A 72,089-nucleotide genomic window follows, 5' to 3' on the forward strand; every position below is an offset into this window, starting at 1 on the left:
ATTCTGTGTTACTTGCCTACATGGTAAAGATTTGTGACTTACCAGAATAATTTCTGTGCTTTAGGTTGACTTTATTATTATTTTATTATTTAGGAAAAACAAAAACAGACAAAATATTTCATCACTTACAGAAGAGCTTGTTTTATTTACAGCCATGTTACGTGTATGTTTATTTTAAAATATTTTAACTGTCAATTTAATTGAATAGGTGATAAACATTTATTACCAGATATCAAAAAACTAATTTTAATCCTGTCCAGTTCTGCTCAGATGATGTTTCTGACTTTTGCCTTCTAAAGATACCCTAAGCATAGAAAAAATTTAGAATATCTTTAACACTTAAAACTATCTTTCAGGGCTTCCCTGGTGGCGCAGTGGTTGGGGGTCCACCTGCCGAGGCAGGGGACGTGGGTTCGTGCCCAGGTCCGAGAGGATCCCACATACCAAGGAGCGGCTGGGCCCATGGCCCACGGCCGCTGGGCCTGCACATCCGGAGCCTGTACTCTGCAGCCGGAGAGGCCACAACGGTGAGAGCCCCGCGTACCGCAAAAAAAACACAAAAAACAAAAAAAAAAAATGATAGAGATTTGTTCTTCCATGTTATAAAAAGAGAGGTGCTAGAAATATATGCTTATTATATATGTTGCTATTAAAGAATTGCGTAGGAAATTTTTCAAATCAAATGAGACACTCAGTCTTGACTAGGTTAAATTTATTTCTGTAAGTACAATTAATTTAAATCTTTTATTTTTTGTGAAGAACTTTTTTAAATTCAGAAATTGTATACTTTGTCCAATTATACGAGGAAGTTCAAGAGTTTTGTCAGTGTCATCACTTTCTATATTTTTAGGTTCAGAGAAAACCCTGGTTAAATTGACTATGAGTTAATTAATTTCTGTTGCATTTTTCTCTTTTAGTGCTTTGCTGAATGATACTAGGCAATAACTATACAGTGTGTAAAGTAATAATTTTAGTTTTTATTTTATTTTAAATGTTTGCTCACAACATTACTTCTTTAATTTGGATCCAGCATCTTCTACACCACTGTTTTTCACTTGGCCATACACAACAAACTTATTTATGGAAATTTGTGAAAATCCTTCAGAGTTGCCTATTCAAGTCCTTTGCCTATTTTTTAATTGGATTGTTTGCTTTTGTTGTTGAGTTTTAGGTGTTCTCCTTGTATACTAAATATTAAGCCCTTATCAGAGATATATGATTTGCAAATATTTTCTGCTTTTTTATTCTGTTGATGTCTTTTGATGCACAAATTTTTTAACTTTCACGAAATCCAATTTGTCTATTTTTTCTTTTGTTGTCTGTGCCTTTTGAGTCATATCCAAGATGTAGTAGCCACATCCAATATTGTGCAGCTTTTACCCTATGTTTTCTTCTGAGAGTCTTATTGTTTTAGGTCTTACATTTATGTCTTTTATCTATTTTGAGTTAACTGTTGTAGATGGTGTTAGGCAAGGGTCCAAATTCATTATTTTCATGTGGATATCCAGCTATCTTTTCCCCGTTGAATAATCTTGGCACTCTTTTAAAAATAATTTGACCATAATGGGAGGGTTTACTTCTGGATTTTCTATTTATTCCATTGGTCTCTATGTCTGTCTTTATGCCAGTACCATACCGTTTTGATTACTGTAGCTCTCTGGTAAGTTTTGAAATCAGAAATTATGAGTTCCTCAGTTTTGTTCTTCTTTTTCAAGATTGTTTTGGCTATTTGAGGTCCCTTGAGAGTTTGCAAAATATGTCATTGTTACTCCCAACTCTTAAAAATAATTATGTCAAAGGACTTAAAGGGCAAAGTCATAACTCATACAAATACACTAAAAACACATTAAAGATTGTGGTTATATTATAAATGAGGGTATCAGTGAGGTACTATAAACAGTACACAAAAGAAGTCAAATAAGCACCTTTTTAATATGGAGTATAGGAATGTTGAGAAACACATGTAAATGCTTTTTCTAGGGCTGCTATAAAAAATTATCACAAATTAGGTGGCTTAAAACAACAAACTTATTCCCTCACAGTTCTGGAGCCTAGAAGTCTGAAATGAAGGGGTTGATAGGGTGGTTCATTCTATGGGCTTTCTCTGAGGGAGAATCTGTTTCATGACTTCCTCCTAGCTCTCAGTGGTTTGCTGATAATTGTGGGCATTTTTTGGCTAGTACATGTAGGGGAAAGTATGAAAATTCCACTTCAGAGAATTCATTTATCTGTCTATAGAAGAATTTTGCATTGTTGTAAGACAATTAAAGCATAGAATTTTATAACCTGGAAGGATGTAATATAAACATTGCTTAGTTTTACATTGAAGATATCAGGAATCTTTTTGTTTATCCCCCATGTCCTTATTACTTGAGAAACTTAATTGGAAGTAATGTAACAGAGAGAGGTTCAAAATATTAGATTGCTTTGGATCCTCTTTATCTCTTACATTCCTACATGGATTTGCACAGCCTTTTACCTTTTTTTTCTTTTTCTTTCTTTAAATCAGGAAATGAATGCCTTTTCCAGGAGAAGGGAGACTAAACATTATTCACAGTGAAAGGGAGAGGCTAGGCCATGTTTACAAAGTGCTTTAACATATTCTATCTTTTGGTCATCAGAAACACATGTGAATTCTGCAGGATTAAGCTATTATTCTCATATTACATATCACATATATAAGAAGTCTCACCAGGTAAGTTTCAGGAAGCTAGTATTACTCACTGACCTTGCTTGGAAGCCAGGTAAAATTAGCCTCTTTTTGCCCCCACCTGCTGTAAAGGTCAATGTCATCAGTAAATACTGCATCCTTTTCTGAGCTCTGTATGCTTGAGATCCACACCATATTCTGCCCAGGCAGTCCCAGCAACACACATTTTTAGGCAGCTCCTTCCACAGCCTGGAAATGCAGGAACTGTGTCTTTCAACTGTTTGTTCACCTAATGCAGGGAGAACAATTTTTAAAGCTTTTCTCTGGACTGTTGCAATAGTTTTTGGGCCTGTGAGGGAGTTAATTCCTGGAGGGACAGCAGGATTAGTCCTGTTGTGGGTGGAGGAATACCTGTGATAGATATAATTCTCACAGGAAATGAATGGGAACAGGAGGCATAGGTATCTTTTCAGTATATGCTCTCCTTCCCAGTAAATTTAGATTTTGCCCGGGCTGGGTGGAAACCCAGTTGTGTGTCCTGGATCTAGTCCATGACCCTGAGTGAAAAACAATGCATGGAGACACAGGGCACGCCATATTTTAGAATGCTGAGAGACACGTATTTGCACGAAGAGTGCAGTTTTGCATGCCTTTGCACATCTGTTTATTCCAGTTCTGTGGAATGAAGAGCCACACTGAGGAAGTCATAAAGAAACATTTAATCACTGGAGAAGATTACAGTGCCAGAGTTTCAGGTTCTGGAAAACTCGTGGGGTCTGCCTTGAGGGATGCAGGAGCTTCTCTAATGTCTGCAACACTGGCTCGATTTTCTCCTGTCCAGCCAGAAATCTGTATTTTCTGTGTTTGGAAGTCATTAGAGCAGCAGACCGCAGACCGCGGCCCACTGGGGTAGGGTGTGAATCTGTTTAACTCCACTCGGCAGGGCATTAGTCTGTCTTTGTAAACTACAAAGTAAGCTTCGGGGGTTTAGGGGTGAAACGGATGCTCTTTCACTGAACACCAAGCACCTGTAGGCTCAAGAAAGCAGTAGGCTGCGTTCAGTGCAAGAAATGACTAGTAGAAACTACGGTATTGTTGAGTAGAGGTTGAAAGGGCAATCTCAGAAATAGGGATTTACCATCAGAGATCCCCATCCTGCTGCAGGCATTACTACTCAGACCCTTCCTCAGATTCTGGGGGCATGGTGGAACACTGAACAGCCAGCACACAAATCCCTGCTAACCACCGCAACCTTTTTGCTGCACTTTGGAAGGAGGGCATTGTAGTCTTCCTCATGACTTTTCCTTGGGCGCAGCACACAGAGTGTGTATACGTGCGTGGGGCATGGGTGTAAGGGGAAGCAGTGCAAGACTAAGCAACTCGGAACTAGCTGTCCCTACCCTAGACTGAAGAGCTGGGGTTTTCCTTCGGATCCCTGGCTCCCAGAGATGCAGTTTGACTGCCCACATTGGGGCCCATGAAGGAGCCGATGCAATGGTATAATAAGATAAGAAGAATCCCAGTAGTCTATCGATAACAGACTGCCAGAAGCTAAGTGGACAGTGGGGAGGATGGCTGCTGTCGGAGGCGGGTGTGTGGGGGAGTGGGGAGGGACAGTGTGGAAAGGAGTTCTTTTAAAGACCTTCCCTGACATCTCCTTCACCAAGCAAGAGGCTCTGGAACCTACCTTTACCAAACTAAGGGCTAAATATGTAGTTCTCTGGCCTATTAAAACAGTTGGGTAACTCTTGCTTTGGAAAGTTATGTTCCAGTTATTTCACTTGAAGCATCCCTCCAAACTCCTCAACAATTGAGCACCTGGAGAAACTCTGGAGAAACAATAACTGGAGGCATCCCGATTGGCAAAGGAAGAAGTAACACTATTTGCAAGACATGTTATTGTATATACAAGGAACATGAACACAGACACAATGTAATAAATGAATTCTGCAAATCTGAAGTAAAAGATGCAGGCTTTACTAAACAGGGTGAACAGGGTGCGGCCCCCAAGGCATATTAACTCAGGACATGTAAACAATGGTGAAAGTTCTGGTGAAGGATCAGGACCCTGGGCAGGTGCTGGAGCTGGAAAATTCAAATTCTGAAAGATAATACTCCTCTGCTTTTTGCAAACTGCAAGCATATCTCAGATATTCTGCTGGTTTTGTTCCAGGCCACTGCAATAAAGTGAATAGTGCAACAGAGCGAGTCACACACATTTTTTCTTGGTTTCCCAGTGTGTATCCCTATATTGTAGTTTATTAAGTGTGCAATACCATTACATACAAAAATCAATGTACAATCCTTAATTAGAAATAATTTATTGCTAAAAAATTCTAACCATCATGTAAGCCTTCAACAAGTTATAGCAGTAATATCAAAGATGACTGGACACAGATCACCATAACAAATGTGATAATGAAAATTTTTGAAATTGTTTGAGTATTTACCTGAAACAAATAGACTCACAGTTATTTCTCCAGCACAGATGGGTTCTTCTCACGATCAGCAAAGAATTGCAATTTAGGACCCGCAACACTGGGCAGGCCACATGTAACTCCCCCACAGCAGGAGAATGCTATTGCAGAGAGGAGAAAGAAGGTGTGAGGGCGGTAGCAAACAAAGTCCCTGGGTTCTCACTGTCTGAGTCCTTGACAAGAAGAAGACTCTCTTCTTCCTGGGCGGGGAGTGGGGCGCGGAGGGGAAGGGTCTGCCGTGGTCTTAAGATGTGAGGTCCCTTCTGGTCACCCAATCCTATTTAACTGAGGTTTCTGTTTGTTAATTTTTTTACACAGGAGACAGGAAGTGAGGAAATAATGTTGGAACATGGTGGCAATAAACTTGCTGGATGCAGGATTACCACAAACCTTCAAATTGTAAAAAGATGCAATACGTGTGAAGTGCAATAAAACAAGGTATGCCTGCAGCGCCTCTTACCCCCAATTATTTCAGGATAATAATAGCTAGTAGGGCCCATAATAAGGATAACCTAACAAGAACAAAACTCTTGTTTTCACCTGACCCTAAACTCTTCCCTTTTCAAATAGTGGAATACTTTAAAAGTTGCCGAAGTAGCTTCCTTCAGCGTGAAATCGCCCCTAAAAACCTACAAATCCCATTAAGCAGCAGGCGCAGCACAGTAAGTACTCCTCCCTTCTCAGAGTGCCGCAGAGCTCCGCCCTAAACCCAATCTGGGCTTGCAAATTATGGCGGAACAGTTTGCTGGGACCTGCAGTTCTTTCCACACTCTTTATCCTCTTCCGCGCAGAGTCACTGGGGCATTCTGTTCGCCCTTTGGCCCTGAAACCCGGCTCGGCCTCTGATGCTCCCCTCCCCCACCTCACTCAATCCTCTGGAGGCAAACATCCAGCCGTCACGTGGAGAGCGCCGGATCTTCGACTGGTCGCTGAGACTTGGAAGGTAGTACATAGGCCTTGCGAGCTTCCGTCGTTTGGGTCAAACGTTTGGGTTTAAGTGCTTCCGTCACTTCTTGGCGACGCAGGTAGGATAAAGCGCCGGGAGGAGGCGGCGGAGCAAGGGCTGAGGAGACGATTGAGGCCGGACGCGGCGGTCGACTGAGCAGCTAGAAGCAGGTCAGTCCTGGTTTCCACGGAGTGGCGGGGGTGGAGTGTGAGGGAGAGTATTACCTTTTACAGGTTTGCCTGTTAACCCTCTTCAGTTACTTTAGCTACGGGACAAACATTCCGCTTTCTTCAAAGGGTGGCGATAGTAGGACGTTTGTGTGTGTGGCGAGGAGGTGGAATCGGAATAAATGGGGTGGAGGGGACCGCTGTGGGTTGGGGAGTGGGGTGTGCGGCTTGGGTATTAGAGGAGGCGGGGAACGCAGTCGTATCTATGGGTGAAAGAGTGCGAGGCGCGGGTGCGCCATGTGTTACATCCATGTGCGGCGGGTGCTCCGGGGTTCTGTGAGCTTGATGTCCTCTCTCCCAGCCCCTGACGTCCTCGTGCTCCCTCCGTTCGGCGCCACCTTCGGTCGACTAGGGACAGGGATTTGCTCTTCTCAGCTTTCGGCGACTGTATGCGTCGCTCTGCATGGTGCGTTGGGATTAGCGCTGGCAAGGCTGTTGCGTACTTAGATAATGGCGCGGGGGACGGGGCTGCGCTGCGTTTCTGTTTCCCAGTCCTTTACTCTCTGCCACCACGCGGATGGTGGACGGCGGTGGTGGAACTGGTAGGGCTGCTTGGTTCCGGGACCTGGGCTCTTAGCGTCACTGACAAGGCTACATTCGGGGCTTAGGATACGGAGGTGACGCCGAAGTACCTCTGTCCAACCTAATTGGGGAGCATCATCGTGCAATAACTTGTCTTTCTAACTCCTTTAAAAACAAACCAAAACAAAACGGAACACCTTTTCCTTTCCTTTGGTTTGTGCTTTAGCGCCTCCCATACTTTTGGTCTCTCAATCCGGTAGACACGCTGGAACGTTCCCTTTGTCTTACTTTACTTACATCAAGGGCATTTCATTGTTTCTCTGGTGACAGGAAAACCTAGATCTGCTTCAGATTGTAAAAATCCCACTTCTCCTGGGCTGAGTTTGTAGAATCAGGAAGTTTTCCACAACGATTGGGCTGCATACAGGTATATACGGTTTCCAGAGCCCTAGAGTTGACAATTGCAGGGAAAGGGCTTGGTATAGTGGACATTTTTTTTTTCTTTTTCCGTTCATTTAAACTTGTTGAAGCGTTCATTCCTGTTTGAACCTATGAAATAATATTTTTCTAACATGTTTCCTGAACTTCAAAAATCGCAGTTACATTTGAGCGAAGTGTCAAGAATTAGTTTTTCTCGACCTGTTTCTGAGGTGAGGTATTTTCTTGTGTCTCTGTATGAAGGTGTTAGTATTTCACAGCTTTTTTTTTTTCTTTCTCTCTCCTTGTATTCTGAAAGAAAGATCCAGTTCTTAAAGGATTGTGGAAAAAAACTGGGTACATAGTACTGTAGAGATTCAAAGTTATCACTTTCACTACTTTCCCCAAGGACAACTCTGATTTAAAAAACAAAAAAAGCAGCACTGCAGTTCAGTATATTCCAACAAAGAAGATAAATCTTATTTTATAGACAAAAAGAAGAGATTGTGGGGGGTTTGAATGAAAATCTGTTGCAGAAAAGTGAGAGTTCAGGGTGATGATAATTTCTCACTGGCTGAGTTGTTGAAGTAGTCGATTTCTTGTAGGGGATGCACTGTACATTTTTTTCCCTTTTGGCACCTTTTGGTAGTTGAGGATTTTTTCCTATTGATGATTCTTCTGTTGGGATCTGTAATTGATCATTTCTCCTATGTAGTTACTTCTACTATTGTTCTTCATTTCTTTGTATGGCTTTTGAGTTAATTTGTAATGTCATTTTATTTTTGTCTGAAGGACTTCCTTTGTGTGTTTTTTTGTTTTGTTTTGTTTTTTTACACGGCAGGTCTACTAGTAAAGGATTCCCTCAGCTTTTGTGTATTTGGGAATGTTTTAATGTCTTCTCCTTCATTTTGAAAGATAGTCTTTGAGTTTATCATACTTAAGAGTTTCCTCATTACTTAACTCATTGGATGTGTAGACTAACGGTTTTCATCAAATGAGAGAAGATTTTTCTCATTTCTTTGAATATTCTTCCAGCCTCCTTCTCTCCTCTTCTGTGACTTCCATTATGTGTATGCTAGTGTCCTACAAGTCTCAAGTTCTGTTGATTTTTATTCCTTTTCCTTTCTGTTTCTCAGATTGTATTTTCAGTTGACCTAGCTTCTAGTTTGCTGATTATTCTCCCTGCTAAATTCAGTTGTCATTATTTTTCAGCTCTGAATCTTTGTTTGGTTCATTTAAAAAATAATTTCTACCTTTTTATTGATGGCTGATTCTTAATTTCTTTTATTCGCATGACTTGCCTATAGTTCATTTCTTCTTTGCATGACTTGTGATTTTTTTTGTTGGCAACTGAATGTTTTGAGTATTATAATGTGACTGTCAAGCAAAAACAAATCCTGATTTAGATAACAAGAAACCTTATTCAGAGGCACTCCTGCAATACGGAGAACACTCTGATTTCAGAAATCTGAAAATGTCTTAAAATCAGAGAATGGTTTTTATTGAGACGGGTAAACAGGTTAATAGAAACTTTTTAAGGGGAAATCGAGCAGGCAAAGGAGAGTGAGCAGACAGCATAATTGGCATGGTTGATGGGAGATGAGTCTCAGCCGATTCTTGGATCCTTGGGATGAGTTGTTACTTGGGGCACGCTCTGCATTTGAGTGCTTGACATTGGTGGGTAAGCCAGTATCCAGGGGTTTATGCGAAGAGAGAAGCCTGACTGAAGTCTGGTTAAGACAAGACAGTAAGAAATGTGCAATTGTGAACCCTATACTCTGGAAATCAGATTCTCCCCACATCCCTAGGGTTTGTTGTTGCTGATTGTTATGGGTTGTAAATTTTGCTTAGTAATTCTGTGGTAAGCTGTTTTATAAAGATTGTATTCTTTGTCCTGCATGGTCTCTGAAGTCTTCTGTGGTAGCTTAGAGGTCAGTCAGGAATTTAAAAGAGATTTCCTTGAAATCCTGGAGCAACAAAAATAACAAAAACTAAACTCCACGTCTTTGCAAATTGATTTTGTTTAGGCAGCACCTTTAACACTTAGGTAAGCCCAGCCTTAGCATGTACTTCCTTCTTGCACAGAGCCAGATACAAAAATGTAGGGTCTTCTGAGGTCTTTTCTGGCATGTATGTTGCCCTGGACATGCATGTAGGCTTTGAGATTCCCTGATATACCTGGGGCCAATCCAAAGCCCTTATTCTTCCATGTTTCTTCTTTACCACCCTCCTTCTTTTGGGGCCTTTCAGTCTGTCTGCTACTTGCCTTGTCATTTTGTCCTTAGCCCACGTAGCTGTGGCTGTTATTTCAACTTTCCACACCAAGAAGCTGCAACAACCCTGAGAAAATTTTGAGGCTGGCAAAACAGGACGATATTCTTGAGCTCCCTTTGGGGGTCTGCCATATAGGTCAAAGCCCACTATCAGAACTTTTAAGAACAAGGTCTCTTATCCATCTGGCACCAGCGAGCCACACCAGATATGCTAGCTCCTTCCAGGGTCGGATTAGGGGGTTGTAGGCAGGTAAAATAAAAAGTTACAATATTCCTTAAGTAAACTGCAGCAGCTTCTTTCCTGGTTAAGGATTCCTCTGGTTGTTGGTTTTGACTGTTTCCCAGAGTTTCCAAAAAGTTGATTTGGACAGTCTTTGTCACCGTAATCATTGTTTTCATGTAGAAGTGGGAGTTTAGAGGTTGCTACCTCACCATTTTCTTTATTTAATTTTTCTCTTTAAATTTAAGTATAGTCAATGTACAATATTACATAAGTTTCAGGTGTATAACATGGTGATTCACGATTTTTCAAGGTTATACTCCATTTACAGTTACAAAATATTGGCTATATTCCCTGTGTTGCACAATATATTCTTGTAGGTTATTTTATACAAAGTAGTTTGTACCTCTTAATCCTCTACCCCTATGTTGTTTTTCCCCTTTTCCCTCTCCACAGTGGTAATCACTAATTTGTTCTCTAAATCTGTGAGTCTGCTTCTTTGTTTGTTTTATTCACTAGTTTTATTTTTTAGATGCCACATGTAAGTGATAATCATACAGTATTTGTGTTTCTGTCTGACTTAATTTCACAAAGAATAACGTCCTCCAAGTTCATCCATGTTGTTGAAAATGGCAAAATTTCATTTTTTTTTTTTTAGATGTTGGGGGTAGGAGTTTATTAATTAATTTCTTTATCTTTGCTGTGGTGGGTCTTTGCTTCTGTGCGAGGGCTTTCTCTAGTTGTGGCAAGCGGGGGTCACTCTTCATCGCGGTGCGCGGGCCTCTCACTATCGCGGCCTCTCCCGTTGCAGAGCACAAGCTCCAGACGCGCAGGCTCAGTAGTTGTGGCTCACGGGCCTAGTTGCTCCGCGGCATGTGGGAATCTCCCAGACCAGGGCTCGAACCCGTGTCCCCTGCATTAGCAGGCAGATTCTCAACCACTGCGCCACCAGGGAAGCCCCTCATTTGTTTTTGTGTCTGAGTAGTATTCCTTTGTGCGTATGTGTGGGGTGGGGGGAACATCTTTATCCATTCATCTCCTGATGGACACTTGGGTTGCTTTAGTATTTTGGTAATTGTAAATAGTGCTATGAAGATTGGGGTGCATGTATATTTTTGAATTAGTGTTTTCATGTTTTCGGATATATACTCAGGAGTGGAACTGCTGGGACATATGGTAGTTCTATTTTTAGTTTGTTGAGAAACCACCATACAATTTTCTATAGTGACCGCACCAATTTACATTTTACCAACAGTGCAGGAGAGGGTCACTTTTCTCCACACCCTCACCAACACTTGCTATTTCTGTTCTTTTTGATGATAGCCATTCTGACAGGTATGAGGTGATAATCTCATTGTGGTTTTGATTTGCATTTCCCTGGCAATTAGTGATGTTGAGGATCTTTTCATGTGCCTCTTGGCCGTCTGTCTGTCTTTGGGAAATGTCTATTTATGTCTTCTGGCCATCTTTTAATTGGGTTGTTTGTTTTTTATGTTGAGTTGTATGAGCTGTTAATATATTTTGGATATTAACCAAAATGTCAGTCATATAATTTGCAAAACTTTTTCCCATCGGGTAGGTTGTCATTTTGCCTGTATTTTCTTCTAAGAATTTTATGGTTTCCAGCCTTACATTTAGGTCTTTAATCCATTTTGAATTTATTTTTGCATATGATGTTAGAAAATGTTCTAATTTCATTCTTTCACATATAGCTATCCAGTTTTCCCAGCACCAGTCTTTTCTCCATTTTATATTCTTGCCCCCTTTGTCACAGATTAATACTTTATCAATTTCAGTGATGTCCCTCTCCAGGTATGAGCTTACCTTTATAAAGTAGTGGTATCTGGATAAATAATGCCTCTTATTTAAAAATTAAAACTTGTTTAAATGACATAGTTCCTAGAGAGTGACTTTCATTTATAATTAATACATAATTAATTGATAGGGCATATGACAGACCTTACTTCATAGACAGTTGTTTATGTAAAATAAGATTTATACTAATGACCCAAATAAACTTTCTTGCCTCCTTTTCCTTCCTTCCTTTACCCTCCCTCCTTCCAATTCCCTTTTCTTTGCTGTTAATGTGATTATGAGTCACTTTCAGATAATACAATGAATATAGTAGTATTTGACATACCTAAAGTGTTAAACAAATTTAATATAGTATTGAGTATCAGCTATGTTTAACTTTTCCCATTTGTGCAGTTTTCAGAAGAGAAAAGGTATTAGATAAGCTTTAAGTTCCATTCAGACCTAGGGATTCTATTTTTATAATTCAGTCCACTTCCTAGTTAAATTTACTTATTTATTTAATGAATTTCTGTAAATTCTTTGACTTGATGGAAAAGATTTACCAAATGACGTATGCTGTCTCCCTGTGCTACTGAGCAAGTTTTATTAATATTTGTTGTTTTGGGCTTCCCTGGTGGCGCGGTTGTTGAGAGTCCGCCTGCCAATGCAGGGAACACGGGTTCGTGCCCCGGTCCGGGAAGATCCCACATTCTGCAGAGTAGCTAGGCCCGTGAGCCATGGCCGCTGAGCCTGTGCGTCCGGAGCCTGTGCTCCGCAACGGGAGAGGCCACAACAGTGAGAGGCCCACGAACTGCAAAAAAACAAACAAATATTTGTTGTTTTGAGGTTGATTTGAATCCCATGTAATATTTCCAAAATATCTCCCAGCTGACCCTCACTCTCCCCAGTGTTTGCCCTTTAATCTGCCATAACTAATATTTACTTGCTAAGATGATACTTTATTTCCTGCTCCTATAGTACAGAGCAGTTTGGTGGGGTATAGTTCGTAGAAGTTATGCCAGTAATTTAAAAGATAATTTCTTCTTTAAGAATTGAAGTGTGGACCATGTTAATGTGATAATGTGTGTGTGGTAGATAAAATAATGGCCGCCCCCAAATACGCTCATGTCCTAATCTCTGAAACCTGTGAATATGTTTATCCTATCTGATTAAGTATGATCTTGCAATGAAGAGATTGTCCTGGATTATCCTGGTGGATTCCGTGTAATCACAAGGTTTCTTATAATAGAAAAACAGAAGGGTCAGAATCAGAAGAGATGTAATGATGGAAACAGAGATTAGAGACAGAGAGATCTGAAGATGTTATGCTGCAGACCCTGAAGATGGAGAAGGGGGTGATAAGCTAATGCAGGCAGGTGGCCTCTGAACTTGGAAAAGGCACGGGAATAATTCTTCCTTAGAACCTCCAGAGGTAACACAGCCCTGCTGATCCATTTTGGACTTCTGACCTCCAGAACTGTAAGATAATAAATGTGAATTTTTAATCCATTTTTAGGTTTGTGGTAATTTGTTATAAGAGTAGTAGGAAATGTCACAAATTATTATGAAAGTCCTGTTGTGGGCCATCAATTTATAGCCTTATCTAATCTTAAACTCTGTAAGGTAGGTTAGATAAACTATGAGATTAACTTCTCCCCATGGCCACGTGGGAGGTGGTAAGTGGTGTATTCAAAGATTAGGCCCTTTTGACTCCAAAGCTGTTACCCATCTCATATATCTCATGCCCTTTTAAACACAGCTGTTGAAGATAATAAATGTCAAAAATAAGCTTCTTGTTGGATATGAGCAAAAACTGGTGCCAAGTAAAAATTACTGAGGACTCCAATGTGGAATTTTAAGCCCAATCAGTGAACTTTTTCTGATGTGTTATGTTAAAACCTTTTTTTTTTTTTTTAATGCTTTAAGTGAATCATGTACCTTCCAGTCATTTTGTAAAGCATTGTGATTTGGAAAATATTGATTCATGAGTTGCATAGATTTTTCAAATGTTATAAAATATTTTTAAAAATTGCATTTGTTAATATTATCACCAGTCTCATTTCAAAAGTCTTTAAGTGCTGGGAAGCTGCCAGAGTCATAGTGGCAGGTTGGAATTTTCCAAAATCCTAATTTTCATTTGAACATATGAAATTATCATTGCAACAGATACTGTCAGTTGTTTATCCTGAAGGACTTATTTATTTTCTAGAAAATGTGTGGCAGACTTATCATTAAAACAAATAATGTCAGTTGGTTTATCTTGACAGACATTTTCTGAAAAATGTCTGGCAGATACCCAAATTTGAATATGTAATCATAGCAGCAAGAAACTATGAAGGGTCAGAGATTTTAATTTACTTGCAAACTCATAATTTTCCCATAACTATGGATACTGGGAGAAATCTGGAGACAAAGGATACTTTTTTACAGTAGCATTTACTAGTGTCCACTTTTGCACCTGATTCCTGAGCCTTTGTTCCTACAGGGTGATATAAAGAGAACTAGATGATATTTGCATTACAAAAAAGAAATCCTAAGTTTAGGGGTATTAAATATTTTATAATGGGCAGTGTGGTAGGCAGAATAGTGGCTGCTCAAAGCTGTTCATGTCTTAAACAGGGTCCTGTGAATTGTTTTATTGGTTATAAGGATTTGCATAGATTAGGACTTTCTGGCATTACCCTGGATTATCAAGGTATGCACAATGAAATCTTAAGTATCCTTAGAAATGAAAGAGGAAGATAAAGGTCAGATCCAGAGAGGTGGCATTTTGCATGACTTGCCTTGCCTTTACTAGCTTTGAATATGGAGGAAAGGATCATGATCCAAGGAATGCAGTCAGCCCCTAAATGAGCGGTATTTTATTACAACAGCAACTGGAAACATATAGGGAGTAAGCAAACCTGCCCATTGCTGATGAAGTAGACATCATTTCTATTTTTTTCCAAGGCTCTTTGCTGTATGAGCATCCTTGAACAGATAGTTTGAAACAAAGACAGTCACTACCTCTGTTCACAAGAGAAGCAGAAACACTGTCATGGCTTCTGTTGAGTTTTTCCTTGAGTGTGCAAGTTCATTGGCCACACTGTTAAATTTGAACAAAATAGGCTAGGACCACATCTGTTCAGTTTATCTTATAGAATACTAGGAGCAGGACTCCAATCCTAAGGAAGAGCCCAAAACTTAGGATTGACTTCAGAGTCCCAGACCTAACCAAATGAACAAGTTCCATAGACCATCAGAGTCTACCATCTGGCTTCCTTAAGGCTATGTGTTGACCTTCCCACTTAGCCTGAGTCACCAATTCAGTTGCAGCAGGATATATTCATGAATGGCCCATAAGAAAAAAGTCTAGGGCAATTTTGCCATAACTAATAACTGTGGCCAGACAATTTGAGATGCACTTGAATGCAGTCCACTGATCATTTCAGCTAAAGTTGTGGAGAGATTTCATACTACCTTTTATTAGTGAATGGCTCGCATTGAGAGGATAACTACCTGCAGTGTGGCCCTAAGCCAGAAGTCAGTTGCCCCTCTGGTGAGTTTCTCCAAGGAACCAAAAGTAGCCTCATTTTGGAGAGCACTTTGCAGTTGTCCAAAGGCTGCATGACTACTGACTATGTTTCCTGAAACAGTTGGTCTGTTATGACCTCCCCTTAATGTGGGAAACAGTGTTTTCTAGAGAGATACAAGTTAATTCCTGGCTTCCATGTGAGAAAGGGCATACTTGGTACCTCTGGCAAGAAAGGGTTGATTCTGATTGATTATGTAAGTCCTCAAATGGGACTTACATTAGTGTTTCCAAGTGGGCACAGATTTAAAGTGCTTTACAGCATGTCTCCCTAGCCAGTTACTAACCCTAGCATTTCCAGGTGAAAAACTGAATCACATCCTTCTTTTTAAAAGGCCTGCCGAAGGCCACACAGTCCTACCATCTGGCTCTGATACCAGCTCGATGGCATTTGTCTACCCCTGACTTATCGATGGCTAGAGAAATGAGGGTGAGGGAGACATTCAGTGATGACAGTTAAGTGTTTTGCTTAGGAAATACAGTAGCTGGGACATTCCTGCTGTTTCTTTTTTTTTTTTTTTTTTTTTTTTTGCAGTACGCGGACCTCTCACCGCCGCGGCCTCTCCCGTCGCGGAGCACAGGCTCCAGACACGCAGGCCCAGCGGCCATGGCCCACGGGCCCAGCCGCTCTGCGGCATGCGGGATCCTCCCGGACCGGGGCACGAACCCGCGTCCCCCGCATCGGCAGGCGGACTCTCAACCACTGTGCCACCAGGGAAGCCCTGCTGTTTCTTTTTGAATGGCAATCAAATTGAGCTCTCTGGCTGGAAGGCAGATTCAACACTCTTAAATACAAGAGGCTTGCAACAATTTGGGAGAGCCACACTAGGACACCTATTTTTATGAGGAAGACTCCAGGGGCAGTTTTTAAACACGTGGGATGATTAATGTTAGATTTGTTAACAAAGGCTGTATTTCCAGTAGATATAATTTCAGTTTTTGTCCAGTCAGTTATCACCTACTCATGACAGTCCTTTGGCCCACAAAGGCCAGGTACTAGAGGAGTGAGGAGATTTTTGTAAGCCTTGCAGAGATCCATTATGCCCACCTCTTTGACTTGCAAAGGTCACCATAGGGAGGCTCCATAGGCAGTGTATTCAGGCAGTGGTAATTATCCACTGGGTACACTGATCTAGAACCATTTCAGTCTCACAAGAGAATCCAGGTAGCTGAAACCAAGTTTGAATCCTCTAGGTGCCAGTTTGGACTACAGTGTGCCACTTGGGCTGACATGGTTATGCTATTGGCAGAAAGAAAAAAGCAGTAGCCTAAGAATGGCTAAGTTTCTTTGAATTTCCTTGACATTCAGTGCTGAATTTTTAAAATGGGTTTGTATAACCCAGCACCCAATTTGTCCTTATCCTTAGCAAGGAAGAGACTGAGAGGGGGTTGTCCCTCTCTGGGAACAGCTCATTCAGTGGCCCAACTTGCCTTTCCACAGTTTGTAGAAAAGGTGAAAATGAGGGGGTTAATATCAGGATTATTTTCTGAATCAGTTTTTGAAAAGCAGACCTAATGCTCAATAATTCCAAATGCCTGTGGATGACAGGGAGTTTGGATGGGAATGGTGGAGGTACATTGACTACTTTTAATTTTGTGGTAGAATGTGTACCATTTTCAGACTGCATATTGAGAAAGCTGACCACATGACAGATCAGTTCAAAGGCTACAATGATGTGGCCAGAGTCGGCTGATTGGTGTGGACCATCAATCCCATGACCTGAAATGGTGGTCAACTATGGGGCACCCAGGACGAATAGACCTGAGAAGTTTTAAAGGTTGGATGCACTCAGACTTCCAGAATGAGGAGAATCAGTGCCCTGTGTGTCATGGCCTTCCCAATCTGGAGACAACTGGATCATCTTTCAGCATGTGTCACAAGGTAGCCACTGCAAAAAAAAAAAAAAAAGACTCCTTTACTTGGTGCTTCTGTGAGGGTAGACACACAGCTATAATCAGAGCAAAGACTGCAGTCCAGATAGCAATCATACCCATCTTGAGCGTACCCAATGATCAAAGCAGTGTAGGCTTGATCAGTAGCTTGATTTCACTCAGCATACGTGTCTGTGTGAATAAACCATATGATTCCTGTAGTAGTCATGATTTATTTCTCCAGTTTGTGGTACTTTTATCTGCCAGTCTTTGTGTTCCCAGTGAATTTAAGCTTCCTGCCACATCGTGGAAGGAATCTGGAGATGAGACTGCGAGGTTAAGAAGTAAAGTGAGGATTTATTTAAGCAAGAATATGCCCTCAGGGAGAGCAGGCAGTTAGGTGAGGAGCTGCTGCCCTGGGTTCCATTGGCAAGCCAGTTATGAGGGGCATACAAAGGAAGGGGTGGCATACTCATTGGGGAAGCAGGAGTTTGGGGGTCGTACTCCCCTACAGAACAGATGGAACAGTGGGTGACTTGGATACCTATTTCCAAAAAGCCATACATGTTTGAGTCCCTCTAGTCTCCACAGTGTTCCAGCCTACTAAGATGGGTTCCATTTGGAGGTGGGGAAAATTTGTTCACAATCGTAGCCACCTTTCTGCGTAAGGTGGCTAAAGTCAGGGTACACACAGAGTACCTCGGGAGAAATCAGTGGATGTGAAGAAAGGTTAGTTTCACATCAATACGCAAGACATGTTTTCTCTTTTACTTTTGATCAGCTTAGAATACTTAGCCAGGGTGTATGAAACTTTGCCTTAGCATTTACTTCTGCTGGAAGGCCAGACTGAAGGCCAGGCAGAGATAATAAGATTAGTTTAATGTGGGAGCTTTTATATGCCTATGTTCATCTCCTTTCTCAGTCTCTCTCTACTCAGATATTTCTGTTTATTGCTTTTTCCCAGTTTTTGCCCCATACCCCAGGCTGCTGAAGTCAGTACTTTCATACTTTATCTAAAGCTATCCTGGAAGCTGCCCTAGTCCTGAGACAGCTCTTCCAAGGATGAAACAAAGGCATACTCCTGTACAGATTTCTCAGGGAGCTGCCCGAAAGAATGAATGAGACCCAGTCCTTTGAAAATAATGTCTGTATTGTTCCCTCTGGCACCAGTGGCCTTCACTGAGAGTGTGGGCTGCTCTCCCTATGTCTTTGTTGACCTAGGGTATGGACAGTGGTAGACAAGAAGTTTAAATTCCTATCGTGCTCTCCTAATTTTTTTTTTATTCACTAAGCTGTAAATTTGGGCTGTAAATTTGAATTATCTTTTGTAAGCTTTTAGCAGATTCCAGAGTTCTGCAGAGGTTGACTCTGATAGATGCTGCCAGCATATTATTTGTTGGAGGGACAGAACCTTGGATTTTTTTCCTGTCCCACTATTAACAATAGTCTCTTCCCCTCCCTTTTCCTCCTTTGATTCTAAGAAGCACTGCTGTTTTATGAACCAGTATGAAAGGGAAAAAATGAAACTCTCTAATAGTGACATGTCTGTTGATTGTACCACATACAAAAAGTGAAAACTACATTTAAGCATGAACAAAGTGGGGAATTCCTTGGTGGTCCAGTGGTTAGTACTCCACGCTTCTGCTGCAGGGGCCCCCGGTTTGATCCCTAGTCAGGGAACTAAGATCCCACAAACTGTGTGGCGAGGACAAAAGAAAAGGAAAACAGGTTGATTTCACTGTTAAAAAAAAAAAGGAGCAGAGTGGGGTGAACACTGAGCTTTTATGTACTGCATTGTTTTCCTCCTTGATTACATTTGATGTAATTCCTTTCTCCATATTTTTTCTGCTCTTTTTCTGTAGCTTGTGATTGGCACAGTTGAAGAATCTAGAATTTACAGACTAGCAGTAAATGCAGATATGTTGCATAACTCTCAATCAAATGATATTCCTCAACGTCGTGACTCAAGTTACAGTAGCCCAACTAACAAGCATTCACTGGAAGAGGATGAAAGGAGTAACTTTATAACACAGAGCAGGGATTTGCTGAGCCCAGTGTACTGCACACAAGAGTCAAGAGAGGAACCTTCAGGGCCAGAAGCTGGAGCAGATCCCTCTGATGTTCAGCAAGATTCAGAATGCCGCAGAAACAAAGAAAATATCTTAGGTAATAATCTCTGCTCAGGGGTTGGACGTTTGCACATGCTGCTTGTTTAACTAATATTTTGTGCAGCACAGCTAATTACTGAGCATGACCAATTGTGAGGTAGACGTTTAGCTAATACACATCTAGTTTCTTTGGTCAGGTCGGTATGCCTGTCTCCTGCAATTATGTGCAGGAGCTGCAAGTAGCAGATTGGAAAGCTTAGTTATGGGTACCTTGCTTCTTTCTCTCTGATTAAGACTTGTTTTCCAGAAGATTGTGGCCAGTTTGGCAGAAGTAGTATTTGATTTGCTTTGTTGTTTGATCATTTAAAGTAGTCTGACTAATAATTACTATGAAAACTGTTATATTTGCCTAGCTTTTTAAAGAATATTCAGTAAAATTTGGAGATGATTTTTTTTGCAGTTTAGAAAGTAGCTTAATAAGATTGCTTCTAGGATATGTTTTAACCCTCTGCTTAGTTAGTTTGACAGTTCAGACTAAGAATGTGATATGTTAAATTTTATGAATGAAATCTGAAACCCTATTTCACCTTATTGGTTGCCCCTCAATTTTTCATTCCTATTGTACCTAATATTTACCTTGTTTGGTTTCAGTGATTTGTGCATAGGATTGTAACTTGAAATTCTCTCTCTTAATCTACTTTCTGCTACCTTCTAAAGACTTTAAAATTTATATGAATATGAGAAGTGTTTATAATTCCTTCCAAACAAGACTAATACCTTCAGAATCATTAACCCCACCACTATGCATAAAAATGTAGCTTCAGGTTAAAATCATTTAAATAGCTTAAAATGGTTAGAATTTAAAATCTTCATATACTGAAGTGCACATTACTGTTACGTCTAAACATTCACCATTATATTTCCTCTTTTTTATTTCATCTTGAACTGAAGGTAAAAAATTTTCAGTACTAAAATTGTATGTGGATAGGAAAGTATTCTTTTTGAAGGTGGCTTGTTCCTCCTCTCTCCCACTCCCATAGCAGCATGTAAAGTATATCAAATATAAGTTTGATATCAAATCAAAGTTTTCTTCAATTTTTTTAGATGAAACAGTCTACATACAAGAGTGAACATTTTAGGAACTAAAAAGTTTTCTACTATCTACCGCAATAGAACGTTATTTCTTACCTTAAAGCCCATTTGCCTTCACCTGTCTTGATCACCTGCTTCTCCTTGCCAAAGCTATTAAAGTACTCATTTAAAACTCTTTAAAGTGTTCTTCTCACTGTTCAAGTGCTAAATAGCTAACAGGTAGCAGTTTTGGTAAGTGAAGAAATTTGGATTATGGTGAGGCTAATAAACTGATTTGAAAATAGCTAATCTAGTAGGTGAATCTCTATGTCTAATTATAGCCTTAAATTGTAAACATTAGTTTTATGTTGAATTTAAGTCATCCTTCTGCTACCTTTTTTCTTTTATAAATCATTAGGAAAAGAAGTAGTATTATTGATGCAAGCCTTAAACACTCTTTCAACTCCAGAGGAGAAGCTGGCAGCACTGTGTAAGAAATATGCTGATCTCGTGAGTATTAAGGGAGCGAGGCCCATATATAGTAGGGCAAAATATTTGTATGTTCTTAATAAACTTTAAAAATATAATATTGATATAGTTTCACACGTAAAATTATATTTTATTACAAAATTGAAGGGAAGAATTAAATTTCTTGGGATTTCTGTTGATGGTATGGCTTAGTTTTATGATACGCTATATAGTATATTACAGTGCTTTCTGAGATGTATCCTGAGAGTCAAGTCAGCCTTAGTGTTTCCAGATCAGCATTTTAGATGCCTCCCAGTTGGTTTCTGTATTCAAGTTCAGGAATTCTATACGTGAAAGGAATGTGAGAAATAAAAGTGTTAACCATTTTGATTGAAATTTTGGGTTACATGAAAAACAGTACTGTTTCTCAGGAAGTATTTACTGAGCATCTACTATATGCTAGGCATTGTTCATTTTTCCATCTTCCAAAGAAATTGACCAATGGAAGAGTTTGTTCTAACCTATGTTATTTCAAGTAGCACTGTCCTTCTGGGATTATGGAAGCATTGTCAACATGGAAACCTTGCTAGCTTTTTTAAAGCGAAGAATGGGGGCTTCCCTGGTGGCGCAGTGGTTGAGAGTCTGCCTGCCAATGCAGGGGACATGGTTTCGTGCCCCGGTCCAGGAGGATCTCACTTGCCGTGGAGCGGCTGGGCCCGTGAGCCATGGCCAGTGGGCCTGTGTGTTTGGAGCCTGTGCTCCGCAGCGGGAGAGGCCACAACAGTGAGAGGCTCACATACCACAAAAAAAAACCAAAAAACGAAGAATGGAAAAGGCATAGAACCTTTTGAAGAACAGATGTGGGAAATTTTTAGAATAGTTCTAATTTAAATGCCAAAATTCTTGCATTTTGTGAAGCACTTGTGTGAATTATCACTGATAAACTTTGTGCATTTTCATCTATTATTAAACAACTATTCTGTATCATAAACTTTACTATATTTTGTCAGTAACGGTTCTAAGAACAGAGCTGGAACAACTCTAGTTACTAATTCTTCAAGTGCTACATGCATGTCTTATTTAGGAGCCTGGCATCTTGTGATATTGTGAGAAGTAGGAACCCCTGAGTATCAATGAAAATGATCTAGAGACATCTGAATGCAAAGATGGCAGCAGTCAGTGTTGATGCATTGCTGGCCTCAGAAAGGAACACTTCCATTGGATATCAGTCTCTAATAGTATAGTCACATGATGGAAATCAAGTAAGAATTGGCAGAAAAAGAAAAAAAGGGAGAAAAGAAAAAGTTGAGAAAGGAGTGAAATTTGAGTAGGAAAAGCAGCAGAATAGGTTAGTTTGACTTACTGAAGTGACAGCAGCAGCCAGAGCTATGAAAGGATTAGGGAAGAAAGAGAAATTGACTAGCATAGTAGGCTAGGTCAGTCCTTCTCAGACTCATATCTCAGGGAACATACCACCTAGAGATCTTGTCAAATTGCAAATTCTGAGTCAGTAGATATAAAAGACACTTTACAGTAGATTTTAAGTGGAGATGGGGAAGATGGTTAAGATAGACTTGCATTTTAACAAGTTCCCAGTTGATGGCCAGAGTTGCTGGTCCAGGGACTAGACTTTCAGAAGCAGGGATCAAGTTATTTATTTATTTAGATATCTTTTTGAAGGAGGAGGATATGGCAAGTAAGTTACTGCATTTGTTTGCAGAAGTGATACATTGGTGACTTGACTAAGGAGTAGCCTCTTTTTGATGTAGTTTTATCCTTGTGGAGATCAGTAGTTCTTGTGAATAATAAAAAATAGGTGTATTTTGGTTTAAAAAATACGTTCAACAACTGTTTCTTGAAAAACTCATTTTCTAAACACTTGGATTACCTAGGGCGTATAACATCACTGTCAAATCAAGGTGGGCTGGAGAAGTTGAGTCACAGACCTCACCCTCAGGGTAGCAACCCACAATTAAAAGACAACGAAAAAACCTGGAGCAAAGGGTTTGAACCCCACATCAGGCACCCCAGAATTTTTAAGTCCTGCACATGGAAGAAGCCCCCAAAACATCTGGCTTTGAAAAACAACGGGAATCACACCCATGTGACCCAAAGGGCTGTAGTTGACTGAGAAATGCCTCTTAAAGGGCACCTGCACAGGCTTACTCTCCCCGGTGCCCAGTGCAGACGCAGCTGTTTGAAAAGCATGCAGACGTTATGTGAAAGAGATTGATTTGCTAATCTTAGCTCATGGACCTGAGAAGAAGGGGCTGGTTGGGATACTCTCCAAGGATGGCGGTGCAGGCACCATTTCTGTACTCTCACTCTAAAGCCAATGGGTGCCTGATTTTTCCCTCTAGACGTTTTTCTTCTAGGGAGCGTGCCATTTCTGCACTTTCACTAAATCTTGTTAAATGTTGCTAAACCCAGTGGGAGCCATTTTCATGCTTTCCATCTGCCACACTCCAGTACCTCCCGGAGGGGAGCTTTTATACGTTTGGTTCTCTGGTTTTGTAACTGCAACTCAGGGGATGCCCTGTGATCACCTGGCCCTGCAGGCCAGCACTCGTGGGTTCCTGGGTCCCTCAGGACTGTAACAAGTGAAAGAGAGTTCTTGGCAACCTACCACTCGCAGGGCACTGCACAGACAACAGATTTAAACCCAGCCTTAGTCTTTCTGAGAAAGAGGAATGTTTGCTTGTCCAGGAGCTTTAGCTTGAGGGGAAAGCTTCTAGTGCGGCACACTTCTAGAGGCCTGTGGGGTTGCTCACAGGGAACAGAGGCTGGAGGACAGGATCTTTGCACTCTCCCTCTGCTTTGCTTCAGCTTGCTTCTATCTGCCATAAAGGACCTTATCTGGTGCCTCAGGTTTTGTGTCTGCTGCCAGGGAACACCTCTACATTGCTTGGTTCTGGGTGTCAGTGGTGGTCAGTGGGTACCAGAAGACCGTAACCAATGGAGGAAAGTTCTTAAACAGCTACCATCCCAGAGCACAGCAGAAGGCAATGGAACAGGGAGCTAGGTCTTTCTGTGAAAGAGGCTGATGAGCTTATTTTCATGGCTATGGACTGAGAGGCAGGCTTCTAAATTAAACATACATCAGAGGGCTAACTATAAGCCTTCCAGAGACCTAGGAAAGCAGATGCTATCTTTGAGCTCCCCCTCTGATGCAGAGTGCTAGACTCTTGGAGCGGAGCTCTTAACACGTGTCTGGTGCCCTGCTTTTGTGGCTGCTGCCCGTGGAATCCCCCTCCTCCCCCGCCCCCTCCAATGAATGCCTGGCCTGTTGACCAGGGAGGCTTGTGTACCTGTGTCCCATAAGAGTCAGAGACACAGCTGGCTACCACACCCAGGGCACTGCACAGATAACACACTGAAAACACCCCCTCCTGTGGAAGAAGCCTGTTTGCTTGTCCAGGAACGTTGGTGTGAGGGTCAGTCTTTGGGTTTTGCACACATCCAGAGGCCTATGGACCTGCTCTCTAGGGAAACAGGCTGAAGGATAAGATCTTTGCACTCACCCATTGCCTCACTACAGCTTACTATAATCTCCAAGAAGGTGCTTATCCATTCTTATGGAGGCCTGAATTTTACAACTGTCACCAAAGGGGCACCTGCAGATGGCCTGGTCTGGTGGCCAGCAGAGCTTAGCTTACAGTTGTATGGACTGTACATATTTGCATTCTTTAAAAGCTGCTGCCTTTCAGGGTCAGACTTCCAATCAGCCTGAACCTAGGTGGTGCTGAAGTCTCCCCTGACCTCTTTGGGACACTGACAGGTCCTGGAACACACTCAACAACTGGGAGATATTAAAAATAAAATGAGCTGCTTGGATAAGCAATCACCTACATTTGAGAGACAAGCAAGAGCTGCAAGGTTGAAGGATAAAATTCATCTCCTAAGTGAGGCCACTTCTCCAAGACTGGGAGAGGTGACTATTTCATGGAGTGTATAAAAGCAAACACAGAAAGTCAAGCAAGATGAGGAAGAGGGGAAATATGCTGTATGTGGAACAATAAAATAAAACCTTGGAGAAAAACATAATGAAATGGAGATAGGTAATTTTCTTGATACAGGGTTCAAAGTAATACTCATAAAGATGCCCACTGAGCTAGAAGAAGAATGCATGAACACAGAAGTTCAACAAAGATAGAAAATATAAGAAAGTAACCAATCGAAGTCACAGAACTAAAAAATTGAAAAACATTGAAAAATACGCTAGTGGGTTCAACAGCAGACTAGAGGAAGTAGAAGAAAGGATCAGTGAACTTAAAGCAAGGGCGGTGGAATTCACCCAAGCAGAGCAGCAAAAGGAGAAAAAAATTTAAAAAGTGGAGGCAACTTTAGGAATGTGTGAGACAACATTAGGTGGACTGATATGCATATTATAGGGGACCCAGAAGGAGAAGAGAGAGAAACAGGCAGAACACTTAACGTGAAAAAGAATGATTGAAAAGTTCCTTAACGTGTGGAAGGAAGCACATCCAGCTCCAAGTTCCAAATAAGATGTACTCAGAGGAACCCACAGCAAGACACAGTATAATTAAAATGTCAAAAGTTAAAGACAGAGACTTAGGGCAGCAAGAGAAAAAGCAACTTGTTACACATAAGACAATACTCAGAAGATTATCATTAGATGTTTCAGCACAAACTTTGCCACCCAGAAAGGAGTTGCACAATATTATCAAAGTGCTGAAAGAAAAAAAGAATATGCAGTAAAGTTACCATTCAGAAGTAAAGGAGAGAGAATTTTCCATATAAGCAATTCTACAGGAGGTCACTACCACTAAACCAGTCTTATAAGAAATGTTAAAGGGACTTCTCTAAGCTGAAAAGAAACGGCACTAATTAACAGGAACATATTTGAAAATATAAGTCACTGGTAAAGGTAATTATATAGGAAAGACAGTGGATTTAGTCTTGTAAAGCTAGTATGAAGGTTAAAAGTCAAAAGTAGTTAAAATTAATGTAACAATAATAATTGGTATTAGGGGATACACAAAATAAAAGATGTAAAACATGACATTAAAAACTTAAAAAGTGTGTGAGGGAAGATAAAAATTTAGAGCTTTAGAATGCTTTCAACCGTAAGTTGTTACCAACTTAAAATGCAATGGTATAAGTTGTTACATGTAAACCTCATGGTAACTACAAAGCAACACCCTGTGGTAGATAACACAAAAAATAATGACAAAGGAATCTAAGCATACCATTTGCAAAGTGAAAAGGAAGAGAGCAAAAAACAAGAAAGGAATGGTGGAATGAGAAAACAATTTTAAAAAATTGAAATGGCAATAAGTACAAATGGACTAAATTCTCCATTCAGAAGTAGTAGAGTGACTGAATGGCTGAAAAAAATAACGACACATTTATACACAGCCTACAAGAGACTCACTTCAGCCATCAGGACAGGCACAGACTAAGAGTGAAAGGGTGGACAAAGATATTCCATAGAAATGGGAAGCAGAAGAAAGCTGTGGCAGGTATATATATAAATATCAGGCAAAATAGAGTTTATGAACAAAGACTGTAATAAGAGACAAGGGGATTACATAATGATAAAGGGGTCAGTCCTATAAGAGGATATAACATATGTAAACATCTATGCACCCAGCATAGAACCATCTAAATATATGAAGCAAATATTAACAATCCTAATGGGAGAAATAGACATCAATACAGTAATAGTAGGGGCTTCTAATACTCCACTTACATCAACCATATAGATCATCCAGACAGAAAATCAGTAAGAAAACATCAGCCTTAAAGAACATGTGGGATCACATAGATTTATTAGATACATACAGACCATTCCATCAAAAAAAATCCAGCAGAATCACACATTTTTCTGAAGTGCACGTGGAACATTCTGGAGAAGAAATGTTTTAGGCCACAAAACAATTCTTAATAAATAAAGGAAGATTTCAGTGTATTGAGCATCAGGTATAAAACTAGAGATCAATTTTGAAACAAAACTGGAAAGTTTACAGATGTGTGAGATCAAACAACATGTAGTGAACCAACCATGGGTCAATGAGGAAATCAAAAGAGAAATTTAAAGAAAAACAACCTCGAGAAAATGAGAATACAACATAACAGATTTATGGAATGTAGGAAAAGCAGTTGTAAGAGGTAGGTTTTTGGTGATAAAATGCCTAACTTCATAAACAGTCTAACTTTACACACTGAGAAAATAGAAAAAGAAGAATAAATGAAGCCCAAAGTTACCATAAGGAAAGAAATAACAAAGATCGGGATGGAAATAAATGTAACAAAGACTCAAAAGACAATAGAAGAGATGAATGAAATTAAGAGGCTTTTTTTTCTTTTCAAAGGTAAATTGAATGCTAGACTCATCAAGAAAAGGACAGGGCTTAAATAAATAAAATCAGAAAAGAGACGTTATAACTGACACCACAGAAATAAAAAAGATTGTAAGAGTGTACTGTCAAAACAAAAATGCACAACCTAAAAGTTGAGAATTATGTTTTATTTGGCAGACTTTCTGAGTACTGTAGCCTGGGAGACACCCTGAGATAGCTCTGGGGGACTGCTCCAGAGAGGTAAAGGAGGAGCCAGGATATATAGGAGTTTTTGCAACAAAAACCAGGTAGTTGGAACATCAGAAGCTTACTGTTATTTAAAGAAAACCAGACATCTCAAGTGAATGAATTTAGCACTTTTCTCTGTATGGGGAGATGCAGGAGTCTGGGCTGACGGAAATCATTCCTTTGATACACACCTTAGCTATGTAGGGTCACTATCCTGTTGTCTGCTATCTTGAGTCCCCTCAGGGTGCACAGTTGGGGGCAATTGGAGTGCTTGATGGCTTGATGGCCGCAACATCCTTTGTTTAGTGCAATGGCTGGCGGCATTCTTAGTCCACACTACTGTAAACAGTTATATACTAGCAAATTGTAGAGGAGATGGATAAATTCCTAGAAACGTACCAGCAAGCAGGACTGGATCATGAGGAAATAGAAAACTGAACATACCAATAACTAGTAGAAAGATTGAATCAATAATCAAAGATCTCCCAGGAAACAAAAGTCCAGGACCAAACAGCTTCATTGGTCAGTTCTACCAAACAATCAAAGAAGATTTAATACTTAATACCTCTTTCTCAAACTCTTCAAAAAAGTTGAAAAGGACAGAACACTTATTAACTATTTTTATGATGCCAGCATCACCTGGTTACCAAACCTGACAGGGATACTACAAGAAAAAGAAAATTACACTCCAGTATCCATGATGAATATAGATTTAAAAATCTTTAACAAAATATTAGCAAACGGAATCTAACAATACATTAAAAGAATAATACACTATGGTCAAGTGGGATTTATTCCAGGGGTGCATGGGTTATTCAGCCTTTCATATCAATCAGTGATACACTTCATTAACACAACGAAGGATAAAAATCATAACATCCCCTCAGTAGATGGAGACAAATCATGTGACAAAATTCAACATCTATTTATGATGAAAACTCTCAACAAAGTGTAGAGAAAATGTACCTCATAAAAAAAAGTCAATGTATGAAAATTCTGCAACTAACATACTGAAAGATGACGTATTGAAAGCTTTTCCTCTAAAACAGGAACAAGACAACGATGCTCATTCTCATCACTTTTATTCAACACAGTATTGCAAGTCATAGAGCTACTGGGCAAGAAAGCGAAGTAAAAGCTGTCACTATTTGCAAGAGGCATTATATGATAGTGTACAGAATCCCCTAAAGACCCTACCAAAAAAACTCTTAGAACTAACGGACCAATTCAGTAAGGTTCCTAGATATAAACCAATTTACAAAAATGAGCTGCGTTTCTCCTCTGCAAGAGCTATTAAGAAAACAGTTCCACTTAAAATTGTATCAAAAAAATAAAATACCTAGGAATAAATTTAATCTAGGAAGTGAAAAACCTGTACACTGAAAACTATAAGATATTGATGAAGGAAACTGAAGAAGACACACCTAAATGGAAATAAATACAGTTCATGCTCATGGATTGGAAGAATTAATACTACTAAAATGTCCATACTGCCCATAGCAGTCTACAGATTCATTAAAATTGGTATGAGGGCTTCCCTGGTGGTGCAGTGGTTGAGAGTCTGCCTGCCGATGCAGGGAACACGGGCTCGTGACCCGGTCCAGGAAGATCCCACATGCCGCGGAGCGGCTAGGCCCGTGAGCCTGCGCATCCGGAGCCTGTGCTCCGCGATGGGAGAGGCCACAACAGTGAGAGGCCCATGTACCGCAAAAAAAAAAAAAAAAAAAAAAAATTGGTATGAAAATACCAATGGCATTTTTTTTACAGAAATAGAACAAACTAAGGTTTTTTTTTTTAATGTAACCACAAAAGACCCTGAATAATCAAAGCAAACTTATAAAGGAAAAACAAGCTGGAGGCATCTTGCTCCCTGATTTCAAACTATACTACAAAGCTATAGTAATCAGTGTGTTATTGTCATAAAAACAGACACATAGATCAGTGAAACTGAACAGAGAGCCCCCAAAAAACTCATGCGTACAAGGCTAAATTATTTTATAAGAAAAGAGCCAAAAATATACAATGGGAAAAGGACAGTCTCTTGCATGAATTGTCTCGAGAAACCTGGACAACCACATGCAAAAAAAAAAAAAAAAGGGTACTTCTGTCTTAGACCATACACAAAAATTAACTGAGAATGGATTAAAGAATCCAAGACTTGAAACTATAATTCTAAAAGGGAACATGGGTGGTAAGCTCCTTAACATTGGTCTTCCCAGTAATTTTTTGGATTTGATGTCACAGCAAAGGCAGCAAGAACAAAAATAAACAAGTAGGACTGTGTCCAACTAGACAGTTTCTGCATAGCAAAGGAAATCATGAAAAAATTGTAAATATAACTTACTGAATGGGAGAAAATATTTGTAAATCATATATTTGTTAAGGGGTTAATATGCAGGATACGTAAAGGTAGATAAATATATATATATATATATATATGCACATAAAACTGAATAGCAAAGACCAAGCAATTTAGTTAAAAATGGGATAGAAGATTTAAATAGACCTTTTTTTTTTTAACTCAAAAAAGACAAAGAGATGGCCAACAGGTACGTGAAAAGTTGCTCAACATCACAAATTATTAGGAAGTGCAAATCAAAACTATAATGAGCTATCATCTCACATTCTTAGTATGCCTATCAAGAAGATACAAGATAAGTGTTGATAAGGGTGTGGGAAAAGGAGAATCGTGTGCACTGTTGGTGGGAATGTAAATACATTATGGAGGTGTATCCAAAAATTAAAAATAGATTTGCCATATAATCCACCAGTTTCTCCTCTGGGTTTTTATCCAAAGAAAATGAAAACTCTAATTTGAAGTTAAGTATTCTTTGCAGCATCATTTATAATAGCCAAGGTTTGGGACAACCAAAGTGTCCATCAGTGGATGTATGGACAAAAAAAGATGTGGGAAATGTATACACATATATCTGGGAAATATATATATACAATATATGTACACACAATGAAATATTATTCAGTCTTTATCACTAAAAAATAATTAAATCTTGTCATTTGCATAGACAGCATGGATGAACATTGAGGGCTTTATGCTAAGTGAAATAAGACAGACAAATATATAATCTCACTGATACATGTAATTAAACACACACAAGCTCATAGGTTCAGAGAACAAATTAGTGGTTGCTAGAGGCGGGGGTTAGGAGGTGAGCAAATGTGTGAAGGGGGTCAAAAAGTACAAAGTTCCAGCTATAAAATAAGTCACGGGGATGTAAGGTACTCCTTGATGGCTATAGTTAATAATACTGTATTGCATATTTGGAAGTTGCTAAGAGACTAGATCTTAAAAGTCCTCAAAAGAAAAAGGAAAAGTTTTGTAACAACATATGGTGATAAATGTTAAATATACTCATTGTGTTGATCCTTCTGCAGTGTATACAACTATCAAACCATTATTTTGTACACCTGAAACTAATATAATATTATGTCAGTTGTACCTCAATTTTAAAAATCAAAAATATAAGAAAAATTAAATAAACTAAATTGTTTGGGATAATAATGTACATAAGTACCTTTCAATTTTGAACCAAGGAATTCTTTAAGAAACCAAACACACTTATAAGGGAAAATAATGGCAAAGTGTGGCTTTATTCAAATTAATCCTGTCTCATTAAAGACACCTTAGAGAAATTTTCAGCAGATACCTAACAAAGGATTAGAATCATGAATATATGAATAGCATGTACAAGTAAGGAAAGGCAAATAACCCAATAGAAAAAGGACAGGAGACATGAGGCATTTTATTGAAGAAGAGAAAGTCTTGGTTTGTACATTTTTTAAGTGGGGGAGATACAGAAAAAGTATGGTTATAGTGTATAGAAATTCCTCAGTAATGCTTATTAAATGGAAAATATCTTTGCACTTTGTTGACTTTAATATTTTCTCATGTATTGATTAGTTGTGTTTCTATGCATATTGATTATCTAGTTTCCTTTTCCCCTTGGAATGTTGCTGTGCATTTTTTATGACAGCAAAGAGAACATCATTTTACTTCTTTAACTCAAAAGCCATGTTTCAGAAATCTTCTCTACCTACTTCCCGCCAAAATAGGACAAAAAGAACAGAGATAGGCCTTTGAGTTGCCACTTTATCTTACAGTTTTATCAGTGCCTCTTCCTATGGGGCAGACATTTAAGCAGCAATGAGTCCCTTGTGGGACTCTAACCGTCTTTGAGGTACCTTCTCTGTTGGAAACACTGGTTGTGTGTCTAAGATGTTGCAGAATACTTTCTGCATTTGCCTGGAATCTCTCTTGGACTACCCCAGTGTGGTGGAGCTCGTGGGTTATCTGCATTTGTTATTAACTCCTGCATAATCACAGCTTCCAGTGCCAGTTGTTCTTGAGAAATAAATTTCTAGGCCTTGGTCTCCTAGTTTGTATACCAAACTGTAGCAGATTTGTAGGCTCTGACTTGCCCCTTGTTCTTTTTTTTTTTTTTTTTTTAAGATGTTGGGGGTAGGAGTTTATTTATTTATTTTTGCTGTGTTGCATCTTCGTTTCTGTGAGAGCTTTCTCTAATTGTGGCAAGTGGGGGCCACTCTTCATCGCGATGCGCGGGCCTCTTACTACCGTGGCCTGTCGTTGCGGAGCACAGGCTCCAGACGCACAGGCTCAGTAGTTGTGGCTCACGGGCCTAGTTGCTCCACAGCATGTGGGATCCTCCCAGACCAGGGCTGGAACCCGTGTCCCCTGAATTAGCAGGCAGATTCTCAACCACTGCGCCACCAGGGAAGCCCCGCCCCTTGTTCTTCTGTAAGAAAGCCAGAATAAACCTTGCCTTCTGAGCACAGTGAAAGCCATAGTATCCAGGACTAGGGGGATTAGGGCTTGGAAGATGGAAAGTATCTGAAAAGGTCCTCCCCTGCCCCGCCTTTCTCCCAGGGAAAACAAAGAATAAAAACTTCATGGTCTTCTGAAATGGCAGACTCCAAAACTCATGGCCACTTCTGTGAGCAGTACTTAAGCTTGTATTTATTGAAAGCTGGTTCTCCCCTTACGACCTTAGTCCATTTTGGTCTTTTCTTCTGCATGTATCTCAGTGCTTGTAAGTGGGCCCTTCCTGTTTGTATGTCCTCTATTTTCTTAAGATTTAAGACAAATCTATCTGTTCTGCTATTCTTCTTTTTTTTGCTGTCACTTACCAACTTTCCTGATCGTTTCTTCTACACGGAAGGCTTTTGCACTGCCCCACTGTGGTCCCAGTAATTATGCTGCTTCTTCACTGTGAACAGTCCAGATGAAACTCTGGCCCTGGCCTTTTGTTTTCTTTTCTATTGTGGTAAAATATACATGACATAAAATTACTGTTTAAAAAATGTTTTTAATTGCTATTTAATTTTTCAGGAATTTTCTTCTTCACAGGAACTGCATTGTACAGTCTTACAGTGCACAAGGGCTTCAGTTTCTCCACATTCTTGCCAACACTTGCTGGGTTCCCCCCATGCCCCCAAGGAATTTTTTGAATTGTGGTTAAATATCCATAACATTATATTTATCACCTTAACCATTTTAAAGCATGCAGTTCAGTGGTATTAAAAACATTCACATTGTTGTGCAACCATTGACTACTGTCTTTTTCCAGAAATTTTCATCATCCTCAAGCGAAACTCTATACCTATTAAACAATAACTCCTTATTCTCCTCTCCCTCAGCCACTAATTGCCATCATTCTACTTCCTATCTCTATGATTTTAACTAGTCTTGGTATCCCATGTAAGTGGAATCATACAGTATTTGTCCCTTTGTGCCTTGTTTAGTTTACTTAGTGTAATATCTTTAAGATTCATCCTTGTCCTAGCATGTATTAGAATTTCATTCCTTTCTATCTGAGTAATACTGCGTTGTACATATATACCACGTGTGTGTGTGTGTGTGTGTGTGTGATCAGCGATAATCTTATTTTTTTAATAGATCTTTATTGGAGTATAATTAACACAATTTAACTCCAATTATATTGGAGTATGAACTAACACAATACCGTGTTAGTTTCTGTTGCACAGCAAAGCAAATCAGCCATATGCATACACGTGTCCCTATATCCCCTCTCTCTTGAGCCTCCCTCCCACCCTCCCTATCCCACCCCTCTGGGTCATCGCAAAGCACCAAGCCGATCTCCCTGTGCTATGCTGCTGCTTCCCACCACGAACTATTTTACATTCGGTCGTGTATATATGTCAGTGCTACTCTCACTTCCCCCTCCCACCCCATGTCATTAAGTGCATTCTCTATGTCTACCTTTTTTATTCCTGCCTTGCAACTATGTTCATCAGTACCATTTTTTTAGCATTCCATATATATATGTTAGTATATGGTGTTTGTTTTTCTCTTTCTGACTTACTTCACTCTGTATGACAGACTCTAGTCCATCCACCTCACTATAGATAACTCCATTTCATTTCTTTTTATGGCTGAGTAATATTCCATTGTATATATGTGCCACATCTTATTCATCCATTCATCTGTCGACGGACATCTAGGTTGGTTCCATGTCCTGGCTATTGTAAATAGTGCTGCAGTGAACATTGTGGTGCATGTCTCTGTTTGAATTATGGTTTTCTCAGGGTATATACCCAGCACTGGGATTGCTGGGTCATGTGATAGTTCTATTTTTAGTTTTTTAAGGAACCTCCATACTGTTTTCCATAGTGGTTTTATCAATTTACATTCTCACCAGCAGTGTAGGAGGGTTCCCTTTTCACCACACCCTTTCCAGCATTTATTGTTTCTAGATTTTTTGATAATGGCCATTCTGACCGGCATGAGGGGATACCTCATTGTAGTTTTCATTTGCATTTCTCTAATAATTAGTGATGTTGAGCATCTTTTCATGTGCTTCTTGACTATCTGTATGTCTTCCTTGATGAAATGTCTATTTAGGCATATTTTGTTTGTATCACATTTATCCTTTGATGGACATTTGGATTGTTTATATGTCTTTTGGCTGCTTTGAATAGTGCTGCCATGAACATGGGTGTACAACATTTGTTCAAGTACTCTGTTTTAATTATTTTGTGTGTATTCTGAACAGAAGTGGAATTGCTGGATTATATGGTAATGCTGTGTTTACTATGGTGACTGCATGCCACTAGCAATGCACGAGGATTAAGATTTCTCCACATCATAGCTAACACTTGTTTTCTGTTTTTCTGGTAATAGTCACCCTAATGGGTATATGATTATCTCCTTGTGACTTTGTTTGCATTTCCCTAATGATTAGTGACATTGTGTATTTTTGATGTATTGGCCATGAGTATGTCTTCTTTAGAGAAATGTCTGTTCAAGTCGTTAGCCCATTAAAAATATTTTTTTTGTTCTTGAGCTTTAGGAGCTGTTTATATATTGTGAGTATTAATCTTATATCACCTATATGATTTACAGATATTTCCTGCTTTTCTGAAGGTTGCCTTTTCACTAATTTGATGGTATCCTTTGATGACATTTTGATAAACTCAGATTTGTTAGTTTTTTTCTTTTGTTGCCTTTGCTTTTGGTGTCAGACTTAAGAATCATTGTCAAATCCAATGTTACAAAGTTTTTTCCCCTAACTTTTCTTCTAAGAGTTTTATAGTTTTGTGACTTACATTTAAGTCATTGATCCACTTTGATTTAATTATTGTAGTAGTGTTAGGTAAGGGTCAAATTCTTTTTCGAGTGTTGATGTTCAGTTTCTTCAGCACCTTTGGTTGAGAGATAGTCCTTTCCCCGTTGAGTGGTCATGGCACCCTGTGACAGTTATTTGACCACATATTTGAAAATTTATTTCCGTGTTAACTCTATTCCCTTGTTTTTCTTTATGCCAGTACCACATTATTTGATCACTGTAACTTTGTAGTAAGTGTTAAAATGAGCAAGTATGAGACCTTCACCTTTGTTCTTTTTCATTATTATTTGGCTGTTCTGCATTCCTTGAGATTCCATAGGATTTGAGGAGGAATTTTTCTACTTTTGCAAAAGACATCACTGGTATTTTGATAGGATTCCATTGAACCTGTAGATCACTTTGGGTAGTATTGGGATCTTAACGATATTCTGATTGGTATAGCTACCTCCACACCTCTTTTGGTTTTGTTTATGTGGAATATCTTTTTCTGTCATATACTCAACCTGTTTATGTTTTAGATATAAAATGAATCTCATAGATAGTATACAGTTCAGTCATGTTTATATATGTGTATTTATATTTTTCATTGAGATGTACAGCATAATGATTAGATTGTATATATGTATCAATATATAATGCAAAATGATCACCACAATAAGTCTAGTTAGCATCCATCAACATACATAGTTACACATTTTTTTTCCTATGATGAGAACTTTAGATCTACTGCCTCAGCAACTATCCAGTATAAAATACAGTATTATTAACTATGGTCACCTGCAGTCATTTATCTTATAACTGGAAGTTTGTACCTTTTGACTGTCTTCATCAATTACAGCCCCCTCTTGGCTCCCTGACTCACTTGCCAACCACCTATCTGTTATCTGTATCTGAGTTGTTGTTGTTTTAAAGATGCCACATATGAGTGAGATCACATGGTATTTGTTTTTCTCTGTCTGATTTATGTCACTTAGCATGATGCCCTCAGGTTCCATTCATGTTGTCACAAATGCCAGCATTTCTTTCCATTTTTGTAGGTGGATAATATGCCATTGTCTGTGTGTGTCTATATCATCTTCTGGCTGTCTATATCATATATATATATGTATATCATATAAGTGAATGTGTGTATATCATTGTAAAATTTGATTCATCCATCCTTGGACATTTAGGTTTTTTCTATGCCATGGCTATCCAGTTATGTGTTAGTATTTTTGGTTCCTCAAGAAAAATTTTCCTAAGTAGAATTTCTGGATCATGTAGTAGTTTTATTTTTAAATTTTTGAGGAACCTCCATACTGTTCTCCATAGTGGCTGCACCAGTTTACATTCCTACCAACAGTATACAAGAGTTCCCTTTTCTCCACATCCTCTCCAATACTTCTTATTCTTGTCTTCTTGATAATAGCCATTGAGCCAGGTGTGAGGTGATATCTCATTGTGGTTTTTGTTGGCATTTCCCTGAAAATTAGTGACTTTGAGGATTTTCATGTACCTGTTGGTTAGCTGAATGTCTTTTTTGTTTGTTTGTGCTATCGAATTGTTGAATTTGGATATTAACGCCTTATCAGATATATAATTGCAAATACTTTCTCCCATTCAGTAAATTGCATTTTCATTTTGTTAATGTTTACCTTTGCAGCTAGTTCTTATATATGATATAAGATAGGAGTCCTCTTTCATTCTTTTGCATGTGGCTGTCCAGTGTTCTCAACACCATTTATTAAAGAGACTCCCCATTCCCCAGTGTGTATTCTTGCCCCCTTTTTTATAGATTAATTGATCATAGGTGTGAGGGTCTACTTCTGGGCTGTCTATTCTGTTCCATTGATCTGTGTGTCTGTCTTTATGACAATACCAAACTGCATTGGTTACTGTATCTTTGTAATATAGCCTGTGATGCCTTCAGCTTTGTTATTCTTTCTCAAGATTGCTTTGGCTATTCCAAGTCTTTTGTTCTATACATATTTTAAGATTGTTCTAGTTCTGTGAAAAATGCCGTTGGAATTTTGATAGAGATTGCATTGAATCCATAGATTGCTTTGGGTAGTATGGACATTTTAAACAATATTAATTCTTCCAGTCCATGTGCATGGAATATATTTCCATTTGTTTATGTCTTTAATTTATTTTATCAGTGTCTCATAGTTTTCACTGCAGGTCTTTCACCTCCTTGGTTAAGTTTATTCCTAGGTATTTTATCTTTTGGATCAATTTGTAAATGGGATTGCTTTCTCATTTCTCTCTTAGTTTGTTAGTAGTATGTAGACAAGAAGCTGATTTTTGTATATCAAATTTGTATTCTGCAACTTTACTGAATTTATATATCATTGGCAAATATTGACAGTTTTTCTTTTTCCAATTTCAATGTGGTTTTTTTTTTCCTAATTGCTCTAGCTGGGACTCCCATTACCATGTTGATTGAAAGTGGTGAGAGTGGGCATCTTTATGTTGTTCCTGATCTTACAGGAAAAGCTTTAAGCTTTTCACCACTGAGGGACATTTTAGCTGTGGGCTTGTCATATATTGTCTTTCTTGTAATGACATACTTTCCCTGTAATACCCACTTGTTGGGAAGGTGTTTTTTTTTTTAATTACAAAAGGATGTTAATTTTTGTCAGTTGCTTTTTTTTCTGTCTATTGACATGATGCTATGATTTTTATACTTCATTTGGTTAAGGTGATATATCACATTGATTAATTTGCAGATACTAAATTATCCTTGCATCTCTGAAGTACATCCCATTTGATCAATGGTGTAAGATTCTTTTAATATTGTTGAATTCAATTTGCCAATATTTTATTGAGTTTTATATCTATGTTCAATAGAGATATTGGCCTGTAATTTTCTCATAATATCCTGTCTGGTTTTGGTATTAGAGTAATGCAAGCCTCATGAAATGAGTTTGAAGGTGTTCCCTCTTCTGATTTTGGAAGAGATTGAAAACGATTGGTATTTATTCGTCAAATATTTGGTAGAATTCATCAGTGAAGCCATATCATCCTGGATTTTTGTTTTTTGTGTGTTCTTTCATTACTAATTCTCCTTACTTGTAGTTGATCTGTTCAGATTTTGTTTCTTTGTGAATCTCTTTTTGGGTTGAATGCTCCTGTGAATTTATCCATTTATTCTAGATTGTTCATTATTGGTGTATAATTATTCACAGTAGTCTCATGATCCTTTGTATTTCTGTGGCATTAGTTGTAATACCTGCTCTTTCATTTCCAATTTTATTTATATGAGTTCTGGTTTTTTCTTGGTGAGTTAGGCTAAAGGTTTGTCAATTTTGTTTTATATTTTTAAAGAAAAAAAACTCTTAGTTTTATTGGAATTTTCTGTAATCGTTTTGTCTCCTCATACTTCAATTCTGATCTTTGTTATTTCCTTTTTCCTACCTTTTGGCTTTATTTTCTTCTAGTTCCTTTAGGTACAAAGTTAGGTTGTTCATTTAAGTTTTTCCTTGTGTCTTGCTGTAGGCATTTATCACTGTGAACGTCCATCTTAGAAATGCTTTTCCTGCACTCGATAAGTTTTGGAGTATTTTTCCATTTTCATTTGTTTCAATATATTTTTTATTTATCTATTGATTGCTTCATTGACCCTTTGGTTGTTCAGTACATGTTGTCCAGTTTTCACATGTTGGAGAATTTTCTAGTTTGTTTTTATAATTGATTTTTAGCTTCGTAACATACTGTTTGTAAAAGATGCTTCATACAGTATCAGTCTTCTTAAATTTACTAGGACTTGTTTTACACTCCATCATATGATCTCTCCTGGAGAATGTTCCAAGTGCACTTGAAAAACGTGTATTCTGCAGCTTTTGGTTGGAATGTTGGGTATATCTTTTAAGGCTTTTTCATCTGACGTTTTGTTTAAGTCCAGTGTTTCCTCATTGATTTTCTTCCTGGATGATCTGTTTATGAAAAGTGGGGTATTAAAATTTCCTGCTATTATTTTATTCCTATCTATTTACCTCTTTAAGTCTCTTAATGTTTGCTTTGTATACTTACTTGGGTGCATAAGTATTGTATATACTATATTTTCTTATTGGATTGACTGCTTAATCATTATATGGTAACCCTCTTGTCTCCTATCACAGTTTGCTTTAAAGTCTGTTTTGTCTGATATAAGTATAGCTGCCCCAGCTTTCTTTCGGTTTCCATTTTCATGGAAATCTTTTTCCGTCCCTTCATATTCAGTCTATGTGTCATTAAAGGTGAAATTAGTCTCTTGTGGGCATGAGGTAGTTGGGTCTTTTTTTTTTTTTTTAATCCATTTAGCCGCTCTTCCTCTTTTGATTAGAGGTAATTTAGGTTGTTTACAGTTAAAGTAATTTTTGATAGATAGAACTTGTACCAGTTTGTGAAATGTTTTCTGTTTTGTAATTACCCTGTTCCCTACTTATTTTTTTGCTTTGTTTCTGTGTGATTTGATGATTTTCTGCAATGATGTGTGTTTCATCTTTTGTGGATCTATAGGTGTTTGCTTTAAGATCACCCTATGGCTTAAATGAAACAAATTATATTTGTAACAGTATTCTATATTGAAAACAACCTAAATTTGAACTCATTTTTTTTTTAAATTTATTTATTTTTATTTTTGGCTGCGTTTGGTCTTCGTTGCTGCACGCAGGCTCTCTCTAGTTGCACTGAGCGGGGGCTACTCTTCATTGCGGTGCGCGGGCCTCTCATAATAGCAGCCTTTCTCTTGCTGCGGAGCACAGGCTCCAGGCGTGCCGGCCTCAGTAGTTGTGGCTCGCAGGCTCAGTAGCTGTGGCGCACGGGCTCAGCCGCTCCACAGCATGTGGGATCTTCCCAGGCCAGGGCTCGAACCCGTGTCCCCTGCATTGGCAGGCGGACTCCCAACCACTGCGCCACCAGGGAAGCCCTGAACTCATTTTAAAACTGTACATTTCAGCCTTCCCTCACATTTTGTTTTCTGATGTCAAAATTTACATCTTTTATCTTATGTATTCATAACAAATTACTGTAATTGTAGCTATTTTTGGTACTTCTTTTTCACTGTTATACTAGCTGTATAAGTGGTTAATTCACCAATTTTACATTAGATTTTTTTGAATTTTACTGTAGATTTACCTTTAGTTGTGAGATTTGTACTTTCATATATTTTCCTATTACTAATTAGTACCCTTGTATTTCAGCTTAAAGAAGTCCCTTTAACATTTCTTTAAAGGTCAGTCTAGTGGTGATAAACTCCTTTAGCTTTTGCCTGTCTGGAAAATTCTTTGTCTCTCCTTCAGTTCTGAGGGACAACTTTGCTGGTTAAATATTCCTGGTAGCTAGTTTTTTTCTTTCAGTACTTTGATTATATCATGTCTCTCTCTTCTTGCCTACAAAGTTTCAGCTAAAAACCTGTTGATAATTTTATGGAATTTCCCTTTTACATAAGAAGTTGTTTTTCTCTTGTAGGTTCTTGATTCTCTCTTCTTATTTAACTTTCAACTTTTTAATTATATCGTGTCTTGGTGTGGGTCTTTGGGTCCCTCTTATTTATAACTCCCTGGGCTTCCTGGATTTGGATATCTTGTTTCCTTCCACAGGTTTAGGAAGTTTCATGCTTTATTTCTTTAAGAGCCTTTTTGACCCTTTCTTTCTTCTTCTGGACCCCTATAATGTGAATGTTGGTGTGCTTGATGTTCCAGAAGTCCCATAATCTGTCTTTACTTGTTTTTATTCTTTTTCTTTTTGCTGCTATGACGGGGTGAGTTCCAGTGCCCTGTATTTGAGTTCACTGGCCCTTTTCCTGCCTCATCTAATGTGCTGCTGATTCCTGTTATATTTTTGCAGTTTAGTTATTGTGTTCTTTGGCTACATGGTTCTATTTGGTACTTTCTTGTATATTCTGTCTCTATTGAAATGCTCACTTCGTTGATCTGTTTTTGAACTCTCAGAGAGCAGCATCTTTAGGGTCGTTATTTATTTATTTTTTTTCTGCGGTACGTGGGCTTCTCACTGTTGTGGCCTCTCCCGTTGCGGAGCGCAGGCTCAGCGGCCATGGCTGACGGGCCCAGCTGCTCCTTGGCATGTGGGATCTTCCCGGATCGGGGCACGAACCCGCGTCCCCTGCATCAGCAGGCGGACTCTCAACCACTGCGCCACCAGGGAAGCCCCTAGGGTCGTTATTTTAAACTTTTTATCAGGTAAATTAATTATCTCTATTTCAGTAAGATATTTAAAGTTTTATATTTTTCTTCTATTTGGAATTATTTCCTCTGTTTATTTTCTTTGACTCTTTGTGTTGGTTTCTGTGCATTAGATAAATCAACCACTTTGCCCAGTTTTTGAAGGGTGACCTCATATAGGAGATGTCAACCAAAAAAATGCACTACCTAAAAGTTGAGATTTATATTTTATTTGGTGGACAAAAGTGAGGACTATAGCCCGGGACGCAGCCTCTTGGATAGCTCTTAGAGACTGCTCTAAAGAGGTAAAGGAGCAGAGAGGATATATAGGAGTTTTTGCAATAAAGACCAGGTAGTTGGAATATCAAAAGAAAGTTAAATAGAGAAAATCAGATATCTCAAGTTAAAGAAACATTCCCATTTACCATTGCAACACAAAGAATAAAATATCTAGGAATAAACCTACCTAAGGAGGTAAAAGACCTGTACTCACAAAACTATAAGACACTGGTGAAAGAAATCAAGGACAACACAAACAGATGGAGAGATATACCATGTTCTTGGTTTGGAAGAATCAACATTGTGAAAATGACTATACTACCCAAAGCAATCTACAGATTCAGTGCAATCCCTTTCAAACTACCAATGGCATTTTTCACAGAACTAGAACAAAAAATTTCACAATTTGTATGGCAACATAAAAGACCTCAAATAGCAAAATCAAACTTGAGAAAGAAAAATGGAGCTGGAGGAATCAGGCTCCCTGATTTCAGATGATATTACAAGCTACAGTAATCAAGTCAGTATGGTACTGGCAGAAAAACAGAAATATACATCCATGGTACAGGATAGAAAGCCCAGAGATAAACCCACACATGTATGGTCACCTAATCTATGACAAAGGAGGCCAGAATATTCAATGGAGAAAAGACAGCCTGTTCAGTAAGTGATGCTGGGAAAACTGAACAGCTACATGTAGAAGAATGAAATTAGAACACTCCCTAACACCGTACACAAAAATAAACTCAAAATGGATTAAAGACCTAAATGTAAGACAGGACACTATAAAACTCTTATAGGAAAAACACTCTTTGACATAAACCACAGCAAGATCTTTATTGCCCACCTTCTAAAAGTAATGAAAATACAAACAAAAATAAACAAATGGGACCTAATTAAACTTCAGAGCTTTTGCACAGCAAAAGAAGTAAGAAAGAAGACGAAAAGAGAACCCTCAGAATGGGAGAAAATATTTACAAACGAAGCAACGTACAAAGGATTAATCTCTAAAATATACAAACAGCTCATGGAGTTCAATATCAAAAAAAAAAACAACCCAATCAAAAAAGTAGATGGAAGACCTAAATAGACATTTCTCCAAAGAAGACATACAGATGGCCAGGAGGCACAAGAAAAGATGCACAACATCACTAATTATTAGAGAAATGCAAATCAAAACTACAATGAGGCATCACCTTACATCAGTCAGAATGGCCATCGTCATATATTCTACAAACAATAAATGCTGGAGAGGGTATGGAGAAAGGGAATCCTCTTTTCACTGTTGCTGGGAATGTAAATTGGTACAGCCACTGTGGAGAAGAGTATGGAGGTTCTTTAAAAAACTAACTATAGAGCTACCTTATGACCCAGCAATCCCACTCCTAGGCATATATATGGAGAAAACAATTTGAAAGGATGCATACACCCTGATGTTCACTGCAGCACAATTTACAATAGCCAGGACATGGAAGTAACCTAAATGTTCATCAACAGAGGAATGGATAAAGAAGATGGGCACATATATAAATGGGGTATTAGCCATAAAAAGGAATGGAATTGGGTCATTTGTAGGGACGTGGATGGACCTAGAGTCTGTCATACAGAGTGAAGTAAGTTGGAAAGAGGAAAACAAATACCGTATATTAATGCATGTATGTGGAATCTAGAAAAATGGTACAGATGTATCTATTTCTAGGGCAGGAATAGAGACACACGTTGAGAACGGACATGTAAACACGGAGGGGGGAGGGGAAGGGGAATTTGGGACAAATTGGGAGAATAGGGTTAACATATGTACACGACCACGTGTAAAACAGCTAGTGGGAACCTGCTGTATAGCGCAGGGAACTCAGCTGGGTGCTCTGTGGTGACATAGATGGGTGACATGGGTGGGGGTGAAGGGAGGTCCAAGAGGCAGGAGATATAGATATACATATAGCTGATTCACTTCATTGTATAGCAGACACTAACACAACATTGTAAAGCAATTATACTCTAATTAAAAAAAACATGTTTATATATATTTTAAAAAGCTGCTGACTTCTGACCTCTAAAATTCATGCTGAGAAATCTGCTGATCATCTTAATGAGGATCCTTTGTATGTGATGAGTTGTTTTTCCTCTTGTTGCTTTAAGATCTGTCATTGACATTGGACAGTTTTATTACTATCTGTCTCTGTGAGTGTGATGACTTTATCATTCTTAGAGTTTGGTGGGCTTGTGTATTCATATCTTGGAATCAGATTTGGGAAATTTTTGGTCATTAGTTTTCAAGTAACCTTTCTGCCCCTTTCTCTCTCTCTTTTCTCTTCTTGGTCTCCCACAGTGGATGTTTTGGTCCACTTGATGGTGTCCCACAGGTACCTCAGCTCCTAGATTGTTCCTCAGCCTATTTTATTTCTATTTCCTCTGAGTTGATAATTTCTATTGTACAATTTCACTGATTCTTTCTTCTCCCTGCTCAAATCAGATTTTTAATCCCTCTAGTGAATTTCTTGTTTCAATTACTGTACTCTTCACTCCAGATTTTTTCTTTTGGTTCCTTTCTGTGGTTTCTGTCTCCTTATTGATTTTTCCATTTTACTTATACGTTGTTTCCTGACTTTGTCTGCATCTTTCTTTAACTCTAGGCATTTTAACTACAGCTATTTTAAAGTCTAATAATTCTACCATCTGGTGTTTCTCCAGGGCAATTTGGTTGATTTGTCTTTTTCCTTTGAATGGGCCATACTTTATTTTGTTGTATGCCTTATGATTTTTTTGGACATTTGAATGTTACAGTGTGGTAGTTCTGGATATGAGATTCTCTCCCTTTACCAAGGTTTGTTGTTTTGTTTAATTTTGTTTTGTTATTGTTGTAGAGTGTCTCTTTGTTAGAAATCAGCCTGTGATGCAAATCTAAGGTCTTCTCACGTCATCTTTGATCCTAGACTTGCATGGTGACTTTCTAAATTTCCCCAGATGGGGTTGGTTTTGCATGTTCTAGTGCTTAATGGCTCTTCAAGGGGGATAAAAAAGGATAAATGAAGGGGAAAATAATAAAATTGATCCTGTTTCCTTCAGTCCCCTACGTGCGACAGTGGTGGCCCACCTCTGTGTCTACCCTTTTATGATCAGGTGTATTTATAAATCCAGAGTCAGAACACAGATCCCTGACATATGGAGGACTGAGTCTTTATTGCCTACCCTGGCTCATGTAAGTCGCTCCAGGAATTTTAGTATGGCCGCCTGCCATGGGGCTGTGGAGTGGAAGAATAAGTGCTGCTACGCTGCTTTTGGTTTAAATGAATCAAAATTAATTACAATTTACTGACCAAGTATTTCTCTAGAAATTGCAAGCCTTTGAATAGACCTCAGAGTTCCAAAATAATTGTATCAGTTTCTGTCAGTGCAGTTGTTTTCTAGATGTGGAGACAGATTCCTGGCTCTGTCCACTGTGCCATCTTCCCTGATGTCACTTCAGCTTCTTGTTCCTGACTACCTCATCATTGTGCCCTCCCTGGCTGTCCTCTGCTCCAGAGGTGAAAAGTCAAAAGATACTCTATTCAGACTGTAACCATTGGTGCAGCATACCTGTTGAAGTATTCCCAATGCAGTTGTTTTCTGTAACTGCTGTAGCCACCTCTACATTCTCTGCTTTGTCTTTGCCCATACCACCTTCTGTCTTCATGTCTGTTTTTTTTTTTTTCCCTTGGTTTCATACTTCATAATAATCAGTATTTCTCTTTGGAAATACTCCTTATCCCCTTTGTTCATTCCATCTGCCTGGTGTGATGCCAACTCTGGGTATCCAAAAATTTAACTAGGCAGTTGAAAATGCAACTGGATCTTCATCACTGAAGATCATTTTAATACCTGTTTCTCCACAGTCACTATAGTATTCTAAAAGTGCCACAGTGAGATACCTTTTTTGTTAAATATTAATCCTCAACTTCTCTCTACCTCTCTGCAGTATATTTCTATAGAGAAACCATCATTCTGTCAGTGTCTCCACATCAAATAAATTAAATGCAAGGACTTCCCTGGTGGCGCAGTGGTTAAGAATCCACCTGCCAAAGCAGGGGACATGAGTTCGATCCCTGGTCCGGGAAGATCCCATGTGCTGTGGAGCAACTAAGCCCATGTGCCACAACTACTGAGCCTGCGCTCTAGGGCCCACAAGCCACAACTACTGAAGCTCACGTGCCTAGAGCTGGTGCTCTGCAGCAAAGAGGAGCCACTGCAATGAGAAGCCTGTGCACCGCAAAGAAGAACAGCCCCCACTTTGTGCAACTAGAGAAAGCCCACACACAGCAACAAAGATCCAAAGCAGCCAATCAGTCAATCAATCAATCAATAAATAAATAACCAAACAAAAAAATTAATTGCATTTGTGCCCATCTTCTGGCCTCTCATTCAGTTTTTTTAATCATTAATGTTTATTATTTCAACATTAGTACCTAATCAATTTAGTGTAATATATCAGCTTCTGAGGTACAATACCAGTATTTTTTTAAATTATTGTTACCATTGAAGAGTATAATTACAATAGGCACAATAGGGATTATACTAATCCTCTGGTATGTGAGAACTTTGCATGGGGGAGGAAAGGTTTAGTTACAGATAATTTGTATAGAACCTATGAAACCTATTTAACCTACACTTAAATTAGTGTGCTCTGCTCATAGACCATAGTAAGATACAAAAGTAAGATTATTTTTTCCCTGCAGGAATTTCAATAAAGCTGTTCTTAATAGCTTTAGATATTTTACCTGTAAGGAGACTTGATAGGTTTCTTGGATATGTTACTTTTGCACTTGGAGTATTTGGGTGAACGTTTATTCGTTTTGAAAGCTTTATTGAAATGTCTGTTAGCGTAAAACAGAAGAATTTGCTCTAACTCTAAAATTGCCTTCTTTACTCACAAAGACTCCTGAGTGCTGCTTATCCTTTTCAACAAAGTGTCTTTCACATTTTTCTTTTAGAAAAATAAAACTAGGTGGTGTTGATTCATAAGAAGTGTTCTTAAGAGATTTAGTTTTTAATAAAATAATAGACATTGAAACTGGTTTTCTTCCTGCATTAAATGATTTGTGTACTTATGACATCTGAGTAAAAGAGTAGGAGAAAAATTTCCATGACTATAATTGCTATTTTTCCAGTTTTAATTCAAAAGTTTTTACTGTACTTTCTAAACCTAAAGAAAGTGCTTATTACTTTTAGCTGGAGGAGAGCAGGAACGTTCAGAAGCAAGTGAAGATTCTGCAGAAGAAGCAAGCCCAGATCGTGAAAGAGAAAGTTCAGTTGCAGAGTGAACACAGCAAGGCTATCTTGGCAAGAAGCAAACTAGAGTCTCTTTGCAGGGAACTTCAGCGTCACAATAAGACATTAAAGGTTAGTTGGTTTCTTTTTCTGTTTTACAGGAGGTACTTAGGCTGATTTTATAATTACCATGTATGTATTTGAAGTAAATACTTGTATCATTTGCTTTAGTGGGACTTAGTTACCTTAATGGGTGCTGGTTGATAATCCTGGATACAGTTGCTCTGGTAGATTATGTTCCTGAGCAGACCAGTCTGTGGGGGTCCTCAGAGACAAACTACCTTGCTTTTTATTTTGCTTGGGCTAATGCTGTGTGTGATGTTATTGTAAATCAAAGACTTTTTATGTCCAACATTTGGTTTCAGATTCAAAGAAGAGCTCCTTACCTCATACTTGATCACAGGGAAGCTAGATTGTATTGATGTTTATGTCAATAACCCTTCTGCTTAGGAAATTTAAGGTTGCCGCATAGTCTTCTGACCATTAATGTAGTTGATTACCATGTTCTCCCTGGATAAGGAATGAAATGGTTTGGCTGAAATGAAGAAACGTATAGACTTGAGTCAGAATGAGTTTAAAGGAAAAGCATGTGGCAGAGCTCTCCTATGGATGCTAATTGGATAGTTTGCTTTCTACTCAGTGCATCTTCAACTATTTAGTTGCTAAATACTTTAGAATAGTAGTCAAACCTGAGCTGATATAAAGGAAGTAGTAAAGGAAGTGAAGGAGAGGGAACAGGTATCAAAATTTGTATCAGTAGGGGAAGAAGGGCAAAGAGTAGACTCTAGAAAGAATCTACCTCTTATAATGGGAACATGTCTGCCTTTAGCAATAAAGAGGTACAGTTGGAGTGTGATTTTGATTAAGCATGTTGATCGCTGATTACCCCTATCTCTGAAAGTCCCAAGGACCTAGAATATAGGACACTCAAGAAATAATCATCATCTAGTGTGTGGGTATTTTTTTTCCCTTTGCTTTTGAAACCTTGGATTTAGATATAGTAAAAGTAGATTTTTTTTCTTACAACAGGTCAAAGTTTTGACTGAACTAATAATTGTTTAGGTAAAGGTCTTTTGACATTTGAAAGAGTTGAAAGTAAGCTTTTTAAAATAAAGATTCCATTTGTCCCTTGCCCTCTAGGGAATGGAAGGTGTGACTCAGAAAGTAAGCTGCTAGGTGGGACATATATCACTTGAGGCTGATCTAAGAAGATGCTCTGCTTAACCAGTGAGGAGGATATTTGGGAAAATAATGTGGAAGAAGCACACTGTGTGGACAGGCTCCTCACTTGTACTGTAGTATAGTGATTATGTAGATGGTCAGATAACACTTTATTTATAGCAGGGCAGTTTGTGTTTCTATGATTACTCTGTCTACTTTGGAAAATTGGCTTGATTTTTAGTGAGAGCTTTCTGGCTGTAGACCAGAAGGGAGAAGAAATTTTAGTTCAGAAGTAACACTTTGGGCAGCATTATATGAACCCACATAACGGCAGCATCTTTTTTTCAGCATTTGCGCTATGGTTTCACAGTATTAACAAAAAGTTTTTGGTTAATAAGGAAGAAAATATGCAGCAGGCAAGAGAAGAAGAAGAAAGACGTAAAGAAGCAACTGCACATTTCCAATTTACTTTGAATGAAATCCAGGCACAACTAGAACAACATGATGTACACAACGCCAAACTTCACCAGGAAAATATTGAACTGGGAGAGAAACTGAAGAAGCTCATTGAACAGTATGCATTGAGGGAGGAGGTAAAAGTGTTTTCTGTGTTTAGACATCTTGTTATTTCCAAAAACTTTGTGCCACTTCTTAAAAATTTTATTGTCACTGGACAGTTTTAGAACTTATGCATATTTATAGTGGAAGTCAGTAATTTCTTAGGAAAAGGTTAGGCACTATGTGAACTGAATTGGGATCATCACTTGATGTTCCAGGAGTCAGTGGATTTGGATATGTAAAGTAATTTCTAGGAGACGTGTTAAGTAGTACTTGTTTCCCATGTGGTACTGGAAGAATATGATTTTAGCACAGAGACTGTTTTTCCCATATCTGATCTAACAATAAATAGATATTTGGCACCCAAATACTGAATATCTCAGACTTCTGTAATAATCTGAACAATATGCAGTACCATTGCTTTCCCCCTACTATATTGTATTTGGGAGAAGAAAATAGCCCATCACCTAGTCCTGTTGGTACACTTAATGAAGTAAAAAGTTTACAGGAATGATCTGTGGCTGCAGAACCTGGTCATTGCAGTTACTTTACAAACTAGTCTGGAAGTTGGGTGGTGTCTAGATTAAAAGCCAATTGGTGATAACCTGCTCATTTAAGTTTTGTTACTTTCACAGATGAAATGTGCAGGATAAGAGGCTTTGGGTTTTCCAAAGGGTGCATACCCTGCCTTTAATGTTCTTTAAGCTATAAAATATTATTCCTTTATATATTTTGACCCTTATGCAAACAGGTAAAAATTGCTAACTAAAAAACATTATCTCCAGTTAAAATGGAAAACTTCATATGTATTTTACAACAACAACAAAAAAAGATTGTGGCATTTGTACAGTTTTCAATTCAAATTTCAGATTATTTCAATTTATAGTTTTATGTAGTGTTTGAAAACATTTTTAAGATTTTGAGCATTTTCCAAACCATTCTTCTCTTTTAAAAGTTTTTAACTTCCATAATTTGAAAATTAAAAGTAGAATTCATCAGTTTCAGCAATTACTCAGTTTCATGCCTAATAACATTTTTATCTACTTTCAAGCAAATCCAAGATGATATATTATTTCACTCCACTATTTAAATGCATATCTTGAAATGGCAAGACTCTTTTTTGAAGCAGAATGCAATACCATTTTCATACCTAAAAATTTCACAATAACTAATCAAATACTTTATCACTGTTCACATTTCTCCATCTCCCACCTTATAAGATTGTTTGAATCAGGTCCAAATAAGGCTTATACAATTGATTGGTTGTTATGTCTCAAGTCTTTGTAATATATAGATTTCCCTCCCTTTTTTCTCCTTGGATTCTGTTTATTGAAGAGACAATTTTTAAGCCTATGCAGTGAATTTTTTTTTTGTATTTATTTTTTATTTTTTTATTTTATAGAGTCAGCACTTTCTTAAAGGAGTCTTTTATGTTTTGTTGTCTTTAAGAATGACAGTCTACCTGGCTGTTAATGTAATGAATTTGGAAAATGTATGTACAAGTCATATTACTTCTAAATCTTTTTTGAGATATTACAGAATTTTGTCTTCCTCTGGGTAAGGATATAAGTAAATGATCAAACTGTCTGCAATTCAAGACAGATCTGGTACAGTCCTCAAAAGCTAATTAGGTTATGTCTTATCAATTAGCCTTTCTTTCTCTTACATGGGTTATTTAACTAAGAGAGTTACTGTTTCTCCGAGATGGATGTTCTGATTACTTTATTGTACATGAGTGCCACTTAACAATTTAGTTTGGAAATATGACATCTTCTCTTACCAAGTGTTTACTAATGTGTCAGGCACCAAGCCCCTTAGTTTAACTATTACATTGATTTGTACAATAACTCTGAAAGGTAGATGTGTTTGTCAACCTTTTTAGTTAAGAAAACAGATTCATCAATGGGGAGAATTTGTCCAAGATCCTCCACTAAGCCAGGATATGACTCCAGGCTATTCCTACCATTATGCCATGGTACTACATACTACTACCTACAGTATGAAATTCTGGAAAATTTAATGAGGAGAAAAAAATGTCCAGGAGCCCTGTGTATGATGAATGGGTTTAATAGTTTGAGCTCCTTTTCAGTCTTTTTCTTGATAGTTTGAGCCTAATTTTCAATATAGAGCAGAAATAGGATATACAAAACTGTTGATGGGAATAGCCCACCTCCAGCAAGGAAAAAGCATGGGGAAGTAGTCAGAGAGGATATTTCTTGTAGGTGTAGGGTGGTTTGCAAGGTGATATAAATAGATTCTTCTTCAAGCATATGCACAGAAAGACCCAGTGTTATTAGCTATCATAGTATTGGTAGGAACAACAGGGAGGCAAGTTACTGTAACTTGTGTTATACTTTCCTCACCAGTGTGTACCCTTTTTCATTAAGTGATGGAAAAAATTTTATTTTCCCTCTAGCATATTGACAAAGTGTTCAAACACAAGGAACTGCAACAACAACTTGTGGATGCCAAGCTTCAGCAAACAACACAGCTCATAAAGGAAGCTGATGACAAACATCAAAGAGAAAGAGAGATGGTAAGTTAATTACAGTGTCAAAATTGTTACCAAAGCCACTTAAATCTCTTAAACTCATTCAACATTATTTTACATAGATATTGGGGCATGTGATTTGCTTTTTTACTGTCTACATTGAGAAATGTAAGAATACATTTGGTTTTGTATTTCTGATGAAATTTTCATATAAAATATATACTGGAACTATCATACCAAGTTCAGTGGAAAGACCTGCGCGTGTTTGATTTTCTGTATGTAGAATGTTTTCTTGATCTTTAGATAGTGAATCACCAGGTTCAAGATTTGGGCCAGTTGTTGGCAAGTTAGGCCTTGAGATCGAGGGGCAATTAAATTTCACACCAAGTTTACTAAAAATGGGTCTCCTACACTCTCTGTTACATTTTTTCTAAAAGTTTAAGACAGGTAAACTGCTTGTTTAATTACTCTGGTATAACTTTCTGATGAAATTTAACAGAATTTTCTATTTCCTAATCATACAGTATTGAGTCTGCTCAGATTATTTTGCTTGTGAATAATTGTGAATAGTGAAATCTCATATTTATCATACATAAATTAAATCATCTATGCTTAAATTAATAAAGTGAGAAATTATTATAGTAATGTGGACTATTCCATCCAGCATTTCATTCAAGTAGCCTAGGCCCTGAGGTAAACATGGTACAGTATACATATACCATGAGTAGTATTCCTGTGTGTCCCTCATGATGTAAAGAACTCACCCTTAGTGTGAGTCTAGGGTTTAGAGACATACATTTTTTACAACATGGACCTTCAGTACAAAGCCATAGACAGTGAAGATACAGTTGCTGTTTTCAATGTGGAGTATGAACTGCTTGCAGACATGAGTGTAAGTGAATGTGTGTGTGTGTGTACATACATAACACATGTACATACATACATTTACGTGAGTATACTCTCTGGTTGATTTGAGGATATTTTAAGGCCTATTTACACTGTATGTAACATTATTTCAGAAGTTCAAGGATTGAATTTCACAGCTGCCTACCATGAAAATTGACTGTACCATTTTCTTAAAATCCCGGGTGTATTAACTAGATACTCATCTGCCCCACATTTAGAAAGATAATTAGAAACCCAGTTTGTCTTCATTGCTTTGCTACACATACTTTGTACCTGCCTCACCTTGCCTCTCATGAAGTAGATGAGCTTTCTCAACCACCCAGATAAGATCAAGATTCCTCATCTATTTTCTGCTTTGAAGTGTAGACATCTGATTATTTTCACCTATAACAGAACAATTTAACCCTTAGTTTTATAAACCTTACTATGCCTCTCAGGTACGTTTTCTCTGTAAGTGGTTTAAAGATTATTTCTGTATTCCTAAATATTAACAAGGGTTTAACAGATTAAAGATAGGGATAATTGGCAATTGATGTAATAGGATGTTTCACTGATTGACCCATGATTCTTGTTAAAATAATGAAAGGAGAGGCTTAGTGTTCGGTCATCTGACATTTTAGTCAAATGTGTAATCACTGTTAGTATTTTGCCAGAATGTTTCTGTTTTCTAGCTATTAAAAGAAGCAACAGAATCGAGGCACAAGTTTGAAGAAATGAAACAGCAAGAAGTACAGTTAAAACAGCAGGTAACTTGACAGTAGAGGTTAGCAGAATTTGTGAGTCTCCACGTTCCCAGCCAGCACCAGAACTGAACTGAATAATAGATCTTTTGGCCTCCTGAAGTTTTCCTCTTCACTTCGGGTGACTAACTTATCATGCTTTGACTAGGAATTTTCTCTGGAAGTCCTGTATCCCAACCTCAATTCCAGGCAAATTGGTATGTCTGCTCAGACTGTTTTCAGTGTTCCCGTTCTATCAATGCTATCCTGGATAGTTCTCCAGTATCTTTTGAGTTTCTCATACGAGGAAAGTAAAACAGGCAGAAAGTACATATTTTGTTGTATGTGTAGTGTTAGGTCCACTTCTAGGTAAGGTTGCATGTTTGTTCTTTTTAAAAGAATTGGGGTTCTCCCTGGTTTTCAGTTCAGCCCTCTTGTGTTGTCCTTTCCAGTTTCTAATTTGGTTGCCTTGTGTGGAATAACGGGAGCAGATGCTGCATCCTTTAAAGAAAAGATATTGGAAGGATTGTGCTTCTCATCTCAGAAAGTTTTTCCAGTTTATCTACCTTCTTTATTATCCCTGTATACTCAGTGATTCATATAAATGGAGAAGAGAATTGATGTGGAGAGTATAAAAAAGTCTGCATTGATGTGGAGAATGTATAATAAAGTCTGTATTTGCTTTGGGAGATGGTCTTTAATGTGGGAGTCATTGATAATTTCTCCAGGATAAGACACCAAGAGGACCTATTTACCAAGCTCACAGGCCAGCTCTGATTCTGTTGTGATGTTATCAGTGCAATTTCTGTTGTTAGGGACATGTCACTTTGACTTTTTCTATCTAATCATTAGTTTTCTTTACTGCCACCTGCTCCCTAAATGTGGCTGCCCTTCCCAAGTATTAGTCTCATTGTATGCTCTTATTATGTCAGTTTCCAGCTTTCATTGATGATTTCGTAGTCTTACTGGTGTGCGTGTCTTGACCACTGTTTTGTAATCTAGGCACAATAAGTTGAAGTGTGTGGTAGTTACCACTTACTAACTACCCAGTATTGGCCAGCATTGAACTCTCAGGTAGAACAGTATACTTGGATGTTCCATTTTCAATAAAAATGGACCATGGTAAAACTGCCATAACTTCTTATCTCCCTTAAGTGTCATTGCATCATATCCTACTCCCTCCCCATACTATTCACATGGATCTATTTAATATTCCTAATATAGCACTAATGAAAGTGGAAAAGCCACTTTTTTTGTCCTCCGTCTTTTATTCTTTTCTACTTCTCTTTGGCAAACCACTTTATTTTCTGGACCTCTGTTTCCTCATCTTGAAGATAATACAGTTATATTACAGTAGCACTCCCCTCCCCAACTGAACTCATTTTCTGTGGAGGAGGAAAAGGTGACTCTGCATTCTGTATTCTCTTTAGTCTTGTCAGTTAGCATTATTTTCCCAGCTAGAATAAAAATTCCTTGAGGGTAGGGGTTAAAATAAAAATTGTTGTTTCTACCTCTTTTCGAAGATCTTTTTCTCAACCATACTCCCACTAAATTCTTTTTCCTTCAGCCAAACTATTCTTTGACTTCTGTTATATTTTCCTGCTTAGGTACGGAATGACATAGCCTTGATATCAAGCTAATAATTATGCAGGTTGTACTCTGAAAGAATGATCTTTTTCTAAGAACAGTTCTACAAATGTAAGGAGAAGGGTAGTGCATAAAGCATTGTAATTATATGAAATGTGTAGTTATACCACTGTAGTTTATATTGATGAAATGGAGCTAGTAAATGTACATTTTAAACATGTACAGTTACATTAGACCAACAAAATTTCGTAAGTCTCAGTGCACTTCAGTGAGACTGAAAATAAGAATTTTAGCCATTTATGTCTGCTCAAAGATTATGCATTTGCCCTCATTTTTTATCACTTATAACGAGTAACTAATGTTTCGCCACATTATGTTATTTTGATAATCTTTGGGATTTTATGTCACTTATCTGGAACTCAGAATATTTGATACTTTTTTCTATAGCTTTCTGTTTATATGGATAAGTTTGAAGAATTCCAGACTACCATGGCAAAAAGCAATGAACTGTTTACAACCTTCAGGCAGGAAATGGAAAAGGTATTTACATATTTTTAGTAGAATATCAGTACTAAATTTATAAGAGGTTATTTTAAGCATAATTACTACTTGGATGGAGTTTGACCCTGATCTTAACTTTATCTTTTCTTATCCTCTGCTGGCTTATTTAGAAATTTTGCCCTGAAATTACCCCAAGTTGCTAATGATCTTGATACTCTTAAAATTAAATTTTTGTACTAAAGGCAAATTGTTGTTAGGAGTAGATTTTTAAAAGAATCACTTCAGATGATCACTCCCAGTTCTTTCATAAAACATTGATAGATGATTTGCCTAAAATGTTTTTAGTCTTTTAAATTTGATCTCTGTACGTATAATATAGAGGGACATCTTTATAAAATTTATAAAATAGTTAAAATTTGGTGTACAAAAATGTTTTGGGTCATTCTAGTTCAGAATATGGGCTAAAGGACAATTTTAAAGTGTATAGTTACCTGCCTCTCTCAAAATAAGCAGGGAGCACCTTGGTTTGGAGCATGGATGCTGGAACTGAGATCTGTTATTTGCGTTGTGTGAATTCCTTGGGGCAAGCTATTTAGCTTGGCATTTCCCCTTAAAATTGTGACTTTTTAAAAAAGGTGGTCAATGGAGGATAAGTAACAGTAGGGCCTGGAATTTTGTAAGCATTCAATAGGTATTAGTCATGATTATTATTAAATCTTAACAAACATAGTGGTTTAGAGCACATGCCTGGCAGTCAAATTTCTTGGATCAATAATTGTTGTCATTTATTGTAGACCATGGACCAGCTGTTTAACCTTTCTATTCCTTTTTGTTCCTTTATTCTTAAAAATGAAAGTAATAAATGAATCTGCTGTATTTCAAACAGTGCTTGGCCATGTTAAGTGCTCTGTTTACCACCTTCAGGTGTTTTTAGACCCAGTAATGTGGAGAATTCAGTGACAGTCCTTTCAGTTGAGGCTTTGGTTGAGGGACACAGTGGAAGTGTTAACTGGACTCCAACACATGTATGCTTTTGATGAAGGACAGTTTAAGACGGGGACTCCGAAATTCGGTATCCTGCTGGAGAATCCTTTGGACTGGAACACATTCCTCTCTGCTAGTGGCTGTAGAGGTTACTACAGATCAGCACTCAAGCCACATAGTCTTTGTCTCACTCTGCATGGTGGTATTTTGTGGGTAATTAAAATACTGTGGCACACAGCATTGACTCTGTCTTATCCTTGTTTCCCTCAACAGTGCCTGACTCAATATCTCTACCTAGAAAAGACCTAATGTGCAGACCAACAATAAAGTATTATTAGAAACAAGGGTGATAGACCAGCATACCTGAATCTTATTCTGAATTTCTGAAAACTGAGATGTTGTAGCATGGGATGTCATTTTTTGAATCATTTTATCTTTAGCACAGTCTGAAATAAAACTGTCTTGTGAGTCGTGAGGATGATCAAAGCTAAGGATTTAATAATTAAAGTTTCTTTTTTCCTGATCACTTGTTATCCTGCCTCTAGTTCTGATACTAATATGTGTTATGATTCTTAAATCTGTTTGGGGGCTGTGAATCTCTATCCTTCCAAGAATCTGATGAGTTACTCAAGAACATGGACACTTTTTTCATACAACTTGGGGAGAAGGAGTTCTCATCTCTTGCTATCTCCAGCTGGAATGAATTGCACTCCAGCCGTAATTGAGAGTTCAGAATGTGGTATCTGCAGTTCCCACGTGCTGCTGCTTCCTCTGAAACTGAGGAGATCAAATATGTTTTTCTCACAATATGCAGCTCTCAACTTTGGTTCCTACTGCTCTACCATAGGAACTTCTGTTAGCTCTGCTCGTAACAGACCATCACAGCCACTTTTATAAAGATATAAATAGCTATCAGCGATGTGAGACAAGTACAGTGAGTGTTGAGGGATTAGAAGAACATTATAAAATGTTCTTATGGTGGGTCAGGCAGTTTAGAATTTAAATTTGCAATTGTGTTGGTTCACAGATGACAAAGAAAATTAAAAAACTGGAAAAAGAAATGATAATATGGCGTACCAAATGGGAAAATAATAGTAAAGTACTTCTGCAAATGGCTGAAGAGGTGAGAAGATTTTACATGACTGAATAGAAAATGCTCATTTATTTCAGTATTAATGCAGGCTAGAACTTACGAAGGTTTGCTAAGTAACTGTAGGTTTGATTATATGTTCTCTTTAATGCAGTGATTTAGGTTGTTGTGAGAGAGGCATTTAAACTTTTTTTCTTAATCAGTTAGCTCATGTTTGTGGTGTCGACAGCTATAAAGTATCTAGGTTTGGCTTTGTTCCACAGCAAACTTGAACTTTTGCAGAATAAACTTGTTAAACCTGGTGTGCTGCTCCCCCACAGTTAATTAGTTAGATATCTGGTGTAGTCCAAGAATTTGCATTTCTTACAAGTATTATGGTAATACTGATGCTCTGGTTGGAAGGCTGCAACCTGAGAGACTCTGCTCTTCAGAAAACACAACTTTCTTCATATTTTTTATGGAGAGAGCACAAACTCAGCTGCTTTTCTACCTTGACTTATTATTTTACAAAAGGCGACACTGTACTGTTTGTCTGGTTTGCTGTAAATAAAGGTGAAATGTATTTCATTTGCAGTTAGTAATTTTCTCACTTTAATATACTTGATAAGAGTAGTTTATAATATTTCACAAGAGAAAATATTGGAGCTCAAAAATGGTGGAAGGAAAGAAAACTTGATATAGAAATAAGAACTTTCATCTTACTTATAGCATTTTAAATTAAGATCCTGAATTTCCATAATACTTTATTAAGTCTACTTAGTACTTATTAAGTCAAGAAGTGGATTTTGCTTGCTTTCAAGAAATACAAGAGAATTTAATTTTTGCATTGCTCCCGAATAGTTATAACTATTTAAAATATTATTATATAGTGGTGTTCAAGAAATGATAAAAAGTAGTTTACAGATTGGCTCAGATTACTTAGTTTTGTACATAATAACCTAACTTGTGTTTCCAAATACAAAGGTTCCATAAATTTTCTTTTTTTCCCCAGAAAACTGTCCGTGATAAAGAGTACAAGCCCTTTCAAATAAAACTGGAACGATTAGAGAAGCTGTACAGAGCTCTTCAGATGGAAAGAAATGAGCTCAGTGAGAAGGTGGAAATCCTGAAAGAGCAGGCCTCTGTAAAAGCAGCAGATGTAGATTCAGCAACACCTATGATACAGCCCTGCACTGCTCTTGATTCTAAGAAAGAGCTGAACACCTCCTCTAAAAGAGCTCCAGGAGGCAACCTGAAAGCTAAGCCCAAAGGAACAAATGAAACAAAATGCAGTTTAAAAGATCCTCTCCACGTGATCTCTTCTGGGCATTGATTCAGTTGACTAAGATGAAGTGTGATCACTGTAATGAGAGATATATTTTGCATATAACTTTTCTATAGTAGTTCCTCTTCCTTTTGTGATGAAAAATTTCTTACTTTTTCTACCGTATCTGTATTTTCTTAGCTGTTGGACTACGTGGTACAGGAGGCTGCTTAGCAGTCGGGCATTGTTTTAATGTATACATTTTTCCACAGCTGTATTATACACATCTGCCTTATTTTTCCTTCATTGGACTGTTATGTGTTCATCGCCTTGTCCTTTGAATGTATCAGTTCATCTGCTCATTGCCTCCTCCCTGCCTCTTGCATATATTTATCAGAATTAAATTGAGACTTGTCTGATAATGGTTCCTCTTTGTAAAAACTAATACTAATTTAAACTCTAGTTCATTAATATAAAAGAGAGAAAATATAAAGATGATTACTTTTGTCTAGTAGCTCATTTAAATGCCAGGTAGAAATAAAAGTGCAGTATGTGATATGAAAAAACACAGCATATTTGATTCAGATTAGTTTTTTATAATATTTTTATCGCTTGGCAAACTGAGATAACTGTAAGTTTTGACTCCTTCAAAGTTGTGGCAATATGTAAATGAAGATGTCATTTGTAGAGAAGGCAAGTTGTTGGACAGACAGGTTGAATGTGAATGTGAATTTAAAATATTTGTATTCCTTTAGTTACAGGTTGGAACAGATGATTGAAGAAAAAAATTAGTATTTAGATCTTTGCATTTAAAATGGGGAACTTTTCTGAAGTTTGAATTTTGTTCTTTAACTTTGTTAGTTTGATGTTTAACAGCTGAATAATCTTATTTATGTGTTCCTGTCGCATTTATGATCTAAAATGGATTCAAAATTTAATTATATAATGGGAAAGAGAGCCCCGAATATGAGATACTTACAAAGTTCCATCACTGACCTTGATGATCAAGGGTCCACACAGTACATGAAAGCAAAACGACGTACGTGAAAATTGACTAACTACCCTGCCAAAATTAACAAAAGCAGATAAAGTTCTTTAACAAATTTTTATAAATATCTCCTGTAGTTACTGAGTTAAATATTGGACTCACTTCTATGAGAGGAAATAAACATGTATGTTAGAAGTAAGAATTTACCTTAAAACTAATGTGATTGATCATATTTCACCAGAACCCTGCTGCATGTAAGATCCTGACATTTAATGTTAAGGTAGTTGTGTGGCCCACCACACTTCTTTGTGGCACTTGTTTTCTGTGGAAAGTAAATCTTGGGCTGAAAGCAATGTGGTTGACACCATTTAAGTCTACTGTTTTGGGTGTAGCTAGGTGTATTAGATAATTGTGTGAAATAATATAGAGATATACAATCTTCTAGAGTTGTAAAATCTATAGTGGCAGTGGATACCAAGGTATAGAAAAAATGTGGGTGTAGAATAAATGACCATTTTATTTTGAGATGTGTAGGAAGACATTTTGTGGTTACGAGACCAATTTTTTTTGTTACTTTTGAAACTATCTTCTTACAGTTGGCTATCACCATACATTTCTCAGGTGTTGCAGAATTACCTACCTCTTTCATACTGTAAATGAAAAACTGAAAAGAGTGCTAAAAACACTGCTTTATTTTTACAGCTTACATTTTTCCTGAAGATAAAAAATTAATGAGACAGTTTTATTTTGCATTTCAGAGACATTTTGTAGATTTTTCATAAATGTGAATTTTATTTCATCTAATCTGTTAAAGGTTCAGTAAATATGTAATGACTAATTTAACTGTCTCTGTGTATTCTTTTCACTTAATGTGACTTCATATGACAATAAACTGTAAAGGTAACTGTGAATGGCTGATTTCTCAGGCCTTGGGAACAGGTAATTACTGTACCACTTAAATAAGTGGGTGGCGTGTGGGGTAAAGGAGACCACCCCCTGACTGACTGGCAGAAGTCGTTTTATTCATACCTCATTTTTTTCTTTTAAAGTAGGTGTTCTAGAAGATAGCTGTAGTGTAACTTCTGCCAAGGCTTTAAAAACTATGAATTTCTTTAGTCTTAGTGACCTTAGTAAGGGATATCCATATATGGAGTTTCATTGTCTTTTATTAAATTATTTTTTGATAACCAAAAGTTGTGTTTAAGCCTACATAAGCAAAGCAGCAAGTTTTTACTTTTTGGTTGAACAACCTAGAAGAAAACTAATATTTGTCTTGAGTGTCCAGGTACATCACTAAACAATAGAGGTCAAGAGAAATATCATGAACAATGGTTGGAAAATGCCGAGAATCAGTCCCTCTATTGGAACAACTAAATTCACAAAAGTTTACATCAAAGAACATTTTCTAGAAAATGAAAAGCTAATTATAAAATGAGAGAAAATATTTCTTAATCGTATGTTGCATAAGGTTATGCTAACCAGAATATACAAAGAACTCTTACAACTCAACAACAAAAAGACGACAGTAAAAATTTTGGGAGGGAAAGTGAATAGACACTTCTCCAAAGAAGGTATTTAATAAGGTAGAAAATGAAACTTTAGTAATCGCTAGGGAAATGCAAATCAGAATCATGAGGTACCTTTTCATACCAGCTAAGACAAAAATGAAATAGGCAAAATAAGATGAAGTTTTGGAGAGATTAGAACTCTTGTAAATTGCTTAGGGAAATGTAAAATTGTGTAGCTGGTGTGGGAAAGAGTAGAAATTCCTCAAAATTTAGGAGGTGAGATGATGTCACCAAGATTGGGACATGGGTCTTTGCTGAGTTTGCTCCCCCACACTGGGAAAATTAACCATTCTGAGCAAGACAACATGGAGACAATCCTAAAATATGGGGGGGGGGGGGGGCGGAGGTGAGCCTAAAGCACACCCCTGCATCTGAGGCCAAGACAGCACATTAACAGGGTAAGAGGAAACTTCCCCCAGTCAAACACAGCACCATGTGAAGAGGTTCCTCTGACCCTCTGGTTTGTTCCCCCATTGGGAAGAAAACCCAGGAGGGACAATTGGCACTATCCTCAGTATTGTGGGTTGCTTTGTGGGAACCTGTAATCTGAGCTTTCACTGTGGGCAATGTGGAGTTTTGGGGGCACAACCATTGGGTATCTGTGATGGGAAAGGGAGCAGGGACTTGCCAAAACCAGCATGTGAATTTTGGCAGACTGAGTTTACGCCTGCAGCATCCAATCATCATCTCAACCACTGATTTTCTCATCCACAGAACTAAGTTGGAGGCACGTTCTTGGCAGGTAACTTGGTGGGGTGCATATGTGCCTGATTAGGATCCACAAACTAGATTTGCCTGCCCTAGATAACAGTTTGTCCTTGCCCAGTCAGGGTGCTGAGTCGAAGCACCACCCACTGTTGAAAGTGCTTTCAAGTCCCATGACCAGAAGGGTCAGTGATAACTGGAAGCTATGCAGTCCAGGGATGTTGAAGCTAAGAGCCAGAAGGGCGGAGCTGATTACTCCCAGATCAAAGTACCAGCCATGGAGGTGTCCCCTGCTACAGACAGGTAGGGGGTTAATTCATAGCTAGGGCTGAGTGTAACCCCCAGCTCCTCCCAACCAGTGAGGGTGTTTTGGAAATTGAGATATGCCTGAAGCAGCACCTCATCTTCCCACCCAGACAAGGGGACTGGAACAGCCACAACCCCTATGGAGAATGCCTTTCAGTCCCATCTCACCAGAAGTCCTGACAAAAAGACCTGAAAGGGGGCTCAGCAGCACTGTAGCGAGAGTATTGCAGAGAAAAACATGGTTTAGAGAACAAAGCCAGTGGCCCAGTTTGGCCAGGGAACTAGGATGTGGGTTGGCATGGGATAAGAAAACAAGAGCTGCTGGTTTTAGAGTGGCTTCTCCCACTGCACAGGGAATCTAACTTGTAACCTCATTCTTTGTAGAACACAGCCGTCAGCCTGTCCAGACTGCAGACCAAACCAGATCACATGGGAAGCTGCAAAGCCCATGCAACAGCCTATGTTCAGTGACACTTGAATAGAGAGTATGGCCTGACCAGGGAATTTAGTGCACACTAATGGCTGACTTGGATCCCCAGACAATGAGCTGTCTGGCCCTGGGATACAGCTTGCTGCCTGTCATGGCAAAGAAGCTAATTCATAGCCTCATCTACTACTGAAAAGAGTACCCAATCCTGACCATGTAGTAAACCTGACCAGATATCCTAGGCAAATGTGTAGTGTACTCTATAGCTTAACCTGCATAGAGAACCAGGAAGCCTAACTGTTCTCAGCCAGGGTCGCATCCCTCCATCCCATTCTCAGAGCTTGAAGAATTGTTCATCTCCCAAATAATAAGAACAGGACCCACCTGCCCAAGGACTTTCCCAGAAATGGTTTTCAGAAAACCAAACCCAGAAAACCAAACTGAGCTGACTGGTGAAAAACTCTCTCTGCCAGAGTAAACCTGTAAAGTCTGGAAGAGGAGCTCCATTGCTCAAATGTACAGGTAACAATATAAGAAATAAAGATTCACAGAAATTAGGTAAATGTGACATCAAATAAAACACTAATAACTGACCCTAAAGAAAAGGAAATCTGTGAACTGTCAGACAAATTCAGGGTAACTCACTTAAGTTTAGTGAACTACAAGAAAAAACATACTGACTGTGGAACAAAATTAGGAAAATGATGACTGAAGAAAAAAAGTTCAATGAGGAAATAGAAAACATCAAAGAAGGCAAACAGAAAGCTCTGAGTTGAAAAATAAAATAACTGAAGAATTCTGTAGAGATTTACAAAGCAGAAAAATCAGTGACATGGAAGATACAAGGTCACAAGAGTAAAAAGGAAAAAAATTGAAAAGGGACAAAAAGACTGCAAGAATTATGAGCCACAGTGAATATATACACTACCAAATATAAAACAGATAGCTAGTGGGAAGCAGCTGCATAGCACAGGGAAATCAGCTCGGTGTGCTGTGACCACCTAGAGGGGTGGGATAGGGAGGGTGGGAGGGAGGGAGACACAAGGGGGAAGAGATATGGGAACATATGTATATATATAAGTGATTCACTTTGTTATAAAGCAGAAACTAACACACCATTGTAAAGCAGTTATACTCCAATAAAGATGTTAAAATAAAAGAAGTCCTTAATTATCAGTACATAGACCTAGAATGGCTGAATGAATAAACCATAAGTTCCAATAATACAATACCTAAAATAGACACATAGACCAATAATGAAGAGATGGTAAAAGGCATTTCAAGCAAATGGAACCCAAAAAAAGAGAAGACAAATGAGAAGGAGGGATAGGAGGAGGAGAAAGAGGCAGAGGCAGAAGGGTTAGCCATATTTATATCAGATAAAATGGAGTTTAAACTAAAAATGACAGACAAGGAAGTTCATTATGATAATGAGGGTTAATCCATTAAGAAGATAGAACAATTAAAAATATTTATGCAACCAACAGCTGAAAATGTGTGGGACACATAAGTGTATAAAGCAAACACTAAGAGAGCTAAAAAGAGAAATAAAAAATAATTCAATAATGTTTGGGGACATTAATATGGTACCCTCAATAATGGATTGAAGAGTGTGGCCAAGGTGGCAGAGTAGAAAGACCCTGAGCTCACCTCCTCTCACAAACACTCTAGAATCACAACTATCTGCATAATGACCATCAGAGGAAAAGTCTAGAATCTAACAGAAAATATTTTCCACAACTAAAGATGTAAAGAAGAAACACAACAGAGGGGTAGGAGGGCCAGATTTGCAATATAATCAAGTCCCAAATCCTCCAGGGCAAACTCTATAATAATTATATTGCAGAGGTTCTCCCACATGAGTGAGAGTTCTGAGCCCCACATCAGGCTTCCCAGCCCAGCCTGTGGAACATTTGCCTTTAAAGCCTAGTGGAGCTTAACTGCAGGAGCCCCCAAAACTAGAGACTTTACTATTAAAGGATGCACACAAAATCTCATGTTCACCAGGACTGAGGGCAAAACCTGTAATTTTATAGGAGCCTGGGCCAGCCCTACCTGCTGATCTTGGAGAGACTCCTGGAGAGACAGTGGGAAGCTACAACTCACCCTGGGGACTTAGACACTGGTGGCAGCCATTTGGGGGAACATTCAGCCATGTGAACACTCCTGGTACCTCACATCTTGGATCATTAATGCAAGACCTGGCCCTACCCTAACAGCTTGTTGGCTCCCATCAACAGACAGGCTGCCTTAAGACTGAAGAGTCCACATCCACCTCTAAACATGTCCCTAAAAAGAGTCCAGCCTACCACCAGGCCAAGAGTCAGATTCATGAACAACTGGACAGGCACCAGCACCTCCCACCTTGAAGCCTGGCAAAACCTCTAGATCAGCCTCACCCACCAGAGAGCAGTCATGAGAAGCAAAAAACTATGATCCTGCAATGCATGCCAGACCCTACTCTGACCAGCTGGGCCCTGACTCTGCCCACAAACAGGCCAAAAACAACGATTCTGATATCGTGGACCCCGTACCCAACTGTATCAGAAATATTCCCCCCCCACGTCCCCCATCATGATCTGAAATGAGCTCTGGGATCCCTGGGCCATACAGCTAGACTCCAGGAACCAGCTCTGCCTGTCAGTAGTCTGGTACTAACCCCAGGGTCTGCATTCACCTGTCACTGGGTGGGCAAAAGCTCCGGGGTCCAAGTCAGGACCTTGCTCCACCAACCAATAGACCAGCACTAGCTCCAGGGACCCCTAGGATTCTGCAACCAGCCACCTCATGACAAGGCCCCAACAAACAGTAGGCAATAGCATCCACATAAGGCAGGGCCAGGGGCCAAGCAAGCCTACAAGACCATCGACATGGTCAGCTGGCCATGATAGAAGGACCATGCAGCCCTTTGAGGGGGAACCCCTGGAGCATATACCTCAAGCAATGAGAGGAAAATAAACTGCTGGCAGGAATAGGATGTCTCCTACAGATTTCCACTTCTCCAAGAAACGTAAATTCCCTACCACATACAGAAAAATGCCAATAGAACCTTAGACAAAATGAGGCAGCAAAGGAAAAATTTCCAGATTATTGATCAAGATTAACCCCCCAGAAAAAGAACCAAGTACAGTGGAGATAGGTAATCTACCTGAGCAAGAGTTCATAGTAATGATAGTAAAGATTGTCAAAGAACTCGGTAGGAGAATGGATACACAGAATAAGGAGTTAAAAGGATTTAACAAAGAGGTAGAAAATATAAAGAACAACCTGACAAGAGATGAAGAATACATAACTGAAATGAAAAATACACTAGAAGGAATCAATAGTTGACTAAATGACAAAGAGGGAGGGACCAGTGAGCTGGAAGATAGAATAGTGGAAATCACTGCCACTAAACGAAAAAAAAAAAAAAGAAAGAAAAAAATAATAAAAAGAAATGAAGACAGTTTAAGAGACGTCTGAGACAACATCAGGGGCACTAATATTTGCATTTTAGGGGCACAAGAAAGAGAATTGAATGAGAAAGTCCTTGAGAAAATATATGAAGAGCTAATAGCTGAAAATCTCCTTGACCTAGGAAAGCAAACAGTCAACCAAGTCCAGAAAACACAGAAAGCCTCATACAGAATTAACCCAAAAAGTTACAAAAGAAGTTACATACAGAGTGAAGTAAGTCAGAAAGAGGAAAACAAATACTGTATGCTAACACTTATATATGGAATCTAAAAATATATGTATTGTTCTGAAGAACATAAGGGAAGGACAGGAATAAAGATGTAGACATAGAGAATAGACTTGAAGACATGGGGAGGGGGAAGGGGAAGCTGGGACGAAGTGAGAGAGTGGCATGGACATATATACACTACCAAACGTAAAATAGATAGCTAGTGGGAAGCAGCCACATAGCTCGGGGAGATCAGCTTGGTGCTTCGTGACCACTTAGAGGGATGGGATAGGAAGGGTGGGAGGGAGGGTGATACAAGAGGGAGGGGATATTGGGTTATATGTATATGTGTAGCTGATTCAGTTTGTGTTACAGCAGAGACTAACACATCATTGTAAAGCAATTATACTCTAATAAAGATGTTAAAAAAACAAAAAACATCATATTAGTTTCAGCTTGCAACATAATGATTTAATATTTGTATATACATTCCAAAATGATTACCATGATCAATCTTAACATTCATTACCATACATAATTATTTTTAATTTTTTTTCCTTTTTTTGCGTTGGGTTGTTGTGCTGCATGCGGGATTTCTCTAGTTGCATTGAGTAATGGATACTCTTCGTTTGGGTGTGCAAGTTTCTCATTTCAGTGACTTCTCTTGTTGCAGAGCATGGGCTCTGGGCACGTGGGAGGCTGCAGCCCATGGCTCAGTAGTTGTGGCATGGGACCCTAGAGCACATGGGCTTCAGTAGTTGCAGTGAAAGGCCTCAGTCGTTGTACCTTGCAGGCTCTAGAGGGCAGGCTCAGTAGTTGTGGTGTATGGGTTTTGTTGCTCTGTGGCATTTGGGATCTTCCTGAACCAGGGATCAAACCCATGTCCCCTGCTTTGGCATGAGGATAATTTTATTTTAAACATCTTTATTGGAGTATAATTGCTTTAAAATGTTGTGTTAGTTTCTGTGTATAACAAAGAAAATCAGCTATATGTATACATATATACCCATTTCCCCTCCCACTTGAGTCTCTCTCCCACTCTCACTATCCCACAATTCTAGGTGGTCAAAAGGCACTGAGCTAATCTCCCTGTGCCATACAGCTTCTTCCCACTAGCTATCTATTTTACACTTGATAGTGTAAATATGTCAATGTTATTCTCTCACTTTGTCTTAGCTTACACTTTCCCCTCCCCATGTCCTCAAGTCCATTTTCTACATCTGTGTCTTTATTCCTGTCCTGCCCCTAGGTTCATCAGAACCATTTTTTGGGGGGTTATGGGTTAGAATATGGCATTTGTTTTTCTCTTTCTTACTTTCTTCACTCTGCATGACACACTCTAGGTCCATCCACCTCACTACAAATAACTCAATTTCGTTTCTTTTTATGGCTAAGTAATATTCCATTGTATATGTGTATGTATATATATATATATATATATATATATATATATGCTACATCTTTATCAATTCATCTGTCAATGGACACTTAGGTTGCTTCCATGTAATATTGTAAATGGTAAATATTTCTATTGTAAGTAGTGCTGCAATGAACATTGTAGTACATGTCTATTTTTGAATTATTATTTACTCAGAGTATATGCCCAGTAGTGGGATTCCTGAGTCATATTGTAGCTCTAGTTTTAGTTTCTAAGGTACCTTCATACTGGTCTCCATAGTAGCTGTAACAATGTATATCCCCACCAACAATGCAAGAGGGTCCCCTTTTCTCCACACGCTCTCCAGCACTTATTTTCGGTAGAAATTTTGATGATGGCCATTCTGACGGTTGTGAGGTAATACCTCATTGTGGTTTTGATTTGCATTTCTCTAATGATTAGTAATGTTGATCATCCGTTCGTGTGTTTGTTGGCCACCTGTATACCTTCTTTGGAAAATGTCTATTTAGATTTTCTGCCCATTATTGGATTTTTTTTTGTTTGTTTTTGTTCTTGTCTTTGATATTGAGCTGCATGAGCTGCTTATATATTTTGGATATTAATGGTTTGTCAGTTGCTTTGTTTGCAAATATTTTCTCCCATTCTGAGGGTTTTCTTTTCATCTTGCTTATCTTTCCTTTTTGTGCAAAAGCTTTTACATTTCATTAGGTCCCATTTGTTTATTTATTTTGTTGGTTTAATTTCCATTTCTCTAGGAGGTGGGTCAAAAAGGATCTTGCTGTGATTTATGTCATAGAGTGTTCTGCCTATGTTTTCCTCTAAGAGTTTTATAGTGTCTGGCCTTCGATTTAGGTCTTTAATCTATTTTGATTTTGTTTTTGTATGCAATGTTAATAAGTTTATTAATTTCATTCTTATACACGTAGTTCTCCAGCTTTCCCAGCACCACTTATTGAACAGGCTGTCTTTTCTATATTGTATATTCTTACATCCTTCATCAAAGATAAGGTGACCATATGTGTGTGGGTTTATCTCTGGGCTTTCTATCCTGTACCATTGACTTATATCTTTTTTTTTTTTTTTTTTGGCCGGACATGGTCCTCTCACTGTTGTGGCCCCTCCCGCCACGGAGCACAGGCTCCAGACGCGCAGGCCCAGCGGCCATGGCTCACGGGCCCAGCCGCTCTGCGGCACGTGGGACCCTCCCAGACCGGGGCACGAACACGCGTCTCCTGCATCGGTAGGTGGACTCTCAACCACCGCGCAACCAGGGAAGCCCTATATCTATTTTTGTGTCAGCATTATACTGTCTTCATTACTGTACCTTTGTGGCGTAGTCTGAAGACAAGGAGGTTGATTCCTCCAGCTCTGTTTTTCTGTCTCATGATTGCTTTGACTCTTCGGGGTCTTTTGTGTTTCCATAAAAACTGTGAACTTTTTTGTCCTAGTTCTGTGAGAAATGCCGTTGGTAGTTTGACAGGGATTGCATTGAATCTGTAGATTGCTTTGGGTAGTATAGTCATTTTCACAATGTTGATTCTTCCAATCCAAGAACATGGTATATCTCTCTGTCTTTTTCTATTGTCTTTAATTTCTTTCATCAGTGTCTTATAGTTTTATGCATGCAGGTCTTTTGTCTCCTTAGGTAGGTTTATTCCTGGGTATTTTATCCTTTTTGTTGCAATGGTAAATGGGAGTGTTTCCTGAATTTCTCTTTCAGATTTTTCATCATTAATGTAAAGGAATGCAAGAGATATCTGTGGATTAATTTTGTATCCTGCTACTTTACCAAATTCTTTGATTAGATCTAGTAGTTTTCTGGTAGTATATTTAGGATTCTCTATGCATAATATCATATCATCTGCAAACAGTGACAGTTTTACTTCTTCTTTTCTGATTTGGATTCCTTTTATGTCTTTTTCTTCACTGATTGCTGTGACTAAAACTTCTAAAACAATGTTGAATAAGAGTGGTGAGAGTGGGAAACCTTGTCTTCTTCCTGACCATAGTGGAAATTGTTTCAGTTTTTCACCATTGAGAATGATGTTGACTGTGGGTTTGTCATATATGACCTTTCTTATGTTGAGGTAAGTTCCTCTATGCCCACATTCTGAAGGGTTTTTATCAGAAACGGGTGACGAATTTTGTTGAAAGATTTTTCTGCATCTATTGAGATGATCATATGGCTTTTCTCCTTCAATTTGTTAATATCCTGTGTCAGATTGATTGATTGCATTTATTGAAGAATAGTTGCGTTCCTGGTATAAACCCTAGTTGATCATGGTGTATGATCTTATTAATGTGTTGTTGGATTCTGTTTGCTAGTATTTTGTTGAGGATTTTTACATCTATGTTCATCAGTGATATTGGCCTGTAGTTTTCTTTTTTATGACATCTTTGTCTGCTTTTGGTATTATTGTGATGGTGGCCTCGTAGATTGAGTTTGGGAGTTTTCCTCCCTCTGCTATATTTTGGAAGAGTTTGAGAAGTATAGGTATTAGCTCTTCTCTAAATGTTTGATAGAATTCACCTGTGAGGCCATCTGGTATATTGCTTTTGTTTGTTGGAAGATTTTTAATCACAGTTTAAATTTCAGTGCTTGGAATTAGTTCATGTTTTCTATTTCTTCCTGATTCAGTCTTGGAAGGTTGTACTTTTCTAAGAATTTGTCCATTTCTTCCAGGTTGTCCATTTTATTGGCATAGAGTTGCTTGTAGGAATCTCTCACGATCTTTTTTATTTCTGCAGAGTCGGTTGTTACTTCTCCATTTCCAATTCTACTTCTGTTGATTTTAGTCTTCTCCCTGTTTTTCTTGATGAGTTTGGCTAATGGTTACTAATTTATCTTCTCAAAGAACCAGCTTTTAGCTTTCTTGATCTTTGCTATTGGTTACTTCATTTCTTTCTTTCTTTTTTTAACATCTTTTTTGGAGTATAGTTGTTTTACAAGGTATGTTAATTTCTGTTTTATAATAAAGTGAATCAGCTATACATACACATATATTCCCATATCTCCTCCCTCTTGGGTCTCCCTCCCACCCTCCCTATCCCACTCCTCTAGGTGGTCACAAAGCACTGAGCTGACCTCCCAGTGTTATGTGGCTGCTTTCCACTAGCTATCTGTTTTACATTTTGTAGTGTATATTTGTCCAGGACACTATCTCACTTTGTTCTAGCTTACCCTTCCCCCTCCCCATGTCCTCAAGTCCATTCTCTACGTCTGAGTCTTTATTCCTGTCCTGCCCCTAGGTTCTTCAGAACCATTTTTTATTTTTTACATTATATATATATATATATATATATATATATATATATATGTATGTATGTATGTATGTATGTATATATATATATGTTAGCATATGGTATTTGTTTTTCTTTTTCTTACTTACTTCACTCTGTATTACAGACTTAGTCCATCCACCACACTACAAAGAACTCACTTTTGTTTATTTTATGGTTGAGTAATATTCCATGGTATATATGTGCCACGTCATCTTTATCCATTCATCTGTTGATGTACACTTAGGATACTTCCATGTCCTGGCTATTGTAAATACAGCTGCAATGAACATCGTGGTACACGACTCTTTCTGAATTATGGTTTCCTCAGGATATATGCCCAGTAGTGGGATTCCTGTTTCGAATGGTAGTTCTATTTTTAGTTTTTAAGGAACCTCCATACTTTTCCCCATAGTGGCTGTATCAATTTACATTCCTATCAACAGGGCAAGAGAGTTCCTTTTTTCCACATCCTCTCCAGCATTTATTCTTTGTAGACTTCTTGATGATGGTCATTCTGACTGTTGTGAGGTGATACCTCATTGTAGTTTTGATTTGCATTTCTCTAATGATTAGTGATGTTGAGCATCTTTTTGTGTATTTGTTGGCAATCTGTATATCTTCTTTGAGAAATGTCTATTTAGATCTTCTGTCCATTTTTGGATTGAGTTGTTTATTTTTGTCATATTGAGCTGCATGAGATGCTTGTAAATTTTAGAGATTAATCTTTTGTCAGTTGTTTCATTTGCAAATATTTTCTCCCATTCTGTGGGTTGTCTTTTATCTTGTTAGTGGTTTCCCTTGCTGTGCAGAAGATTTTAAATTTCATTAGGTTCCACTTGTTTATTTTAGTTAATTTCCATTTCTCCCGGAGCTGTGTCAGAAAAGATCTTGCTGTGATTTATTTCATAGGGTGTTCTGCCTATTTTTTACTCTAAGAGTTTTATAGTGTCTGGCCTTACATTTAGGTCTTTGATCCATTTTGAGTTTATTTTTGTGTATGGTGTTAGGGAATGTTCTAATTTCATTCTTTTACATGTAACTGTCCAGTTTTCCCAGCACCACTAATTGAAGAGGTTGTCTTTTCTGCATTGTATATTCTTGCCACCTTTATCAAAATATGGTGCCCATATGTGCATTGGTTTATCTCTGTGTTTTCTATCCTGTTCCATTAATCTATATTTCTGTTTTTGTGCCAGAACCATACTGTCTTGATTACTGTAGCTTTGTAGTATAGTTTGAATTCCGTGCGTCTGATTCCTCCAGCTTCATTTTCCTTTCTCAAGATTGATTTGGCTATTTGGGGTCTTTTGTGTTTCCATACAAATTGTGAAATTGTTTGTTTTAGTTCTGTGAAAAATGTCCTTGTTGTAGGGTTAGGATAGAGATTGCACTGAATTTGTAGATTGCTTTGGGTAGTACAGTTATTTGCACAATGTTGATTCTTCCAATCCAAGAACATGGTATATCTCTCCATCTGTTTGTATCACCTTCAATTTCTTTCATCAGTGTCTTATAGTTTTCTGCATACAGGATTTTTGGCTCCTTACGTAGGTTTATTCCTTGGTATTTTATTCTTTTTGTTGCCATGGTAATGGGAGGGTTTCCTTAATTTCTCTTTCAGTTTTTTCATCATTCGTGTATAGGAATGTAAGAGATATCTGTGGATTAATTTTGTATCCTGCTACTTTACCAAATTCATTGATTAACTCTAATAGTTTGCTGGTTAACATATTTAGGATTTTCTGTGTATAGTATCCTGGCATTTGCAAACAGTGGCAGATTTACATGTTGTTTTCCAATCAGGATTCCTTTTAATTCTCTTATTTCTTTGATAATCTCTGGCTAAAACTTCCAAAACTATGATGAATAATAGTGGTGACAGTGGACATCCTTTTCTTTTTTCCTGATCTTAGAGGAAATTGTTTCACTTTTTCACCATTGAGGATGATATTGGCTGTAGGTTTGTCATAGATGACCTTTATTACATTGAGGTAA

At 38.3% G+C, this 72,089-nt stretch overlaps 1 protein-coding gene across 6 annotated transcripts; it reads left to right on the forward strand.

The window, feature by feature from the left end:
• The first annotated feature begins 6,036 nt into the window (after positions 1 to 6,036).
• Positions 6,037 to 59,467, forward strand: LOC308609699 (gamma-taxilin-like). 6 transcript variants are annotated; one of them, XM_081223411.1, is made up of 12 exons: positions 6,037 to 6,070; positions 6,153 to 6,243; positions 16,751 to 16,979; positions 18,832 to 19,135; positions 20,567 to 20,658; positions 46,417 to 46,587; positions 48,075 to 48,269; positions 50,651 to 50,770; positions 52,303 to 52,377; positions 54,385 to 54,477; positions 56,450 to 56,545; positions 57,504 to 59,467. In XM_081223411.1, exons 3-12 carry the CDS (start codon positions 16,836 to 16,838, stop codon positions 57,822 to 57,824), a joined length of 1,611 nt encoding a protein of 536 aa, XP_081079537.1. In that variant the 5' UTR covers positions 6,037 to 6,070; positions 6,153 to 6,243; positions 16,751 to 16,835; the 3' UTR covers positions 57,825 to 59,467. The 6 variants fall into 6 exon arrangements, with proteins under 6 accessions (XP_081079537.1, XP_081079539.1, XP_081079538.1 ...); XM_081223413.1 differs by lacking the exons at positions 6,037 to 6,070; positions 56,450 to 56,545 and having other exon boundaries at positions 6,103 to 6,243; XM_081223412.1 differs by lacking the exons at positions 6,037 to 6,070; positions 52,303 to 52,377 and having other exon boundaries at positions 6,103 to 6,243.
• The last annotated feature ends 12,622 nt before the right edge of the window (positions 59,468 to 72,089 follow it).

The sequence above is a fragment of the Mesoplodon bidens genome (genome assembly GCF_964165515.1).
Source record: "Mesoplodon bidens genome assembly, chromosome: Y".
Lineage (NCBI taxonomy): Eukaryota > Metazoa > Chordata > Mammalia > Artiodactyla > Ziphiidae > Mesoplodon > Mesoplodon bidens.

What these genes read in the sequence shown, in the direction of transcription:
- LOC308609699 (XM_081223411.1), top strand. Translation starts at nt 16,836, where the DNA reads ATGGGGCACCCAGGACGAATAGACCTGAGAAGTTTTAAAGGTTGGATG. An exon ending in CTTTCAGCATGTGTCACAAG is followed by an intron (nt 16,980 to 18,831) that starts GTAGCCACTGCA and finishes CTTTTTCTGTAG; the next exon opens with CTTGTGATTGGCACAGTTGA. An exon ending in AAGTACAGTTAAAACAGCAG is followed by an intron (nt 52,378 to 54,384) that starts GTAACTTGACAG and finishes TTTTTTCTATAG; the next exon opens with CTTTCTGTTTATATGGATAA.